Here is a 70,423-nt window from a genome sequence, read left to right as displayed (position 1 = left end):
TTGGGAGAAGTGTCTATTCATGTCTTTTGCCCAGTTCTTCACTGGGTTATTTGGTTTTTGGGTGTTGACTTTGATAAGTTCTCTATAGATTTTGGATACTAACCCTCTATCTGATATGTCCTTTGCAAATATCTTCTCCCATTCCATCAGTTGCCTTTTAGTTTTGCTGATTGTTTCCTCGCTGTGCAGAAGCTTTTTATCTTGATGAGGTCCCAGTAGTTCAGTTTTGCTTTTGTTTTCCTTGCCTCTAGAGACGTGTTGAGTAAGAAGTTGCTGTGGCCAAGGTCAAAGAGGTTCTTGCCTGCTTTCTTCTCTAGGGTTTTGATGGCTTCCTGTCTTATGTTTAGGCCCTTCATTTATTTTGAGTTTATTTTTGTGTATGGCGTAAGAAAGTGGCCCAGGTTCATTTTTCTGCATGTTGCTGTCCAGCTTTCCCAGCACCACTTGCTGAAGAGACTGTCTTTATTCCATTGGATATTCTTTCCTGCTTTGTCAAAGGTGAGTTGGCTATACGTTTGTGGGTCCATTTCTGAGTTCTCTGTTCTGTTCCATTAATTTGAGTGTCTGTTTTTGTGCCATATGCAGTTTATATTTTTCAAAAGAACTTTTATCCTTTTCTTTCTTTTTTTCTTTAGTCTTGAGTGAGTATGGGCATTGTTTTACTTACTTTTGTCGTCAAAATCTGACCTCTATCTTTGCAGCCAAAATATACCGCAAATACAGGAATCTGGGTATAAAGAAGGAAGACAGGGGCGCCTGGATGGTTCAGTGGGTTAAGCATCTGACTTTAGCTCGCATCATGATCCTACAGTTAGTGGGCCTGAGCCCCACATCAAGCCCTCTGTTGTGGGCACAAAGCCTACTTTGGGTCCTCTCTCTCTGCACCTCCCTCATTGTTCTCTCTTTCTCTCTCTCGCAAAATAAACTTAGAAAAAATAAAGAAGGAAGATAGGTGATTGTTTTGCTGGGCAAACGAGGCTGCAGCAGGCTAAGACCTTCGAACACTGCAAACCTCCTGGAGGAAGAGACTGGGGTTGGGAGGTTTAGAGGGAAATAGAGGATCTAGCTGGTTTCAATAGCAAATGCGTATGCGCTGCCAGCCTCCTCGGTTGTTTGCAGGATGGTGCTGGGTTCCTGAAACAAAAGGTAAGAGAGGAGGAGGGCAGGTCTGCGGAAAAGAGGGTAAAGGTTACCTTCAAACCAGGCTTCACTGAAGGATTCATGCAGCCATTTTGATATTTGTTCAGCTTTGTGCTTTTAAGTGAGATGGAAAGCTGGCAAACGCAAATAAAAAGGGCCAGCCAGGAGTCCGAGGCCGGATACCCCCCTTGCACGCTGTTGGCTCCTGCAATCTTCCTTGCCTCTTGCAAGGCCAGAAGCCAGGAACCAGAAGCTTGACTAGACTAGTTCTGCCCAACCTGGAAACACGTATGTATAAAAGATCAGGAAAACCTGGGCCGGGGGTTCAGCCTTTGGAGGTGACTCCGCTGGGGCAGCGCAAGTGTGAAATAAAGTCTTTTCTAGTTCCCCAAATTCTTGTTGCTTGTCTCTTCCTGGGCCCCGAGTCTTTGCTATAACTTAAATGGTTTCAATTTCTGGAGTGTTTATACTTCAGAGACCGGGTAACATTTATATGTTCACGGGACAGAAAAAGGATGTAAGCTTCTCCAAGAAGGACTTTGGTTTCCTCAGGTCAACGATTTTCAAATTCTTGTGATGAAGTTTTGGGGTGATGGTGGGATTCGTGGGGTCCAGAGCTGAAGGTCAAGAAAGAATTCATGAAGACGTATTTGGTGCAAAAAAAGGTGATTTTATTAAAGCACGGGGACAGGACCCATGGGCAGAAAGAGCTGCACTGTAAGTATGGAGGGTAACCAATCTATGGAATAGGGGGAGATAAAGTCAAGAAGAGGGAGTTTCCAAAGAGACTTTTGCACGCTAAAGACTTACTGGGAGCCTAGCTATTGTCAACTAAGGTTGTTTTTCCCTCTAGCAAAGTATTAACTTTATTTTTTTCTTAATTTTTTTTTTCCCTCTGAGAGAGAGACAGACAGTGTGAGCAGGGGAGGGTCAGAGAGAGAGGGAGACACAGAATCCGAAGCAGGCTCCAGGCTCTGAGCTGGCTGTCAGCACAGAGCCCAACACGGGGCTCAAACCCACAAACCGCGTGATCACAACCTGAGCCGAAGTTGGACACTTAACTGACTGAGCCACCCAGGCGCCCTGCAAAGTATTAACTTTAAAACAGTAGGGAGTTTCTGGACTTCAGGCTATGAGGGGAGTGCCTTTTTCTGGTCCTCTTGTGGGGACTCATCAATTTGACAATTTGTGGGTGTTTGTCCTTTCCCCTTTGGACACTCAGCCAGGAGTTTCCAAGGAGCATCATGCACGTGCCTCCTGGTGGGGGCGGGGAGCTAGCCTGTGCTCTGCCCCTCAGGCTGCCTCATGCTCCCTCCTCGGATAAGTAGGAAGAGTTGTAGGATTGGTACAAAAGAGTAAATAGACTTTGGACTGCCTCTAGAGTTGCCTTTTGTTTTGTTTTTGTTCATTGGTTTTCGTGGGGGGTTATTGTTTGTTTTTATTTAAATATTTTCTTTTTTTCTAGTTTTGTAAGATCAGGATAGTCGCTCTCAAATTTCTTTTCTTTTCTTCTTTAGTGCAGGGCAATTGTACTTCCAGTGCCCTAACTTATTTTTTTCGGAACAATATCTGCAAATGTCTGAAGGCCAACAGGAAAGGGTCTGAGTGGACTTCAGTTTTTGTTCTATGTCTAATATCGGTTCTTCCATCGTATTAAGGGAGTCCCTAAGGCTAGCCATTACACAAATAAGACGATTGTTTAGAAAGAGAGCTCTCCAAAAAATTTCTTTTCTTTCAAATATAGCCAATTTGAAGGATCCATCATCTGGATCCTTCATGGGTGAGTAGGATCTTATATCAATCTCAATAAGCCTTTTTTAAAATAATTTTTTAAATGTTTTATTTATTTCTGAGAGAGAGAGAGAGAGAGAGACAATGAGCATGGGAGGGTCAGAGAGGGAGGGACATACAGAATCCGAAGCAGTCTCCAGGCTCTGAGCTAGCTGTCAGCACAGAGCCCGACGCAGGGCTCGAACTCACCAACCAAACCGCGTGATCATGACCTGAGTAAAAGTCGGACGCTTAACCGACTGAGCCACCCAGGCACCCCTCCATAAGCTTTTTTATGGCTTAACCAAAGATGCAAGAGGTGTCCCCCAGGAGAGTGCAAAAATGCAGACTTCACAAGATCCAGAGAGTTCATACCCAAAAATAGTCTAAGAAAGTACAGGCAGTAACTAAGAAGGGCCCTATTTTAAACAGCTGTTTCAAAACACAGGAAATCATGTGTTTTCCCTCCTTTTGAACAGAATAGAGTGACTTACCACGCCAAAAGTTCACCACGGCCCCACTTTTTTTTTTTTTTTTTGATTCCCTAAACTTGGGTCCTCAGCCTATTCAGCTGCCTAACAGATGGCTATACACCCTCCAGCTGACGAAAACCAGAGAAGATTCGCACTGGTCATAAAGTAGACCAAAGAAACCAATGACCATCGCTGGGAGAAAAAAGGATCGATAGGAAAGTATTTACAAGAGATTTTTTACCAAAGTTCCTGTACCCAAGGAACCAGTTTCACAAATATTTTCCTTTCCGAATCTACATTTAGATTTTTAAAAAATGTACTCCTGCAGACCTTGCAAGCAGATTTCCAGAAGAGGGACTTTGTACGAAATCTCACCTGCCCAGGTTTTATCGGAAGTCCCAGGATCTCTCAGCTGCAGGAATCCTGGAGTGAGCAGTGAGTGTCCCGTCAAAGTTTATTCTGCCTACTCGGCTCACTTTTGGGGAAGGAAAAATAGTTCTCTACCCTACAGTAGTCTTTTGATTGGCGTAAGAGTTAAATTGACATGTGACAGATTAACAGGAGAAAATTGATTACATTCATACATGGGCCCCTTCAGAATAGGTGGACCCCAGGCAGTCAAGCAATTGAACCTTATCTGCCATCCAGAGCTAAGGAGAAGGGGCTAAGGCCCTGGGACTTCAAAGGGAAGGAAGTGAATTCACAGGAAGATGAAAAAGAGTAAACGTTTCGTAAACAAGTGTCTGCTGAACTATACAGGAACAATGAGACATAGGAATTTTAACAAACAACTTTGCTAAGTTCCTCCCTGTCTACCACCCTAGTTCATATTATACAGTAGTTGTTTATGGTGATATGGTGTTAGCTCCCTTTCCGGAGAAAACCCTCTGTCTAAATTCCTTAAGGCAGTTAGTGTAAGATCAAAGGTTCTTCCTGAGCATTTTGTTTATTTTTTAAATTTTTTTTCCGTTTTTTTAATGTTTTTTATTTATTTCTAGGAGAGAGAGAGACAGCGTGAGCAGGGGAGGATCAGAGAGAGAGGGAGTCACAGACTGAAACAGGCTCCAGGCTCTGAGCTGGCAGTCAGCACAGAGCCTGACGCGGGGCTCGAACCCACGAACTGCGAGATCGTGACCTAAGTGAAAGTCGGACGCTTAACCGACTAAGCCACCCAGGCGCCCCTTGTTTATTTTTTTTAAAGTTTATTTATTTATTCTGAGAGAGAGAAATCATGCAAGTGGGGAAGGGGCAGGGAGAGAGAGAGGGAAAGAGAATCAGAAGCAAGTTCTGTATGGTCAACATGGAGTTGAGATCCCATGAACCATGAGATCTTGACCTGAGCCAAAATCAAGAGTTGGATGCTCAACCCAGAGGGCCCTGAGCCTTCTGTTTCTTAAAAGTAATTTGGGGGGTCCCTGGGTGGCTCAGTCAGTGAAGCATCTGACTTCGGCTCAGGTCATGATCTCACGGTTTGAGGGTTCGAGCCCTGCATCAGACTCTGTGCTGGCGGCTAGCCCAGAGCCTGGAGCCTGTGTCTCCCTCTCTCTCTGACCCTCCCCTGCTCATGCTGTTTTTCTCTCTCTCAGAATTAAAGAAAACATTGAGAAAAGTTTTTTATAAAAAAGAAAATAAAATAAAAATAAAAGTAATTTGTTAAAACAACCCACGTGCCAAAGAGGCACATTTCAGGATACAAATTTCGTCCACTACACTTATTTCCAATTTTACCCAGTACAGGTTCCAGACTCAACTTTCTCTTTAATGTCGATTCCCAGTTTTCCATAACCTGTCAGGATCAAGAGAGGGTTGGGACCCTAGATCACACCCAGGCAGGCTGCCTTCTGGGGCAACACACGGAAGGGAGGGACCTAAGATATAGTATACACAAAGTGCTAAATAGGTGCTGTGCCAAGAGGGAAGATGCATGCCACCGCCTGGACAGAAAGCAGAAAAGTCAGTGTCTAGAAAGGCCCACTAATGAGATCTCCAGAGCGGAAGTACTGGAGGATGAGGAATCAGAAGTGTGGTGGGTCCAGATTCCGCTTGGAACAAATCTTATCAACACTAAAGCTCCGTCATTCATTTTTCTTGTGCACTGATTAGAAGATTACTAGCAAAGGACAAACCCTCAAAGCACAGGAATGTAAATGAAGCAGGTCTCTCCTGACCATAGCAGTGGAGTGAAGTTGCTAATATAAAATGTATTTTGGGGGCGCCTGGTTGGTTCAGTCTGTTGAGCATCTGGCTGTTGATTTTGGCTCAAGTCACGACCCCAGGGTCGTCGGATCAAGCCCCACATGGGGTTCCATGCTGAGTGTGGAGCCCGCTTAAGGGTCTCTCTTTCTCCCTCTGCCCCTTTCCCCAGCTTGTGTCTCTCTCTAAAATAAATAAATAAAAGTAGAATAAAAAAAGAAAGGAAAGGAAAGGAAAGGAAAGGAAAGGAAAGGAAAGGAAAAAAGAGAAGAGGAGAGGAGAGGAGAGAAGAGAAAAGAAAAGAAAAGAAAAGAAGAGAAGAGAAGAGAAGAGAAGAGAAAAGGTAGGTTGGTGCTCATTGAAGAGACTTAAGGAAAAGTCCCTCTAGGGAGCCTCAGTTGATTAGTCTAGAAACTGAGAAAAGTCATTTTGTACAAAAAGATAGTGGGAGTTGTCTGCTCAGCACCTGTGCTTTCCTGTGTCCCCCAGTCTCAGTAGAAGCCCCCAGAAGAAAAGTTTACCCTGGCAAAGGTGCAGAGCAGGTGGGCAGGCTAGAGTGAACTTGTGCCCTGGCAGAATTGCGGAAGTGAAGCTGGTCTTCTGGAACCGCTGAAGGGAAATGATACTGAGGCTGGCAATAACACCGAGTGCTGAGCAAGGGATAACTTGCCCAAGGGGAAGGGGTTAACTAGAAACGGAGTGACTCCGTCAATACCCCATACTCAAACCCTATGTTGACTCTATGCTCATAAAAGAGTGGGGGAGGGGTGGGAGGGGTAGGTGAAGGAATAAAAAGAGACAAGAGTCTCTGCCTGAGGAATTCTCAGTATAATGGGGCAGAGATAATACATGCAAAAACAGCACAAATACATCCTATCTTCTACCTGAATTAGAACATACAGAAAAGCTTCCCACCGTAGCATGGCGCCTGCTTTCCTAGCTCCCTAGTCATAGCTGGGGAATAACTCCCAGTCACTTGGGATGAGGACTTTGAAAACACACCCTTTCTAGATAGAATCATGAAGAAATGAATAACGGACATACAAAACAACCAGAAGGCAAACAATAGGTGGCAGTAGTGATTCTTTATTTAATTATATGTCAATAATTACTATAAACACAGATAGATTGACTTCACCAATCAAAAGATACAGCGTGGCCTGATAGATGTAAAACAAAACAAAACAAAACAAAACAAAACAAAACAAGACCTGGCTTAGTCAGTAGAGCACATGACTCTTGATCTCAGGGTTGTAAATTCAAGCCTCACACTAGATGTGGAGATTACTTAAAAAAATAAAATCTAGGGGCGCCTGGGTGGCTTAGTCGGTTAAGTGTCCGACTTTCGCTTAGGTCATGATCTCACGGTTCGTGGGTTCAGGCCCGCATCAGGCTCTTTGCCGACTGCCAGCTCAGAGCCTGGAGCCTGTTTCAGTCTGTGACTCCCTCTCTCTCTGACCCTCCCCTGCTCACGCTGTCTCTCTCTCTCTCTCTCTCTCTCCTAGAAATAAATAAAAACCTTAAAAAAATTTTTTAAAAATAAAATAAAATAAAATCTATGAGCATTGGGTGCTGGGAGCCACACCAGCCTCATTGGATGACACAGTCACAGTGACGAAATGGCAGTGCTTGTACAACTCCTGCCATGAGAAGCCAAAACTGGTATCTCCTTCTGCCACTACTGGCTCACGTTGGAAATGAGCCTGCGGGTACTGACCAGGCCTCACAATATTCCAAATCAGACCATATTCCCCACACAGACACCTCATAAGAAAAAGCATATTCCTGCCTCTACAAAGGAGATTTTAGACTAAAGCACTGCAGATGTTTGTTAAAATGCTCTTCCTATGGGCCTTGTAGATCCAAGACTGAGATAATAAAGGGGGTAAGAACACAAGAGTTACACTTAAGTCTGGCCCAGAGACCAAGAGCCTAATTTAGAGTTAAGATACAGATGAGTGCAGAACATAAGTTACTACAAGTACCTTTGCTAACTGGTGATGTATAGCCGTCCCTTCCTCAAGGCCTACATTCCACAAATACCCTCCCTTACACTGGCAGCTGGGATGGGGATAGATAAGAGCAGCTAAAACATAAACCCAAATACAGAGGCTGACACATTTAGGGCCCCCATGGTATTTACACATTCAGCTTCAACTAGAAACATTTACACAAGCATTCATTAACCAGCTCAAATACATTCTTCCTCTTGTGAGCCAGACAGAATGACCCCTAGCCTGTCTATGTGCAACTTAACCTAGAACTTAAAACCTGGTTTTGTACACTTTCCAAAGCATCTTATCACAAAGAATTATCCCTTGTAAAAATTCCATTTTCTGATGCCATGTTATCATTTGACCTACAAATAAAGACACCAAAACCGACAGGAGAGAGATGCCTGCCAGGTGATTAGAAAGAATCTCGAGGCTCTCTCATCATTGTTGCCAACACCATCTGTCCTTCAGGGACCCTGGACCTGCTGGAGCTGGACTCCGGCAACTGGGTGTTATATGGAAATCAACTTAACAATAAACTATAAAACAAACAAATAAATGTATAAAATCTAAGAAAACCAAAAGAGCAAAACAACAACAACAAGACCTAACTATATGCTGCCTCTAGGAGACTCATTTCAGCTCTTAAGACACATATAGGCTCAAAATGAAGAAATGGAAGAGGATATTCCATGCAAGAGGAAATCAAAAGGAAGTGGGCATAGCCATTCTTATATCAGACAAGTTAGACATCAAGCCAAAAACAGTAACAAGAGACAAGGAAGTCCATTTTATAAGGATGAAAGGGTCAATAGAAGAATATGTAACAATCATAAATATATATGCACTCAACATCAGAGCACCAAAATATATTAAGTAAGCACTAACAGATCTAAGGAGAGAAACAGACAACAACACAATAATCCTAGGGCACTTCAATACTCCCAGTCAGCAGTGGATAGGTCATCCAGACAGAATATCAACAACAAAACCTTGATATTGAACCATACCCTGGAACCAGTAAACTTAATGAGTGCATACAGAACATTCCATCCAAAAGGAGCAGAATATATTCTTCTCCAGTGCACATGGAATGTTCTCCAGGATAGGTCATATGATAAAGACACAAAATAATTTTAGCAAGTTTAAGAAGACTGAAATCATACCAACGGTCTTTTCTGAGCAATACTCTGGAACCAGTAAACTTAATGAGTGCATACAGAACATTCCATCCAAAAGGAGCAGAATATATTCTTCTCCAGTGCACATGGAATGTTCTCCAGGATAGGTCATATGATAAAGACACAAAACAATTTTAGCAAGTTTAAGAAGACTGAAATCATACCAACGATCTTTTCTGAGCACAACAGAATGAAACTAGAAATCAACAACTGAAAAACAATTGGAAAGTTATAAATATGTAGAAATTAAACAACACCCTTCTAAACAATCAATGAGTCAAAGAAGATATCAAAAAGGAAATAAAAGCTTATCTCAAACAAATGAAAATCTAAATACACCGTACCAAACTTACAGCATGTGACAAAGCAGTTTTGAAAGGAAAGTTTATAGTAATAAATCCATATGTTAAAAATTCAGAAAGGTCTCAAATAAATAACCTAACTTTACACTTCAAGGAAATATTAAAAGAACAAATTAATCCCAAAGTTAGCGAAAGGAAGGAAATAATAAAGATCATAGTGGAAATAAATGAAATAGAGATCAGAAATACAGTAGAAAGGATCAATGTAACTAAGATAAAAGTTCTTCAAAAAGACAAACAAAATTATACACCTTTATCTAGACTAACCAACAAAAAAGAGAGAAGATTGAAATAAATAAAATTAGAAATAAAAAGAGACATTAAACTGACACTGCAGACATACCTAAGATTGTAAAAGACTGTTATGAACACTTATATGCCAACAAATTAGATAACCTAGAAGAAGTGAATACATTTCCAGAAACACACAACCTACTAAGACTGAATTAGGAAGAAATAGTAAATCTGAACATCAATAACAAATAAATAGATTGACTCAATAATCAAAAACCTCCCCGGGTGCTTGGGTGGCTCGGTTAAGAGTCTGACTCTTGGTCTTGGCTCAGTTCATGATCTCACTGTTTGTGAGTTCGCAACCCCCATCAGGCTCCATGCTGACAGTGTGGAGCCTGCTTGGGATTCTCTCTCTCCCTCTCTCTGCCCAGTTCGCTCTCTCTGTCCCTCTCTTAAAAATAAATAAACCTAAAAAATTTAAAAAGCAAGCAAAACAAACAAACCCAAACCAAAAAACCTCCCAAACACAGAAAACCCTAGGACCATACGATTTCACTGGAGAATTCTACCAAACATTCAAAGAACAATTAATACCAGCCCTTCTCAAAGTCTTTCAAAAAGTTGAGGAGGAGGAGAACATACTTTTAAATCCATTCTACGAGGTCACATTACCCTATACCAGAGCCAGATAAAAACACAAGAAAATTATTGACCGATATCCCTAATGAACATAGATACAAAAATTCTCAACAAAGTATCAGCATACCAAATTCAAGAACACATAAAAAGGATTATACATCGTGACCAAGTGGCATTTATTCCTAGGATGCAAGGATGGTCCAACATATGCAAATCAACAAATGTAATATATTGCATTAATAAAATGTAAGATAAAAATCACACGATCATCTCGATAGATGCAGAAAAAGCATCTCACGAAAGATAGCATTCTTCCATCATAAAAACTCTCAGTACGCTGAGTATAGAAGGAACATACCTGAACATAATAAAGGCCATATATGACAAACCCAGAGCTACCATTCTACTCAATGGAGAAAAAAAATAGAAGCTTTCCTCTAAGATGAGGAAAAAGATAAAGATGTCCACTCTTTCCACTTCTATTCCCTATATTACTGTAAGTCCTGGCTATATCAACTAGTCAAGACAAAGAAATGAAAGGCATCCACACCAAGAAGGAAGAAGTAAAACTGTTGCTATTGGCAGATGATACGTTTTGTATTAGAAAGTGCCAAAGACTCAACCAAAAAACTATCTGAACTAATCAGTGATTTCAGTCACATTGCAGTATCCAAAATCAACACACAGAAATAAGCTACATTTTTATATATCAATGATGAAACACCTGAAAAAGAAATAAAGAAAAATATCCAGTTCATATTAGTATCCGAAACAATAAATACTCAGGAATAAATTTAGCAAATGAAGTGAAACATGATTCAACTAAAACTACAAGACTTTCTGGAAAGAAATCAAAGAAGACATAAACATATGGAAAGACATCCCATGTTCATGGATCAGGAGAATTAATATTGTTAAAATGTTCATACTACCTAGAGCAATCTACAGATTCAATACAATCCCATCAAAATACTAATGGCATTCTCGGGGTGCCTGGGTGGCGTAGTCGGTTAAGCGTCCGACTTTCGCTTGGGTCATGATCTCGCGGTTCGTGGGTTCGAGCCCCGCTTCGGGCTCTGTGCTGACTGCCAGCTCAGAGCCTGGAGCCTTTTTCTGATTCTGTTTCTCCCTCTCTCTCTGACCCTCCCCTGCTCACGCTTTCTCTCTCTCTCTCTCCTAGAAATAAATAAAAAATATTTTAAAAAAATGTTTAAAAAAAAAAACTAATGGCATTCTTCACAAGAATTAGAAAAGGAAAAAAAAAAAATTCTAAAATAGGTATGGAATCACAAGAGTCCCCAAACAGCTAAAGCAATCGTGAGGAACAAAACTGGAAGTATTACTCTTCCTGATTTCAAACTATACTACAAAGCTATGGTCATAAAAACAGTACAACTCTGGCACACACAAAAAATAGATACATAGACCAAGAGAATTATGTTTGTACAGTCTACGGCCATACCACCCTGAACGCGCCCGATCTCGTCTGATCTTGGAAGCTAAGCAGGGTCGGGCCTGGTTAGTACTTGGATGGGAGAATTATGTTTGTATGATTAACTAATATTCAACAAAGCAGTCAAAAGCACACAATGGAAAAAAGGTAGTGTCTTTGCCAAATGATTCTGGGGAAACTGGAAAAACACGTGAAGAGTGATGAAATTGGACCCCTACCTTGCACCACTCCCAAAAATTAACTCAAAATGGATCAAAGGCTTAAACATAAGACCTGATAATATAAAACTCTTAAAAGAAAATGTAGAACCTCCTCAACATTGGTCTTGGCAATGATTTTTTGGATATGACACCAAAGCCCAAATAACAAAAGCAAAATTCAACAGATGCGACTATATCAAACGTGAAAGCTTTTGCACAGCAAAAGAAACAATAGGCAAAATAAAAAGAGAGCCCTCAAAACCACAAAATGGGAGAAAAATTTTGCAAACCATAGGTCAGATAAAGGCTTAATATCCAATATATATATAAATAACTCATACAACTCAATAGCAAAAACAAAACAAACAACAACCTGATTACAAAATGGACAGAAGAACTATGGAGACATTTTTCCAAAGGAGATATCCAAATGGCTAACAGGGACATGAAAAGATGCTTACCATCACTAATGACCAGGGAAATACAAATCAAAACCACAATGAGATGCCACCTCACGCCTGTCAGAATGGCTTTCATCAAGAAGACAAGAGTTAGGGGTCCCTTGGGTGGATCAGTTGGCTAAGCATCTGACTCTTGATCTCAGCTCAAGTCACCATCTCATGATTCCTGAGTTTGAGTTCTGCACTGGGCTGCATGTTGACAGTGTGGAGCCTCCTTGAGATTCTCCCTCTTTCTCTACCCCTCCTGCATGTGCTCTCTTTCTCAAGAAAAATTAACTAATTAAAAAAAAAGAAGAAGACAAAAAGATTGCAAGGATGTGAGAAAACGGAATACTTACACTTTGTTGCTGGGAATGTAAATTGATTCAACCACTATAAAAAACAATATGGAGGTTCCTCAAAAACTTAAAAATAGATTTACCATATTATTGAGCAATGCCACTTCTGATTAAATACCCAAGAGAAATGAAAAAAGAATTTTGAAGAAATATACGCACTTCCATATTTATTGCAGCATTATTCACAATAGCCAAGACATGGGAACAACCTGTGCCCATCACTGGATGAATGGATAATGAAGATGTGGTGCACACACACATACACATGCGTGTCCATGTGCGTAAATGTGTGTGCTCACGCACAATGGGATAATATTTAGCCATGAGAAAGGAGGGCATCCTGTCCTCTGTGACTACACTGATGGACCCTGAGCACATTATTCTAAGTGACATAGAGAAAGACAAGTGCTGTATGATACCATTTATATGCAGAATTTTAAAAAGCCAAACTTATAAAGACAGACAGTAAAATGGTGGTCACAGGAGATGGGGGTTGGGACAGATGTTATTTAAGGGTACAAACTTACAATTAGTAGAGAAAAAGCCCTACAGACCTAATGCATGGTACAGTGAATATAGACAGAAAAATTGTATTATAGGGGCGCCTGGGTGGCTTAGTTGGTTTAGCGTCTGACTTTCGCTTAGGTCATGATCTCGCGGTTTGTGGGTTCGAGCCCCGCATCGGGCTCTGTGCTGACTGCCAGCTCAGAGCCTGGAGCCTGTTTCAGTCTGTGACTCCCTCTCTCTCTGACCCTCTCCTGCTCACGCTGTCTCTCTCTCTCTCCTAGAAATAAATAAAACATTTTTTAAAAAATTGTATTATAATCATCAAACTTGATAAAAGACTAAAACTTAATTATTCCAACTACTAAAGAAAGGATCATTATGGAGTGCCTGGGTGGCTCAGTTGGTTAAGCATCTGACTTCAGCTCAGGTCATGATCTCACAGTTTGTGAGTTTGAGCCCCGCATGGGGCTCTGTGCTGACAGCTCAGAGCCTGGAGCCTGAGCTTCGGATTCTGTGTCTCCCTCTCTCTCTCTCTGCTCATGCTTGTGCTCTGTCTCTCAAAAATAAATAAACATTAAAAATTTTTATTTATTTTGAGAGAGTAAAAGAGTGGGGAAGGGCAGAGAGGGAGAGAGAGAAAATCCCAAGCAAGCTTCGTGCTGTCAGCACACAACCCAACACAGGGCTCGAACTCACAAACTGTGAGATCATGACCTGAGCTGAAATCAAAGTTTGGTCACCTAACCAACTGAACCACCCAGGCACCTCTCTTAGCTTTCTAGATTATCAAGTCATGCGAGAAACAGATATCCTCACCTAATTCCTGTGCCTGTATGCATCATGCTTGGCCATCTGGTGATTTTTCATTTTGGACTCGGTCATTTTGGTTTAGTGGTATGAAAATAGCTTCAAAAACCAGCCACCTTAAATTACGTTAATTAGAACCACACACACACACACACACACACACACACAAAACGCACGTGGCATTCACACCTGCCTGGAGGATCTTCTCTGTGGACCTTCACCCGCTGCCCATGAGGAGAATAGGAGCAGGGAGGGAAACCGGAGAAAGCCTCTCTGGTGGCTCACACCATGATGACGAGCACTGTGGGAAGGGGGTCAAGCCCACCCGACCCCTTCTCCCTAATGAACCGCAGACACCCTTCCTTCACTAGAAGAAGGGCCCAGGGCATAGGTGAGAAACCATTACTCCTGAAGGAGGGGAACAAAAGGAAAACTTCTGCCCCTGGGGGAGGGCCTCCAAATCCTCCCAGGTCAAGACCATTAGAAACTTCTATCACTGGGTTGCAGAATCTGGTCTAGATCACCCAGCGGAAGAACCAAGCGGCTCTCAGAGATCTTGGAAGGGAAGAGGTTTATAGGAGATCATGGAAGGGAGGCGGTGTACAGCCTCCGGTGGGCTCAGAGGAGATTCTTCTCCATAGGTCTGAGCCCAGAGCATCAGCAGAGGGAGTAATTTATAGCCTGTTACTTCCGCATTCCTCATTAATGCTTGAGAAGCAAGGTGGGAAGAAGAAGCCAGAAGGGGGAGTCTTTGATCAGGGACAGGTATTTCCTTATCAGTCCTGTCGGCCGTCTTATAACAGATTTTCCCCTATCAATTGGAAGGGGTACACGATCAGTGACAGAGTCCAATACGCAAGATCCAGGGACAGAGAGCTGGCCTAAGACTGAGGCAAGTCGGCGTGGCGGGAAATCTCTGTCCCCACCTTCCAGGCTAGCAGGTTCTGAATAAGAAACAGACACACTCTCCCCGGGGAAAGACCACCCGAGGCGCAGGCACAGGGGGAAGTCTAAAGTGGAAGGTGGAGCATACACACTGAGAAAAACCCTCCAGGAAAACCAGCCCCGCACCTCAAGCGAAGATAACACTAGAAGAATTGCTGGGAACATGGCAACCAGAAAAATCCAAGCCCGCCTCTACGCCGGCCAAGAGCCTCAGTCCTCCACCCTGACGGCTTAACAGAGAAAGGAGTGCCCCTTTCCAAGCATAAATAGCATTTGCTCCAGTCTCTACTGCCCTATATGCATGTCCAGAATTCAATTAAAAATTATGAAACCGTAGGGACGTCTGGGTGGCTCAGTCGGTTAAGTGACGGACTTCAGCTCAGGTCAGGATCTCAGGGTTGGTGAGCTCGAGCCCCGCATGGGACTCCGTGCTGCACCCGCTTTGGATCCTCTGTCCTCTCTCTCTCTGCCCCTTCCCCACTTGCATTTTCTCTCTCTCTCTCTCTCTCAAAAATAAATACACATTAAGAAATAAATTAAAAATTGTGAAACTATAGTCGCGCCTGGCTGGCTCAGTTGGAAGAGCACGCAACTCTTGATCTTGAGGTTGTTGTTACAGCAAACACTCGGCGCCCAGGAAGAGACCAGCCATCACTCTCGGGGCATCAGAAAAGATGGTTTATTGTGCACCGGTGCGGGCCCAACACAGTCACCTCCAAAGGCTGAGCCCTGAACCTTGGCAATGGCCTTTTATGGCTGGGATGGTAGGGGGTGGGCAGACAAAAGGCAAAGGGGAGGGGGCCCCTACCAGTGGTACTCTGGGCAGTTGGTGGGCACAAGACACAAACAAGTTTACAGAAGCCAGAAGTACGCAAGGAGGGTGTCCAGCCTCCGGCACCTGGCTGGCCCCTTTTATCTTGTTTTTACTGGCTTTTCTTCTCAGTTGTGAGTTCAGGCCCCATGGTGGGTGTAGAGATTTCTTAAATAAATGCAAACTTTTTATTACACACAATAAAACAGCCCTGTCAAAAGACAATGGAAGTAAAAGAAACCGTCTCAGAAATGATCCAGATGCTATGCTATCAAACAAGGAATTTAAAATAACCACATGTGGGATGCCTGGGTGGCTCAGGGAGTTAGGCAACTGACTCCTGGTTTTAACTAAGGTCATGGTCTCACGGTTCTGTGGGTTCAAGCCCTGCAACAGGCTCTGCACACTGAACGCCTGGAGCCCGCTTGCGATTCTTCCTCTCTCCCCCTCTCTCCCCAGTCATGCTCTCTCTGTCTCTCTCAAAATAAAAAAACAAACAAACTTTAGGGGCGCCTGGGTGGCTTAGTCGGTTGAACGTCCAACTTTCGCTTAGGTCATGATCTCGCGGTTCGTGGGTTCGAGCCCCGCGTCGGGCTCTGTGCTGACTGCCAGCTCAGAGCCTGGAGCCTGTTTCAAGAGTCTGTGACTCCCTCTCTCTCTCTGACCCTCCCCTACTCATGCTGTCTCTCTCTCCTAGAAATAAATAAAACATTAAAAAAAATAAAAAAAGAAACCAACAAACTTTAAATAAAACAACTGTAAGTAATGTGTTAAACGCTTCTGTTACATGCTCTGGTGGAAAACACAGACAACCTGCATATAAGGAATTTCAACGGAGACATAGAAACTGTAAGAAGAGTCAAATGGAAATGTAAGAGTATTGTTGAGCACGACAGGAAAGAGGAAGGAATACATTTGACAGTTTCATCCAAGGACTCCATACAGCTGAGAAGTAATCAGTGCCTTGAAGATAAGCTCATAGAAATTAACCAAACTGAAATTCAAAGGAAAAAGAAAGTGGGAGGAAAATGAGGTACAACAGAGCATCCAAGAAATGTGAAACAATATAAAATGGTCTAATGTAGTGTCATCGAAATTCCAAAGAAGAAAGAATGGGGCCGAGGAAACATTTGAAAAGATAATGGATCAAACCGGAGATCGAATATTAGGAGCCATTCTGAGCCCACTAGTCGAGAAAACTCCCGGTGAGGTTAAAGCAAGTTTGCACGGTCTCTTGCCAATCGGATGACACCAATATCCACCCCCGCTCAGTTATTTCTGCTTGAGCACTGACCCCTAAGGTACCATGTTGATCAATATCGGGAGTGACTTGTCCCCTTATTCTGGCCCTGGTATGATGACTGCACCTTGTGAAGGAACTTATTGTGGGAACTTCTTTTTTTGATTATGGGTACAGACATCGTTTCTCCAGCAGGTCCTGTTTCCCTCCATACTTTCCCTCGAGCTATGAACAGGCTAATGACCCTTACTCATGAAAGATTGACCTTTACATGTACAATTCTGTTTCTACCGTTGCGTTAGTCCAAGATGTTCATACAGCTCAACTTGTAAATCATCTATTCAAATATGTCTCTCATTTCCTTGCTATTCATGATATCATAAATCTAGACACTAAGGTTAATGCATTTGAAGAGGCTATTCTATGTATTGGAAATGAGCTAAACTCTTTAAAAGTACAGTTGGCTCTCCGGTGCCATAAGGAATATAACTGGACAATCAAGTCTTGCCCAGAGACAAAGAGCCTAACTTAGAGAGAAGGCACAGATAAGGGCAGAACATAAGTTCACCAAAACCGACAGGAGAGAGATGCCTGCCTGATCATCAGAAAGAATCTTGGGGCTCTCTCACTCTCTCTCACTGACACCGTCTATCCTTCAGGGACCCCTGGACCCAGTCGGAGCTGGACTCTGGCAATCTAAGAAGCTAAAGGAACCATAGGCAGACTAAGTGTTCACGTGCACATGCGCGCGCGTGCGTGCATACACACACACACACACACACACACACACACACACACACCTCAACACATCCAAACTCCTGAAAACCAAAATAATGACAAAGTCATTAAAATACCAACAGTCCTTTCTTTTAAAAAAATCTTAGAGAGAAGATGCCTGGGTGGCTCAGTGGGTTAAGCATCTGACCCTTGATTTCAGATCAGGTCATGATCTCACAGTTTTGTGAGTTCATGGCCTGAGTTCGGAGTGCTTGGGATTCTCTCTCTCCCTCTGTGTCTTCCCCTCTCCTGCTCTCTCTCTCTCTCTCTCTCTCTGAAAAAAAAAAAAAAAACACAATGAGAGGGGCGCCTGGGTGGCTCAGTCGGTTAAGTGTCTGACTTCGGCTCAGGTCATGATCTCATAGTCCATGGGTTCGAGCCCCGCATCAGACTCTGTGCTGACAGCTCAGAGCCTGGAGCCTGCTTCAGATTCTGTGTCTCCCTCTCTCTCTGCCCCTCCCCTGCTGGCTCTCTGTCTCTGACAATACCAGTATTGTATACTTCAGTTAAAAACAAAACCAAACCAAAACTGGCTAACAGTTTGGGTTATCACCCTCCTCAAAATCCTTCAGTGACTTCCCATTGTCATCAGGATGGGAATCCTTCAAGATGGACCCTTTTTTTAAAAAAATTATTTATGTATTTTTTATTATTTTTTATACTCATGTTTATTTAAAAATCTGATCTGTGAACTTAGCATTTTCCACCAACTCTGGGTGCAGAAAGCTTCACAGGCTTCACAATCTTTTGCTTAGGTGCTGCCTTTGTGGGAACCTTAGCCGCAGCCATTGCTGTCTTTTTAGATGCTTGCTTAGCCTTTTTTGCTTCCTTGGCAGCCCTGATGGCTTGTTCTCGTTGAGCCTTCCTAACTTCGGGTTTCTGATTTCTCTTGGCTATTATATCAGCAATGGCCCTCTGGAATTTGACTGCACGGCGGGTTCTTTTCTTTTGAATTTCTTCCGACTATCCCTTTTTGTGCTTTCTTCTATAGAAGACAGTCCAGTTTATCTGCCGAGGATTCCCCTTGGAAAGGAATGCCGACTCGCATTTTGCATTAAGAAATTGGAAAACCTTCCGGTCAGTCCTGAAGTAGCATCTCCCATGTCCAGGGTAAATCTTGTACCCACTCAAACGGCACAGCTCGACCTTCATGGCTGCGGCAGCTGGGAAGACGGAAAGATGGTCTTTTTTATTTTTATTTTTTTTTTTATTTTTGAGAGCGAGACAGAGACAGAGCTCGAGTAGAGGAGGTAGAGAGAGGGAGACACAGAATCCACGAAGCTGAGCTCTCAGCACAGAGCTCCCATGCGGGGATTGAACTCACTAACCAAACTCATGGACTGAGAGATGGTGACCTGAGCTGAAGTCAGACACTCAACTGACTGAGCCACCCAGGCGCAGCCACCAAGATGGACCCTTCTCGATGGCACCTATGTACCCTTTAGGGTAGCACACAGTATGTGAGAGTATCCCCACCCCAATCCTGTGCTCCACTAATACCGAACATCTTGTTTCCTAAATCTACCAGGTGTTGCCATGTTTTTGCCCATCCCGTTTTCTGTGAACAAAGCTGTTTTGCCAACTCCTACTCCTCCAAGGCCAAACTCTTCCCATGAGGACTTCCATGAGTCGCACACGGCTAACTAAACTCTCGTTTGCCAGAGGAAGAGTGATCTAAGAGATGTAGACTCTCTGGGGATTCCCTCCCTCCACAATGATCTCTCCCGTTCATGAACATGTGAAGCACACAGTGCTCTGTATTTGGAGACCTGCACTTTGGGGTAATGTAACCTGACTTTTTTCTCCGAGCTGAGAAATGTAAGCTGTTAGCAGCTCTCTACTGCCCTCTGTTGAAACAAAGTGGGCAGCGTGAGTCTTCTGCAGGACCAAGATCCTAGTAGAAAACTCGAGATCTGAGTGAGTGATTTAACACAAGTAACAGCCAGCCAAGGGGCTAGGGAAGGAAGAGTGAGTCAGGCTCAGCAGCAAGAAGTGGCTTACTTTAAGCCACTTGCTCTGCCCTTCTTGAGTGACTCTTGACATGACATTCAGAATTAGTCTTGCTTTCATTCATCAGCACTCTGGCTTTAGGTGGTTAGCAGTGAAGGGAGGTTTTGAAGTTGTAACAGAATGCTGAGAGTTAGAGCCCAGCAACATGTAAGGTCTGCAACTCAAATAGCTTAGAACTGCCTGCTCAGCCCTGCTTGAAACAGGCTTGACTGTTTCAAGTGCACGGGCCTCCAGGGAGGGTAAAAATTCAGGGAGGTAGGATAGCGTGTCCGAAGCAAAGAATGCTGGGAGTTACTTCTGGAGAAAGTGGATCTGCCCTACTCAGTAGCAAGTAAATACTGGACCAGAACATTTGAAGAGCTATAAGTTAAGTGTCTAAGTGATTCAAAAGTCTCCTCTCGTCCCTGGAAATACACTTCCCTCAAGGCCTCAGCAAATAAAGGAATCACTTCCATGGCTTCTAGTTAATTTCCTTAAGCACAATTCAGCTCAAGCCTTTGTTTCTGGCTCTAGCCCAGCCGTCTCCTTCCCGTTAGCCCACTGATTCTGACCACTCGCTGGTGTGTCCCGCAGGCATCCCAAGCCCAGAGTCTCCAAACCTGGACTTCCCAGGTCCCTCCAGGCCCATCCTGGCTAAATGTCTTCCCTTCGCATTTCCTACCTCAGGGAATGGCACCTGCTAGCCTCGAAATCTGGGTATCAGCGTGGCTCCTTCCCTACTTTCATAACCCACATGCAGTCTTACCAGTTGTCCTTGCCGAATAGCTTAAAGCCACCACCGTTACCTTAGCAAGAGAATTCAGAGCAGGATTTTCTTTCTTTCTTTTTTTTTTTTAATGTTTTGTTTATTCCTAGGAGGGAGAGAGAGACAGCGCGAGAAGGGGAGGGCCAGAGAGAGAGGGAGTCGCAGACTGAAACAGGCTCCAGGCTCTGAGCTGGCTGTCAGCACAGAGCCCGACGTGGAGCTCGAACCCACGAACCGCGAGATCATGACCTAAGCAAAAGTCGGACGCTTAACTGACTAAGCCACCCAGGCGCCCCTGGAGCAGGATTTTCAAGTGATGTCTGCACCTCCTTGTTTATGGCAGCATTATTCACAAGAGCCACGACATGCAAACAGCGCATAATGAAAATATGACATATGCATTCAACGGAACAGTGGGCGCCTTAAAAAAAAAGAGGGAAATCCTCTCGCATACTACAGCATGGGTGAACTTCAAGGACATTGAACTAAGCGAATAAGGCAGTCACAAGAGGACACATACTGTATGATTCCACTCATGAGGAGTATCGAAAGGCGTTAAAACTGTAGAAACAGAAAGTACAAAGGTGGTTGCTAAGGGCTTGGAAGAGGAGAGGCAGAATTCCTGTTCCCTGAATATAGAATTTCAGTTTTGCAAGAGGAGAAAATTCTAGAGGTCTGTTATACAACAGTGTGATAGATTGAATACTGCTGAACTGTGTGCTGTAAAGTGGTTAAGGTGGTAAATTTAATGCTATGTGCTTCCGACCACATTTTTTTCTTAAAGTTGGGAGCTTAACAAGGCGAATTGTTAGACAACTGTCAAAACTCACAGATGCATTTCAGAAGGATCACAGTGTGAGTCACAAGAACCATGATATAAGAGGGGTGCTCGAGTGGCTCTGTCAGTCAAGTGTCCGACTTCGGCTTGGGTCATGATCTTGCGCCATTCGCGAGTTCAGTCCCTGTGCTGATAGTTGAGGGCCTGGACCCTGCACTGAATTCTGTGTCTCCCTCTCTTTCTGCCCCTCCCCTGCTCACACACACTCTCTCTCTTTCTCAAAATAAATAAAAAATATAAATACATTTTAAAAAAAAAGAACGAAACTATAGAAAACTCAGAATATAATAGAACTGAACAGTGATCAAATCCTCTGAAGGAAGAAAGATTTCTAAGCCTGGGGGGTGCGGGGGGAGAGAGAAGAAGATCCTCATAAAATTGTTTTTTTGAGAGAGAGAGGGAGCAAGCGAGCGAGGGGCAGAGAGAGAAGCAGGGATCACCCAAAGCAGTGCTCCAATTCACAAACTGCAAAATCATGAACTGAGCCAAAGTCAGATGCTTAACTGACTGAGCCACCCAGTAGTCCCTCACAAAACTTTTTAAATTTCTGAGTAACACAAAACTAAAACCAGCTCGGGGCACCTGGGTGGCTCAGTCAGTTAAGCGTCTGACTTCAGCTCAGGTCATGATCTCATAGTTCGTGAGTTCAAGCCCCACATCAGGCTCTGTGCTGACAGCTCAGAGCCTGGATTCTGCATCTCCTTCGCTCTCTGCCCCTCTCCCATTCATTTTCTGCCTCTTTCTCTCTCCTCCTCTCTCTCTCTCAAAAGTAAGTAAATATAGGGGCGCCTGGGTGGCTTAGTCGGTTAAGCGTCCGACTTTCGCTTGGGTCATGTCTCGCGGTTCGTGGGTTCAAGCCCCGCGTCGGGCTCTGTGCTGACTGCCAGCTCGGAGCCTGGAGCCTGTTTCAGTCTGTGACTCCCTCTCTCTCTGACCCTCCCCTGCTCACGCTGTCTCTCTCTCTCTCTCCTAGAAATAAATTAAAAAAAAAAACATTTAAAATAAATAAATAAATAAAAATAAAATGGAGTCAGGACACCCTATAGGGGAGCCTCTCACCCACAAACTTTCCCTCACAGCTTCCAGCACATTCCTGGACAGGAAGCAGTTCTCTTTACAACCCAGCAGGGGGAAGAAAGAAAGAAAAAAAAAGAAGTAAGTAAATATATTTTTTTAAAAAAAACAAATTCAGCTCTCAATAAACTACCAACTGAAATCTGGAAATAAAATTTTTATTATAATCACAAAAGAGAGATCGTTATTCTACAAGTAATTAAAGAGAAAACCATACAGTTTCGAGAACCAGGCAGGACGGGAGAACAGACATCCAAAGACATATGATTAAACAGATATTAAATGCCTAAGTGTCTCGGACACTGTCCAAGTGCTCTCCACCTAATGGAAATATAAAAGAGGAAATGCAGCCAGTAAAATACGCGGGAAATGTTCAGACACACCAGGCATCACAGGGAGTTAAAATGATGAGATCCCATTTCTTGTCTGTTAAGTTACCAAAGATTACAAAAAAGAACGTGAAAACAAATGAAGGAGAGAGAGAGAGAGAGAGAGAAACCAAGAAACAGACTATGGAGAATACAGTGCTGGTCACCAGAGGGGGGCTGGGGGGACTGGGGAAACAGGCAATGGAGATGAGGAGTACACCTGCCCCGATGAGCAATGGGTAACAGATAGAATTGTTGAATCATTACGTTGTAGACCTGAACCGAACGCAACACTGTATGTTAACTATAGTGGAATTAAAATGAATAGCCTAATTTAAAAAAGAATGTGGTTGAATGGATTCTCATAGATTTCTGGGTGGCTTAGATGGGGGCGGGGGTGGGGGGAATGGGAGATGCACATTGAGGAGGGCATTTGTTGGGATGAGCTCTGGGTGTTGCAGGTAAGCAGTGAATCATGAGAATCTGCTTCCGAAACCAAGAGCGCGCTATATACACTGTATGTTAGCCAACTTGACAATAAATTATATTTAAAAAAGAAAAAGAAGGCAAATTCAGGGCGCCTGGCTGACTCGGTTGGTAGAGCTTGCAACTCAAGGTCGTGTGTTCAAGCCCTAGGCTGGGTGTAGAGATTATTACAAAAAATAAATAAGTGTAAAAAAAAAATGAGAATTCTCAGGCCCCGCCTCAATCATGAAATGAGTCAGGCCCACTAGCTGGTATTTTAACAAGAGAGCCAGATGGCTCTGATGTAGCTCAAATTTGAGAAGTACGACTTGGACTAATAAAAAGTCACCTCCTGGGACTGGGAAGAGATTGAGCTTTCTCTAAAGCTCCTGTCCGTATCTCTGAACAAAATCATGTTCTGTTAGCAAGAACATGCCAGTGGGGTGGGCAGACCTCTTCCCGGAGAAATCGCTGCTCTGGTGCTGATAATGACCTGAGTCTCCTAGGAATACAAGTCAAAGCAGTCACACTACCTCTTCCTTTCCACACATCCCTCAAAAACATTTTTGGGGGGCATTTTTCCCCCAATGACGTAGTAGGTAGGGTGTGCCTATGTGGAATTACTGTAAAAGATCAAGTTGCAGAAAAAACCTGTAATACAATATGCAAACCATATCAACAAAAATGAAAGAAAATATAAATATGTGTAGGTAGATCTGTGTCTCCATGAATCTGAATGCATGGGGAAAGTTCTGGAAGGACATAACCAACTTCTGAGTGGTTACCCCTGAGGAAGGGGGTAAGGTCATTAAGAGTCACTTTCACTTTTGCTTTCTTTTTTTAACATTCATTTATTTTTTATTTATTTATTTATTTATTTATTTATTTTTTTTTTTACAAATAGTTTATTGTCAAATTAGTTTCTACATAACACTCAGTGCTCATCCCCAAAGTGCCCTCCTTCATGCCCATCCCCCCCTCCCCCCCACATCCATCAGTCCTCAGTTTTTGTCAGCATTCAAGAGTCTCTCATGGTTTGCCTCTCTCCCTTTCCCCCACCATTTCCACCCTTCTTCTCCCCCTTGGTCCTCCGTCAAGTTCCTCCTAATCCTCCTATATGTGCAAACATATGGTATTTGTCCTTCTCTGCCTGACTTATTTCGCTCAGCATAACACCCTCAAGGTCCATCCATGTTGCTACACATGGCCAGATTTCATTGTTTCTCATTGCCATGTAGTATTCCATGGTATAGATAAACCACATCTTCTTGATCCATTCATCTGTTGATGGACACTTAGGCTCTTTCCATGTTTTAGCTATTGTGGAGAGTGCTGCTATGAACATTGGGGTACATGTGCTCCTATGCCTCAGCATTTCTGTATCCCTTGGGTAAATTCCTAGCAGTGCTATTGCTGGGTCATAAGGGAGTTCTATTGTTAGTTTCCTGAGGAACCTCCACACTGTTTTCCAGAGGGGCTGTACCAGTTTACATTCCCACCAACAGTGCAGGAGGGTGCCCGTTTCTCCACATCCTCGCCAGCATCTAGAGTTCTCTGATTTGCTCATTTTAGCCACTCTGACTGGCGTGAGGTGGTATCTCAGTGTGGTTTTGATTTGTATTTCCCTGATGAGGAGGGATGCTGAGCATCGTTTCATGTGTCTGTTGGCCATCTGGATGTCCTCTTTGGAGAAGTGTCTGTTCATGTCTTCTGCCCATTTCTTCACTGGGTTGTTTGTTTTTCGGGCGTGGAGTTTGGTGAGTTCCTTATAGATTCTGGATATTAACCCTTTATCTGATATGTCATTTGCAACTATCTTTTCCCATTCCGTTGGTTGCCTATTAATTTTCTGGGTTGTTTCCTTTGCTGTGCAGAAGCTTTTAATCTTGATGAGGTCCCAACAGTTTATTTTTGCTCTCGATTCCCTTGCTTTTGGGGATGTGTCAAGTAAGAAGTTGCTGCGGTGGAGGTCAAGGAGGTTGTTTCCTGCTTTCTCCTCTAGGGTGTTGATAGTTTCCTGTCTCACGTTCAGGTCCTTTATCCATTTTGAGTTGATTTTTGTGCAACATTCATTTATTTTTGAGACACTGTGTGATCAGGGGAGGGGCAGAGAGAGAGGGAGACACAGAATTGGAAACAGGCTCCAGGCTCTGAGTTGTCAGCACAGACCCAGACGAGGGGCTCGAACCCACGAACTGTGAGATCATGACCTGAGCTGAAGTCGGAACCTTAATTGACTGAGCCACCCAAACACACTGGTTCCTTAACTTCTGAATTGTTTCACTTATTCAGCAGCAAGAATATATTATAGCTTCGCCTGCATATTTTCCTATAGAAACTGTTTAAAGCAAACAATGACCAGAAACTGGGGACAGGGACAGGGACCGAGTCTCCGGGGATGGCCCTGGGCTCTGCTCACACTCCTGTGGATGCCTCCAAACTCCCCTCATCTCCAAAGGGATGACACCCAGAAACAAACGAATACGCTATTTCCATTTCCTTTCTGAAACGTTTCTTTTGTGGTGTTGCCTTTTGTTTTTCCTACGTAGTGACTCGTTTGTGGGGGAGTGAAAGTACGAGTTCAGTTTTTGTAACTAATTTTTAAATCTTAGAGGTATTAAATCTTAGAGTTATTAATATGCTAGCTCTGCTAGAAAATTCCTTTAGCTCCCAAAAGTTGCCCAGTGGCCCTTGTTAGGATTTTTCTTTTTTAATATTTATTTTGAGAGAGAGACAGGACATGAGCAGGGAAGGGACAGAGAGAGAGGGAGACACAGAATCCGAAGCAGGCTCCAGACTCTGAGCTATCACCACAGGGCCTGATGCGGGGCTCCAACCCACGGATCGTGAGATCTTCGTTAGGATTTTATTTTCAATTTAAAAAAAATTTTTTTTTAATTTACTTTTAAGAGAGAGAGACAGAGAATGAGCAGGGGAGGGGCAGAGAGAGAGAGAGACAGAAACACAGAATCTAAAGCAGGCTTCAGGCTCTGAGCTGTCAGCACAGAGCCCAATATAAGGCTTAAACTTGTGCTGTGAGATCACGACCTGAGCCGAAGTCGGCCTCTAAACCCACTGAGCCACTCAGGCATCCCTTGTCAGGATTTTTAGAAGACAAGCCTACTGAATTCTGCAGTGTCTGGAAGTCACAAGGGAAGTCAGCATCTTTAAGGCAGAAGGGGCTAAATGTAATCATTACGTCATTTGAGGAAACAGAGGTTTAGGGAAGAGAAGTGGCTTGACAGCTAGCAGAGATCATACTGAAACCAAAACCTAGATTTCCTTCCTTCTTGGCTAATGGCCTCTTCCTAACACATCAACACCTTCTTTTCAAACTTTCAATGTTTGCAAGTCTTGGGGGGGAACTCTAAGCATGTTATGACATGGGATGACAAGGTAGGGCATTTCTAAGTCACTCTAGCAGATAGCATCTAATTTCTGGAAAACTCTTTTATGTCAATAAGCCATATTATTAAACATTTTTTTAGCTTATTTACTTTGGAGGGGCGGTGCAGAGAGAGAGAATCCCAAGCAGGCTCCACACTGTCAGCACAGAGCCCAACGCGGGGCTCGATCCCATGAACCGTGAGATTGTGACCTGAGTTGAAACCAAGTCAGATGCTTAGCCGACTAAGCCACCCAGGCGCCCCAATAAATAATATTATTTTAATGAGCACCGCTAAAGTAAACAGGCTGTAGCCAAAGGTCACACCATGCAGTCAGTCTTATTTCCCTGTGGCTTTTCCCTCCTTGCATCAATGACTTCCTGTTGTTTGGAGGTGACTCAACTTTCCCACGACTTCTTCTGTATGTGTCCCCGTAGGTGTACCTGATTCCCTGCCTCTGTGTGCGTGTCTTATCTTGTGTGTGTTTTCTGTCTACATTTGAGACTCGGTGCCTGTGAACCCGGGTGCCTTTCCAGCTACCTTACTTTTCCAGGCTTTTCTCTACTTTCTGTTCCCATTGCATGACTTCCCCCCACACTCTCTGCCCTTCCCCTCCCTTCTCTTTGATTCTGCCAGTTTCTTTTCCCGTCTCTTTCCCTCACTTTACGGGATGTGTAACGGTGAATATTTTTATTAAATGACTTTGACATCTATTGTATTTCTAGTTCAGAGATTGCTATATTTTGCTATTAAAATGAACAAGTAGAATATTTCCTTTAAAAGCCATTAAGTTTCTTTTTTGCCTCTCTGTGGGCTTTCACTGTTCATTTCTTGCCAAACCAGGGATGCTGAACAGAAAGAAGTGAGGGCGTCATTTTTCCTCTAGTTGACCTTCATTAAGACAGAATTCTTTAACCAGAGGGGATCACGGCAAACAGAGAGTCTCCCTTCTCATCTCATGCATGTGGAGACTGAGATCTGGTAAGATCTGGTGACTTGTTCGTCATATAAACAAGGTCTAGAACTCCTGGCCTCCTTGTCAATAGTCTCTCTTCTTCGTTAAATGCCAGGTTTTCTCCCTTATTAATTAGTAGTTCTTTCCCGAAAGAGAAGGTTTTTTTAATGTTTATTTTTGACAGAAAGAGAGCACACACATGCGCATGTAAGCAGGGGAGGGGCAGAGAGAAGGGGACTGAGGATCCCAAGAGAACTCCAGGCTAACAGCAGGGAGCCCAGTTTGGGGCTCGAACTCACAAACTGTGACATCACAACCTGAAATCGGATGCTTAACCAACTGAATCCATCTGGCTTTTTTCTTTTCAGTTAACATCTACTACCTCCCTTCTTCCTGTGATTATTCTTTTTTTTTTTTTTTTAGTGTTTATTTTTGAGAGAGAGAGACACAGAGCACTAACAAGGTGAAGAGCAGAGAGAGAGAGAGAGAGAGAGACAGAGAATCTGAAGCAGGCTCCGGGCTCTGAGCTGTCAGCACAGACCCCAACACGGGGCTCAAACCCACGAACTGCAAGACCATGACCTAGCTGAAGTCAGACGCTCAATTGACTGAGTCACCCAGGTGCTCCTTAAATGAGATTAGAATTCTTTCCTTCCCTCTAGTCTCCCATACATGTCTACAGACCCTCTCTATTTTTTTTTATTCTTAGAGAGAGAGATTGAGCAGGGGATAAGGGTGGAAAGAGAGAGAATCTTTTTTTTTTTAATGCTTATTTATTTTGAGAGAGAGAGAGGGAAACAGCATGTGAGAGAGAGAGAGAGAGAGGGTGGGGGCAGAGAGAGGGGGAGACAGAATTCCAAGCAGGCGGCTCACTGTCAGCACAGAACCTGATGCGGGGCACAATCCCACACACTGCAAGATCATGACCTGAGCCGAATCATGAATCAGATGCTTAACCAACTGAGCTACCCAGGGGCCCTGAGAGAGAGAATCTTAAGCAGGCTCCATGGAGCCAATTCAGGGCTCGACTTGGGGTTCAAGTCGGGGCTCAATCCCACGACTCTGGGATCATGACCTGAGCTGAAATCAAGAGTCAGACACTCAATCGACTGAGCCACCCAACCTCCCCAACCCTCTCTGTTTTAAATGTTTCTACTTTAATCACCAGACCCTCAAAGGATCAGAAAATCCTCAAAAAGTTACTAAAGCAGCTGGCTGTGGCAGTATTGAAACATCGCTACAAATTCTTTGACACTCACTCCATCAAGAGGTGGGATCCATATCCCCTCCCCTTGATTCAGGGTGGGCTTCTAACTGGTTTTGTTGCCAGGTGAACTGGGAAGATACCAGGCCCTGGGGCTTCAACCCAGCCTGTCCCAAAGATGTCGCTGAAGATTTTTGATCTCTTCGTGAGAAAAAATTCAAGGACAGACACAACAGTGAATGAGTGACAAAATGGGGGACTTTATTAAGTGAAAAGTACAAGAGTGCTTGGGTGGCTCAGTCCATTAAACACCCAACTTCACCTCAGGTCATGATCACACAGTTTGTGAGTTCAAGCCCTACGTTGGGCTCTGTGCTGACAGCTCAGAGCCTGGAGCCTGCTTCGAAGTCTGCATCTCCCTCTCTCTGTCCCTCCCCCCTCATGCTCTGTTTCTCTCTGTCTCTCAAAAATAAGTAAATGTAAAAAAAAAAAAGTTAAAAAAAATAAATAAGTAAAGTGAAAAATACACTCTCAAGGCGTGAGAGCCAGCAAGCTCAAGAAAGAGAGCTGCTCCCCCCAGGGTTGAATTTCTATCTTTTATTGATAGTTGTTAACTAAGGAGTAGAATATTCATTTCTTGGGGATGCAAGGTTTCGAGTATTTTCTTCCTTATTTGGTCAGGGTTTGCCTGACATGGCACCTGCCATCTTGGGCCTGTCTGGTTTGATCCGGCTTCCTGTGGAGCACTGCGGGGACAGGCCTCTGACTCTCCCCACAGCCGGCCACGACCGCCTCATTGCTGGCCCCCACATATCCTGTCAGAGCTTAACTAACCGCCTGCTCTAACATTCTGACTAGAGGGGGTACAGCCAAAAGTGAAGCCACTCATCAGAACGGCCATTATGAGAGTTAAATGACCTGTATATAAGGTCAGGTCTTTCACTAAGGCAAAAAACAAAACAAAACAAAACAAAAAACACCTCTTTCTCTTTCCTTTCCGTAATCCCTGTAGTTACCATCTTCTGATCCTCCTTTGCTAGTGTATCACGCAGGACTCTTAACTGTGAGCAACTGTAGCAGAATCTAGATGTATTACATAAAGGAAAGGAATTTATTGGATGGAAATTGGAGGCAGATCAGCTTGTCCCCCTGCCGTGATGACTAGGGCCCAACGATCTCCTTCCCTTATGAATGAATCTCCCTTTTACGTGAAAACTGTTGCTTCGTCAGGATTCGGCATTCCAGAAGAGACAGGTTGGCCAAGCCTACATCACATGTCTGCTCTTTGGCTTCCTGTATTAGTCAGTTCAGGCTGCTTTAATACAATACAATACAATACAATACAATACAATACAATACAATACAACACAACACAGCTCAGGGTATATATACAAATACCACAGACTGGGTGGTTCAAACAACAGAAGTTTATTTTCTCATAGCTCTGGAGGCCAGCGGTCTGAGATCAAGGTGTAGACAGGATTGTTTTTTCCCAAGTCCTCTCTCCTTGGCTTGTAGGTGGCCATCTTCTCCTTGTGTCTTCACACGGTTTTTCCTCTGTGCATGTCTGTGCTCTAATTTCCTCTTTTTAAATTAAATTAAATTAAATTAAATTATTTTATTTTATTGTAGTGAGAGAGAGCATGAACAGGGGAGAGAGAAGAGGAAGAGTGAGATTGAAAATCTTAAGCAGGCTCTATGCTCAGTGAGGACTCGACTCAGGTCTCTATCCCATAGCCCTGGGATCAAGACCTGAGCCAAAATTAAGAGTTGGACACTCAACGGACGGAGTCAACCAGGGACCCCAGTGATGTCCTTTCCTTACAGGGACACCAGCCAAATTGGATTAGGATGTATCGTGCTGACTTCCTTTTAACTTAATTATCTTTCAAAAGTTCTATCTCCATGTTTTTTTTTTTTTTATTTCTAGGAGAGAGAGAGAGAGACAGCGTGAGCAGGGGAGGGTCAGAGAGAGAGGGAGTCACAGACTGAAATAGGCTCCAGGCTCTGAGCTGGCAGTCAGCACAGAGCCCGACGCGGGGCTCGAACCCACGAACCGCGAGATCATGACCTAAGTGAAAGTCGGACGCTTAACCACTAAGCCACCCAGGCGCCCCTCTATCTCCAAATATAGTCACATTCTTGGGTACTGGGGGATTAGGACTTTGAAATATAAATTTGTGGGAGATACATGGTTTGAGCCCCATGTCTGCTGACAGCTCGGAGCCTGGAGCCTGCTTCAGATTCTGTGTCTCCTTCTCTCTTTTCCCCTCCCCCTCTCACGCTCTGTCTCTCAAAAATAAATAAATGTTAAAGAAAAGGTTTTTTCAAAATTTCTAGGAGACACAGTTTAGCACATAACACTGGTCCAAGGTAGGGAAAAAGGGGATCTGGCCTGTGTGCTGTCTGTTGTAGTTACTAGTCACCACTTTCTATGAAGACTGCTCACAGTGGGGGCTTCCTCAAGGGAGAATGAGATGCTGATATGGACCCTACAGAGCCACACAAGGGTCCATGGTGCCTTCATAACAGAGATTCTTAAAGGGAGTAGCAATTCATGAAAACCCCTTCTCAGGGGCACCTGGGTGGCTCAGTCGGTTAAGCGGGTTAAGGGTCCAACTCTTTGTTTCAGCTCAGGTCATGATCCGCACAGGAGATGCAGCCCCAAGTCAGGCTCTGCACTAACAATGCAGAGTCTGCTTGGGATTTTCTCTCTCCGCCCCCCTCTGCTCCTTCCTCCCTTCTTTCTCTCAAAATAAACACACACATCCGCAACACCCTTCTTCACTTCTACTCAGTCTTCAACCAAAAGTTATCACGTTTCTGTCCCCAACACCCAGCCCTGAAATTATTCACTGAAAGGTCATGAATAGTTTCTGAATTGCCACATTGAAAGAACTTCTTGAATTTTCTATGCCACTTAATACTGTTGACTTCTCCCCGCTTCCCTGTTCTCTCTTCTGTAGCCCTTCCTACCCAATCTCCTTTGTCAGCTTTTCTTTCCACCCTGTGAAAGTTGCTGCTGTGCCAAGTTTCTCTCATGGTTTCCTCTTATGTTCTGCCCCTCCTCTCCCATCTCCTCTCCTTCCTTCCCCCACCAAAGCTCCCCTTTTTTTCTCCCACAATGCTCTGATAGTCAGAGAAATCTTACCCCTACTTTTTCTGAACCTAGGATCTCTGCATGGGCCTCCCATGGGACTTCTTAAATTATAGGGAAATGTATGTGCATACTTATTTGCATTTTTTTCTCAGCAAAAGGACTGAAGCTTTTATCAAAAGTTTAAAACATCAGCTTTGTAAACTCTGTCTTTAGTCCAGACCTGCCTCTCAGCTGAGTTCCAACCGCTTGCGTGCAATCTCCACCTAAACTCACAGCTGCCTCCAGCTCGATAATGTCAAAAGCTGAGATCATGATCTCCCCGCCCAAAGCCTGCTCCTCTTCCTCTATTCCATGTGTCCGTGAAATGTACCACCCTCTTCCTCACGCAGATCAAAAATCTGAGCATCAGCCGGACCCCTCCTTCTCTATCACCCTCATAGCCAATCCCTCGTCCAAATCCCGTCCATTCTACCTTCCTCACATCTGTCTTCCATGCTTCACTTGCATTTCCACTACCCTGATGGCTAATCTCCTATCTCTCAGCTACCCTGTTAAAATAACTTCCCAACTTTTCCTTGCACCTTCAATCTCTCTCCTCTCCGATCTATTTATTGGACTGCTATCAGGATATTTTTTAAATGTTTATTTATTTCAGAAAGAGAGAGGAAGTGAGCAGGGGAGGGGCAGAGAGACAGAGAGAATTCCAAGCAGGTTCCGGTGTGGGCCTTGATCCCACAAACCATGAGATCGTGACCTGCACCCAAACCATGACCTGAACCGACTGAGCCACCCAGGCGCCCCCAGCGTAATTGTTATAAAACGTGAACCTGATCATGTCATTCCCCAGCTTAAAATGTTGATGATTGGTATTTCATTTTATAAACATTATTCTGGTAGCCATCTAAGAAGGAATAGACCGTTCACCGTGACAAAGCCCTTCATGATCACCCAATAAATATGAATCGAGTGTATACTATGCTTCAGTTACTGCCCTAAATGCTGGGGCTACAATATAAACAACAGGGACAGCCTCCCTGAGGTCAGAGTCCTATGGCTCACAAATATTATGAGACCCACAAAGGAGAAGGGATGAAGGAGTCCTCCTAATTCAGATCACCAGGGAAGGCTTCGGCCTCCCATCTTGTACTTCTAATAGCAATCAGTAGATATGTGTCCAGATACGGAACCAATAACTTTATAGGCATTGTTTCATTTATGCTTCACAACAGCACCTTGGAGTTCGCGCCATTATCATTAGCCCGTTTTACAGATATAAAAACCGAGGCCCTAGAAGGGTTAAGTAAGAGGTGGAGTTGAGATTCTAGCGCAGACTCGTCTGAAACCCAGCGCCCTTCACCCTTTACCAGCACTTCTCCATTATGTTACTCACTAACCTTCTAGAACTGTACCCAGCCCTGCGAACGCACCAGCCTATCTCACTCCATCTTTGCTCACGCCTCTCTGTTTGCCTGAAATGCTGATTTCCCTCAAAACCCGCAATTATCTTTTGCGATCCAGTTAAAGTGTTCTCTCTTCCACATGGGCTGCTCCCACAGATGCCTTCTCTGTGCATAAACAGAATTGGGTCAACTCTCTCAATGAAGGGAGAAAAGGCAAGTGTGAGGACAAACCCTTAGGTACAAGATACCCCGAGACTATCTGTTCTTTAAAAAGATAGTATGAAGGACGCCTGGGTGGCTCAGTTGGTTAAGCGTCTGACTTCAGCTCAGGTCATGATCTCACGGTTTGTGGGTTTGAGCCCTGTGTCGGACTCTGAGCTGGGAGCTAGCCCAGAACCTGGAGCCTGCTTAGATTCTGTGTCCCTCTCTCTCTGACCCTCCCCTGCTCACTCTCTCTCTCTCTCTGAAACAGATTAAACATTTTTTTAAAGTTTAAAAAAATAAAAAGAAAGTGTGAGGGATGCCTGGGTGGCTCAGTCAGTTAAGCATCTGACTTTAGCTCAGGTCATGATCTTACAGCTCGAGAGCTCGACTCCTGCATTGGGCTCCGTGCTGACAGCTTGGATTCTGGAGCCCGCTTCTGACTCTGTCTCCCTCTCTCTCTCTCACTGCCCTTCTTCCACTCACGATCTCTCTCTCTCTAAAATAATGAAACATAAAGGAAAAATGTTTAATAAAAAAAAAAAGAAAATGTGCGTTTTATTCAAGCCCTAAAAGGAGCCCTTACAGCTTCCCCCTCAAGCTGAGGCTTGTTCAATAAGCGCTTCATGCAAACCTACGGGCCGCGCCCCCCTCTGTGCGCTCCCCTTCCTGTCCTCGGCAGCTAGCAGTTCATCCCTCCCTCCATTTGAAGACCACGGACAGAAGATGAGTCAGAGGCAAGCATGTAACTGCAAAGGAGGAAAGCTACAGTGGATGCCGGGTGCCACGGGTCACATGCCAGAAAGCCACTCTGAGAACCAGGAAGGGCAGAGCGCATGGAGGATGTCTCCCTTTTGCCTGGGAAGCCTTCCGCAGCCCGGAAGGCGCTCTCTGTGCTCAGGTTTCCCAGAAAAGCATCTGCAGTGCCCTGCAGTGCCCTGCAGCGCCGGAGCGGAGCGGCAGCTGGCTGGAGCCGCGGGAGCTTTAAGTTTTCAGATACTAAGCTGGAATTTGCAAGATGTAAATGCGGCACTTGAATGGGAGGCTCAGAACCTAGAAGGCTGCCCTGGTCCGTTTTCATTGTTGATCCTAACCAGACATCCAATCCAAGGGCCTGCGGGGGAGAGGCTGCTGCAAGAATGCGTGAAGTGGGTGGCTGGATGGGAGGGCGGCACCAATGAACTCTGCCTGGGAGCCACGCTGAACAAAAATCAAATCCTGGGAAGTGGCTTGTAATATGACTTTGGAGCGGAGGGGGCATTGGTCCAAAGCGGAGGTCCTCAGGTTCCTGGGCCCGCCCCGCCTGACTCCACCCCGTCAAGTATCACATCTGTCTGCCGTTCACCTCCTGGCCCTTCCCAAGGCTTTTATAATGAGACCCGGGCCAGGTGTCCAGGGGTCTGCTGGAGCATTGGCACCGCCAAGCAGGGCCATTTGGTTTTGTGTCTGAGACCCTGATTTAAACAAAGTGGGGAGATGGGAGGGAGGGCACAGAGGTGCCCGAGTTGGGGGTGGGGCGCACCTAAGAAAAGCAGAACAGGTCAGCAATCTTATGCCTTCCTGGGCACGGTGCCGCCACCTTCTCCAGTCAGGAGCCCTGGAATCGTGGCTACAGGCTCACATACCAGCCCAGGCCCAGGGCTCCTGGCGGCCTCTCCTCGCGCCTTCCCCTCCATTCCTCCTTTCCTGCCTTCCCTTCAACCAATCAGAGGCATTACCGCCCCCCCCCACCCCAATCCCCGGGCCCCATTCCTCCCTCACTGCCTGGGTTTCCTTTAACAGAGGGTGTGAATCTCATGGTCAAATTCACACTAAGAAGTGCATTCCAGATCCCAGAGCACATGCATTTTGAATTTTGAAAAATCCGTCGGTGCAGAGAAGCCTGGAGCGAGGGACCCTTCTAGCGGTCTGCAGATTTAAGTGATGACTTTGCATGTGTGTGCAGGTCCAGGCTGGCCGCAGACGGGTCTGGGCCAGGCAGGAGAGTGACTCATTCTGCAGTAGGACACGGGACCCCTCAATGACTGCCCTCCCTCTTGAGTCTCGTCCCCAGGGTCATGATATCTTGTTCTTGGCACGGAACAGATCCAAACCCACCAGGTGGGAGAAATATCTTGAGATTCATTGGGACGCATTCGGACAGATTCTGGGCCACTGGATGCTCAGCTGTAGACCTCTGTGGACCAAAGGGAGCCCCTCCCTCAGCTTCTGTTCCAGGCTCTTTTCCTCCTCTTCCTGCCCGGGTCATTTGTCAGAATTCAGATCCAGAAATCAGGGGCACCTGGGTAGCTCAGTCGGTTAAGCAGCTGATTTCAGCTCAGGTCATGATCTCATGGTTCATGAGTTTGAGCCCCACATTGGGCTCTGTGCTGACAGCTCAGAGCCTGGAGCCTGTTTCAGATTCTGTATTTCCCTCTCTCTCTGACCCTCCCCTGCTCATGCTGTCTCTCATTCCCAGAAATAAATAAAAAACATAAAAAAAAAAAAAAAAACAGAAATCAGATGACTTTCCGGGGAAAGGAACCTAGAGAGTAATGAACGGGGGGATGTGGGGGAGGCGATTGAGGGAAAGACTGTCTACTTCCTCTCTCCGAGTCAGCTTTGTCCTTTCAGAGCTCAGTGTCTCTGCGGTGACTTGCTCACTCTAACGTGGCAGCATGTGGCAGCTGCTGTCCCCAACGGCTCTGCTCCTTCTAGGTAAGTCAGAGTCACTCTGGCTGATGGAGAAGCTCAGGTCGCCGCAGGCCCACTTCTCAGGCCAGGGAGGGGACCCCTACCAAGAGCTAGAACCCCTTACCACACCTCTAGCGCTAGATTTAGTGCCCAGGACAAACATTTGGGGGCTAGACATGGGAACGCTCTGATGTGGGCATGACCAGGAAGTGGAGGGGGGACCTGTGAGGTCTCTGTGTCTTCTCCCTGCAGGGGTCTCAGGTTCCCTTTCTGTAGGTGAAAATGACTACAGACCAGACAGATGCTCTCTAAGTTCGGTCTCTTCCATTCTGACATTCTGGGCTTGCCCTCTAAGACGTTTAATGTCCACCCTTTATGGGGGGGGGGGGGGCTTGGCTTGAGGTTGTTTTTATGGCTTGATTCAGGGAAATCCAGACTGTACCTTATTTTGGGAGCTTGGATAGGGACTGGAGGGCAAGTAAATGGTGTTGAAGACAAGGCCTTGGCTGGAGGCACACGGGAGAAGAGAGGGCAGGCAGTGGGACGGCGAGCCACACATACGCCTCAATTCTCGGCGACGCTGGACGCCCGGGGCGGCGTTGGGCGGGGAGACCCACACCCACCCCAGCCACCCTGATCCCTGCTTCTGCTCAGTATCTGTTTCCCTCTTTTGTCTTCCAGTTTCTGCTGGCACACGAGCTGGTGAGTTGGCTTTGTGGGCTTGGATTCACGCAGTGAGGCTCACAGATGGTGTGTGATGGCCACAGGCCATTGGGAAATGTCTACTGCCTGGGAAACTGTTGGGGGTGGTCAGGGACGCTTCCCCAGGGCAGTGGGGCTTGGCCTTGGCTTCCTTGGGGCTACTTCTCCTCAAGATGAGGAGAGGCTAGAAATGGGACTAAGTGCCCGAAAGCCAAGATGCTCTAAGTCTGAATCTCAGGCCAAGGCTGAGTGGCCAGCTCTGGGTTTGCAGCAGGGCTGGCTCGGGCTCCCAGCGTCCCCGGGAAGGCCAGCGTGGGGCCTGCTCACCTCCCTGCCCTGATCCGCCTTCTCCCCTCTTGGTTCATCAGCAGACCCCCCAAAGGCCATGGTGGTCCTAGAACCTCAGTGGAATAGGATACTCATCTCGGACAGCGTGACGCTGAGGTGCCAGGGGGCCTACCCCCCTGGGGACAATTCCGTCCAGTGGTGGCACAACGGGAGTCTCATCTCGCATCAGGCCTCCAGCTACTTCATCGCGGCTGCCAGCGTGGAAGACAGTGGCGAGTACAAGTGCCAGACAGGCGCCTCCGAAGCCAGTGACCCCGTGCAGCTGGAAGTGCACATCAGTGAGTGGGGGAAGGGAGAGGGTGCAAGGGGAGGCCTGAATGACTGGGGAAGGGCCAGAAGATGACATTCTTGGGGGTTCCAACGAAGATGAGATCGTCTGTGGTCCCCCCGAGTTATACCAGAGTTGCGGTGCTAGGCACAGGCAGGCCTGAGGCAGAATGTCAAAACCTGGCATGCAATGGGTACGGGACTTACCGCTACTGCTCCCGTAGGACATGCCCGGCACCCACGGTGTCATCTGAAGGTCGGCGCCTGACCCTGGTGCTCAGTAATATTTACTGAAGAAAGTAATGGATCTGCTTTTTATAGCCTCCATCTCCTTCTGCCTCTCAGACACATCGCGCCCTAATCTACCCTCCAAAGCCTTCCTAACCACCTAGGGTCATATTGGTCCCTCCCCCATCAAACTTCTCTCACACTCACTCTTTAGTACAAATCACCTAGTGGAGATAGATACACACGGAGCATGGAATGAAAGGCTCCGTGTGTGTCGTTTACAGAATCCAGGCACCGGAAGCAGGTGAGGGAGGTATTTCAGAGGCAGAGATCTGCCCTGGTGGCCTGGAATCAACCACCTAGCCTGGTACCTGCAGTGTCGCCGTGCAAGCCTGACTCTACCTCTGAGGCTCAGTGACACACTGTATTTGGGTGGAACAAGCCTGGGGAGGGGAACCTGGGGGGGAAGGAGGGCCTGACCGAGGTGGACTTGCAAAGAGTTTCACAGAACTGCGCCTCTGGAGCTGATTTTTTTTTTAATTTTTAAATGTTTATTTATTTTTGAGACAGAGCACGGACGGGGAAGGGGCAGAGAGAGAGGGAGACACAGAATCCAAGGCAGGCTCCAGGCTCCAAGCTGTCAGCACAGAGCCCAGTGTGGGGCTCGAACCCACGAACCCCAAAATCATGACCTGAGCCGAAGTTGGATGCTCAACCGACTGAGCCACCCAGGCGCCCCTGGAGCTGGTTTTTGTGGCTCCTTAGCCTCTGCCCAGCACGTAACTGACATGGTCGTCATACTACAGAGTTACAGGGAGGAATGTCTATTACTGATTAGATGAGAGATGGTCTCCTTAGGCCAAATAAAAGGGGGAATTATCGGGGTGCCTGGGTGGCTTAGTTGGTTAAGCGTCCAACTTTCGCTTAGGTCATGATCTCGCGGTTCATGGGTTCGAGCCCTACGTCGGGCTCTGTGCTGACTGCCAGCTCAGAGCCTGGAGCCTGTTTCAGAGTCTGTATCTCCCTCTCTCTCTGACCCTCCCCTCCTCACGCTGTCTCTCTTTCTCTCTCCTAGAAATAAATAAAAATATTTAAAAAAGAAAAAAAGGGTGGGAATTATCAACAAGACACAACAGAACAATCAAATCTGAGAATTATGAATTTGCCTTGAACTTTGATCTAGGGACTGGCTTTAGAAGGCCAGTCAAAGAGGACCATGTGAAAATGAGACTATGAGCATTAACTTCACCAGGCCAACTCTTAAATGTCATTGTCATTACTTCACTTAACTTCTCCTCTGATAAGTCCTCTTTACTTTTTTGGAGGCAACCAGACTCTCTCTCTCGCTCTTTCTCTCTCTCTCTCCCTTTCTCTGGCCAGCACAAAGGTGCATATATATATATATACACACACACACACACACATATACATATATATTCTTATAACCATAATATTTGGTAATAATGATTCATACTCCGCTGGAAAAGTAAGTAGATATATAGATACATCACCTTTTTTGATCAATATCTCTTAATAAGTAATTAAGAATACTTTCTGTTTGGCAAATCTCACTAGTAGAGAAATTTTGCCTTCTACCAATTTTGTTTAGCACAAGGTAGCAGATTTTTTTTTAATTGTAGGGAGTTCTACTGTTCTGTTCTTATTACAAAAGTCGTTTGGGCTCTGTCCCCAAACTATATAAAAGTAAAAGAGAGAAAATTAAAATAACCTGTAGTCCCATCCCTCAGAGGAAACCCCTGTTAATATGTAAGCATGTTCTCTTTCTGTTCCTTTATCTCTGTGCTTCTCTGTTTTTTGTATTCTGTCTTTTTCACTTAGCATTATCTGGTGCATGTTTTCTTGTGTCATTTTAAGATGTATCTGCAACATACTTTTTAATTATTTAGGTCAACACCCTGGCCGTGGCTTTCATGTTCTCTCTGTGTGAAAACCTGGTTACTTGGCAAGAGAGTTGTGAGAATGAGTATCCTGGTGATACACGAATTTTCTCTCTTGAAGGCGGCACTCGGTACACTACCATTCATGCCCCTCTTTTCCCTCCTTGGCTTTTTTTAAAGCTATTTGAGCTTTTATCTTATTTCTTTAAGTTTATGTATTTATTTTGAGAGACAGAGAAATCACGTGTGTGCAGGCTCCTGTGTGAGTGGGGGAGAGGCAGAGAGAGAGGGAGAGAGAGAATCCTAAGCAGGGTCCATGCTGTCAGCGCAGAGCCTGATACAGGACTCGATGGCACAAACCCTGAGACCATGACCTGAGCCGAAATCAAGAGTTGGGCACTTAACCGACTGAGCCACCCAGGTGCCCCTCCTTCTTGACTTTTATGTTGAGATCTCCTTCGCAATTTCTTTTTTTTCTTAATATTTTTATTTATTTCTAGGAGAGAGAGAGAGACAGCGTGAGCAGGGAAGGGTCCGAGAGAGAGAGGGAGTCACAGACTCTGAAACAGGCTCCAGGCTCTGAACTGGCAGTCAGCACAGAGCCCGACACGGGGCTCGAACCCACGAACCGCGAGATCATGACCTAAGTGAAAGTCGGACGCTTAACCGACTAAGCCACCCAGGCGCCCCATCTCCTTCGCAATTTCTGTAGCAACCCAGTGACCTTATTTCTGACTGGCTGCTGTCTCTCACTATTCTGACAATTATCTGTCCCTTCTGAAGTCTACCTTTCCTTTCACGGAGCCAATCCTCATGTTCAAATGCAATTTTTACTCTTTGATGTAGAACTTACGGCCGCTGCTTATTACCCGCCGTATAAGCCCCAGTGCAGGCCCCAAGGACCCTGCAGATGGTTCCTCGCCTACCTGGTCACTTCAGTCCCTCTGCCCTAACCTTATGGGTGGACGTGTGCATCCCTCTTTCCCATTAGACACACACAGTCTTGGTGTGTCTTGAGTTGTCCTGCAGGACCTAATGGCCTTTTTCCCCAAGAGATCTCTGCGGGGATGGCTTCCAGTCTGGCCCTCCGTGACGCCCCAGGAACGGGTTGGGGTCTCCTGCAGAAGATCTTCGCTGTCCTCGCTGAGGCCTCCGGGGCCGGTGGCCTCTGTGTCTTTTAGGCTGGTTGCTGCTCCAGGCGTCTCGCTGGGTATTCCAGGAGGGGGAGACCATCCGGCTAAGGTGCCACAGCTGGAAGAACAAGACGGTATGGAAGGTTCAATATTTCCAGAACGGAGAAGGCAAGAAGTTTTCTCACAGCAATTCTGAGTTCCACATCCCCAAAGCAACAAGCAAACACAATGGCTCCTACTTCTGCAGGGGAATTATCGGGAAAAAAAATGAGTCATCAGAGGCTGTGTACATTACCATTCAAGGTGAGAGCTGTGCAGCCCTACAAGGGTCCAGAGCCCCCTGTGTGTGGGGTCCGTGTTCACACTGGGAAGACGAGTGGAGAGGAGCTTCCTGAATATTCCAGGAGCTTCTTTACAAGGGGTTTCGAGGGGTGTCATTCACTCTGCAATGTGACAGCAGGAACGGAAGCTGTGTTTCCTTCCCCATAAATGCACCTGTCCTCACTTACCCCAGTCAAACCATGCCCGCGACATTATGTGTTCACACTATGCTGGCCATCTTGACCTGCCTTCCTTTCCTCTCCGGGCCTCAAGTCTTAGCCATGAGCCCACCTGGTGGGAGCCCCTCCCCTCCTCACAGAAAGGGCTAGGCTGGGCTCTGGCTCTGCTGAGAATTCATCTTGTGACAGCAGGCAAGCCACTGAGTCCCTCTGAATGTCAAGTTCCCCTTCTGTAACAAGCACAAGTTGACATTTATTGGGTGCCTTCCAGTGTGTCGGACACTATGCCTGGTGCTTCTTCACGTGCACCCAGTGACCCCTGACACCAATATTAGGAGATTGCTGGTATTGAGTGTACCTTACAGATGCAGAAACAGGGAGAAAGGAGGGGGGCCGGGGGCGGGGAGGGATAATTAACTTTTCTCCAAGGTCGCTTCAAAGATTCAAAGCCTATGTAGTTAACCACGGGACGAAATGAAAGAATTGGACAGACACCACATTTCTGCTCTAACAATTGTCATCTTTCTCATCTCTCTGCTTCTCCTGTTAGGTCCTCCAAGTCCATCCACCTCACCGCTCCTTCCACATTGGTACCAAATCGCTTTCTTCCTGGTGCTAGCACTCCTATATGCAGCGGACACAGGGCTCTTCCTGGCTGTGCAGAGAGGCCTTCGAAGCTTAATGGAGAAGGGCAAGAACAGCAAAGTCACGTGGAGTCGGGACCCGCAAGACACATAGGGGTAATAAAATCAGCACCTCCGAACCTCTCTCTGGATTCACAACCCCATCACCCCCAGCAGGCAGCTCTGGGGGCAGTGTCTAGGGTGAGGGTCCTTCGCTCCACTGCGTTTTCTCTGGGTCTCCGCTGGAAAGGAAGGGCCGGCGACCTTCAGGTGCCAACAGTGATATCCCAGGGAGTAGCCGCATCACTCAGAACTAAAGTCTCAGAGCCACGCAGATGCTTTCTCTGCACGACCGCCCTGTCATAGCAACGTGACAATGCCGATTCTGGATGGTGACCCAACGCGCGAACATTGTTCTTAATTAACACAATCCGTAGAGAAGAGAATCGTGGCCTGGCCGATGGTCTGCATGTGTTGCTGCAGGGCCGGTTGCCTTTGGGGCACACTGAAGCTCCTTCCAGACGGATCGTGGGGGCTGTGGAGGGTCAAGGGGAGACCACAGAACCAGGGAAGTGGGTGGCTGAGCAAGAGCACAGGAGTCCAAGACAGACCAGAGAAGACTCCTGTCTTCCTAGGATATGAGCCGTGGTGTGGGTAGCAGAAAAATCACAGGGGTGATGTAGAATTGAGTTTTTCAGGGGAGCCCATGCCAGATTGGGACGGCTTGTCAGTGTATAATGATGGACCCTCTTGATGTCATGAGTAGAACATGGTCCTGGAGGGGGGGCGGGTTGGGTAGAACATAGAACATGGTCCTGGAAGGGGGCTGGGAATTGGAGGGCCTTGGAAAAGAAAGCACAGAACAATCCCTACGGCCGTAGGAAGAAGGGCAGCATTGCGGTCCCAGATCAAGCTCAGTGAACAGTGATATCTCGGTCCGAACTGAGAAAGCACGGCAGGGAAGGTCCACTCCAGCGCCCAGGAGGCAGGACACTTGGCCAAGATAAGCCACAGTCAGAGAGAGGAGAGGCAGGGACCGTTGAATCAGCTTTTTGCTTCCGTATCTAATTCAGGTACAGCTTTGTTTGTATCACTCATCGAATAAATATTGGCTAAGCGATACTCTATGCACTCAACTCCGCTGCGTTACAGTAGGAAAGTCTGAAATCCCTCGGCCTGTCAGTGACAGTGGAGTGAGGGTGGGGTCACGAGCACTGCTTGGAGAAGAAAGCTTAGCAATCCATCTGTATTAGAAGCTTCAAGCACAACATTTCTTGATTCCAATAAAGCATTTTACAAGATCTTGCGTGCTACTCTCGGACAGAAGATGGAAACCCGTGATAATAAGTCCTGATAATAAAAACCCATTTTCCCTCTTGTCCGAAATTCCACCAGGGATCAGTTTGGGGCAACTAATTCATTTCACCACAGCTCCTGTGAGTCAGCCAGTGGCGAATTTACCGTCCTGTGGAGGCAGCTGGGTGGAGGAGACGTTTATAGGTGGTGTGGGATGGGAGGAGGGGTTGGCAGTTGGAGGCAGCTCCAGGGCAGGTGCTGCGTGGGAGAAGGCACCCCTGGGAAGGAGACAGGGGCCTGGACAGAGGGATAGGGGCAGCCTAATTGTGTCAGTTACCAGCTATATGCCAAGAGGGTGTGGGCTTGATGTGTGAATATCTGATGAGATTCAGACACGAGGCAGGTGCACGGCGAAACCCTGGACATCCACCTCACATCTAGTTAGTACCTACAATATGCCAAGCTTGAGTCTAGGTGCAGAAGACAGACAGGTGTACAGCTCAGCGTCATTCCCCGAGGGGGCTTCCATTCTAGGGAGAAAGGCCTTGAGGAGAGAGTGGAGAAAAGGCTGCACTTTTGCGTTGGTGGCGAAGGAGGAGTTTGCCAGGCAAAGAGGAGGAGCTCTGGAGATCCGTGGGCAAAGTTTCCAAAGCCAGAGTCGGATTCGAGAAGGTGGTTCAGCTCTTTTCCAGTGTAAAGAGCCAGCGAGGGAGAGGAGCGGGTTCAAGGGCCAGATCATCAAAGGCACCGCCTTCTGAGCAGAGGAGGGCGCATCCGGCCCTGGCAGCTGTGGAGGGATTTTAGGCAGAATGAGTTTTAGGAAGCGTCTCTGGCAGCTCCTTGCAAGGAAGGGAGAGGGGAGTTGAAGACACGAAACCGCCTAGAAACCTAGTAGTTGTTGCAGTAACTCAAGGGCGGGGAACAGGGGTGGGGGTGGGGGGATGGGGTGTCCGTGAGGAAGTAAATGGCAGCGAGGCTGGAGATGCCTATTTCACAGATATTTAGAAGGCTGACTCTCCAAAAATCTGACTAGGGAGGGGCCTAGGTTCCGGACAAGCCCGTTTCATGAGTTAGGAAATACAAGGTCAAAGGCAAGGCAGGCACAGGTTTGTAAACGAGCTCATTTTTGGACGATCGGTGCCGGCTTCCTTTGGTTCGCAAGTATTCTTAGAACAATTTCAGGAGGCAGTTTTCGTAGAATTTAAGTCAAGCCACTAAAATTCTCACTCCCAACCGCAACTCTACCCATGCAGACCCGTTGCTTGCAAACCCAGGTTGCGGAGGCGAGTGAGAACCCGCCCGCGCCTAGAGAGTCCCCTAACGGACTCCGGGAAGACACCCACCCCCTGGGGCTCAAAACGCTCAGACCGCGTCCCTGGGTGGGCTCGAACCACCAACCTTTCGGTTAACAGCCGAACGCGCTAACCGATTGCGCCACAGAGACAGGCGGGAGGCGAGGCCTCTGTCAATTCAGTTCACCAAAAAAAAAAAAAAAANAAAAAAAAAAAAAAAAAAAAAAAAAAAAAAAAAAAAAATTCTCAGCGCTTTCTGCTTCTCCCCAAAGTCCTGTGGCGGGCGTGGGAACCGGCGGGCGTGGGAACCGGGTGGCCCGAGCCAAGCAGGTCCCTTACCCACCCCCCACTTTCTGACGCCTGCTTAGACCTGGGACAGGCCTCGGTGTGCACCCAGATGAGGCTGAGAAGCCCAGGTCTCTGGGAATCCCAAACCGAAGCCTCTCTGTGGCCTCGCGACTTGCCTTGGCTTTGCTTCGGGAAGTACGGTGAACTTTTTTTTTTTTTTTTTTTTTTTTGCTGATCTCGACAATTTACGCTCTCATGCCTGGGCGAGTGGGAACTCACAACCAGCTTCCTACTGTGAATATTTAAAATACCCGTATCACGCGTCCAATCGTGTCCTGCAAAATGTAACGTCTAAGCAAGGAAGCCTGGGAGAACAAGACGAATCTCCACCCCCAGGTGTCTTCAAAGGTCCGTACTAGTGCGTTAGACACCGGACAGAACGCAGTTTCCAACCGCCTGTGGCTTAAGGACTGTCACACTATCCGGATCTACATATCCGAGGGCAGAGACCCCTCTTCAACATCACCAGCACAGGGATCCTGATCAGTGCCGGGCGTCCTCTTCTCTGTAGCCTGGAGGGAACCTTCTCTCTCTGTTCTTGGGCCATTTCGCAGCCACAGGCTTCCTGAGTCACATCACCTCCGCCCCTGCCACCCCCCACCCCCACCCCTCTGAGGCACCCAGGCACCCACGAGCAGCCCTTCTCTGGGGTGCCAAGTCCCTATCCTCCTCCCAGAACCTTCTCTTCCTTCTACACCTCCGCCCTCTACACAGTGGATTCCAGTTTGGGTCCAGGTCAGTTTCCGATGCTCTTCAGAGAATGAGAATATACAGTATTCATATAGGCGCAAATAATATGTGTGTGTGTGTGTGTGTGAGAGAGAGAGAGAGAGAGAGAGAAGTCTGCCAAATGATCGCTATATTGAGATTACCCTTTTAAGTTTGTTTTAAAATATTTTTTATTTTCTACAATTAGGGTGAGGATAATGATAGTTGTGGCCATGGTTGTTTTTATTAAATTTCCTAATTCAGCAAAATAAAACGTTGGCGACTGTATATGGGTCACCAACCTTTTAGGGGAAATTCTACTCACCTGCAAAGTCCAAGTTTGGGAGCCACTATTCTCACTGTCACCTCTTTGTTGGATTGGTTGATTAAAAATCACCTTCCGGTTTATTCTAAACACACATAGATTTCCCGTGTTTCACTTTGCAAGTACAAGACAGCAATCTAAAAGAAGGCAAGGGGGAAAAAAAAAACCCAACCTGAAGCATTAAAAAGAAAGTACAGGGCACCTGGGGGGCTCAGTGAGCTAAATGTCCGACTTCGGCTCAGGTCATGATCTCACAGTTTCTGAGTTCAAGCCCCTCCTTAGGCTCTGTGCTGACAGCTCCAGATTCTGAGTCTCCCTCTCTCTCTCTGCTCCTCCCCAGCTTGCCGTCTGTCTCTCTCTCTCAAAAATAAATAAACATTAAAGATTAAAAAAAAAAAAGCATTTACAAAATGGGATGGTGAAATAAATCCAAATATATCAGTAATCACAATAAATATAAATGGAGAAAATTTGCCAGTGAAAGTGGATTTTATTTTATTCTGTTTTCTTCTAAAACATATTTTATTCTGTTTTAGAAGAATGATATTAGAAAAAAAAAACAGAAAGACTGAATGGAAAAGAATGGAAAAAGATATGCCAGGAATACTCTAAAAGAAAGTTGACACACAGCTAAGTAATACCAGACGAAATAAAGTTTAAGAAATAATGCATCACAAGCGATAGAAATGTTACTACATGATGATAAAAGATTAAACTATGATAAACATATAATAATTCTGAACATATATGTATCTAATAAAATGACATTAATACATGAAAGCAAGAATTATTAGACCTACAAGAGAAAACTGACAAATTAATCTGCAGTTGAATCTTCAAATTCTACAGTGAGAGAATTCAACTTACTATTCTTAGCATTCAGTAGGTTAAGCAGAGAAAAAAAATTAAGTATACAAACACAGTTAATAAGAACTCTGCATCCAATAATGTTTGGTTATATATTCTTCTCAAATGCATATGGAACGTTTATAAAAATTGACTGTATTATATGAAGCCATCGAACGTAGCTTCATGGCATGGGCACTATATAGAACACATTCTTTGAACATAGTGGGATTTAACTCAGAAATCAATTACAAAAATAACTTTTAAAACCCTCACATATGTGGAAATTTCTCAAACATATGCTTTTCAAAGAACTCATGGATGAAAGAGAAATTGAATGGAAACTGAAAAATACTTAGACTGAGTAGTAATAAAAATATAACGTACCCAAATTGTTGATTGCTCAGAGTTTTACATGTGCACTAGGGACACGCACAAAGGAACACTTCAGAAAGTTGCTGAACACAGCCTTCAATGTTCAGCATATATATTGCACAGGATCTTCTGTTAAGTATATCTGTTAGAAAAAAAAAAAAAAACAACGACAACCACAGAAAACTTTTGGAATACAATTAACCCTGTGACAAGGAGGGAAATGTATAGAGAGAAACATTCTGATTGGTCAGTGCCATACCCGTTAACTCCCCCTCAGAAAGAATCTTGGTCTGGGTTCTGCTTTGGCTGTCCCTAGACACCCCCGGAAAGCCAGTCCCCATACCACTGCTGGCCACCTCTAGGGAATTCTACGTGGGCACAGTCAAGAGGCCACTCAATGCCTCCCAACCTGCAGGTCTGATTGAAGCCAGCCTACCGCAAGTCCTGGTTATAGGTCCCTGCCCCTGTTTGTCTCCCAGGACAGGGCCACCGGAACCCTGGTCCAGTTAACAAGGGCCCAGTGTCAGTTGGGCACCCCACCCCAACACTGTGGCTGCCCGATACCACCCATTACTATGCTGTACTCACCATTGCCTGTGGCCACTTGTGGGAACGATAGTCTCCACCCCACCTTGGTACCAAGAAGTCAGGAAATAACAGAGAGAGCAGGCAGGCAGTAATGTGTCACACAAAGCATCAGCCACGTATGATGGCCTCTGCTGGCTACTGCTGGCCGTCCTGTGACAGGATGGAGTCTGGGATGCAGACTGGAACATCGGGGAAATTGGGGGCTAACAGGTGACGGAGCGGCAGGTGCGCCTTTTCCCCGTCTGTATTGTAGTTCACCTTCCTGGAACAAGTTTGTTCTTTTTTAAACCCCAAACGTCCTCTGCCATTAGTAATTATTTCACTAATAAGAAGGATAATCAATGCTTGCTCATTGCCAGACACCATTCTGAACAGTTATTAACTCACCTGAGAATTCTAATGATCATCGTTATCCCCTTTTACATATGGGGAAACTCAGAGAAAAGGAGCCAAGATTCAAACACAGGAAGCACAACAGAGCCTACGTACGTCGCAATGACATTACATTGCCTCATCCCACCTGATTATACATATCATTCCAATAAATGATTATCATGTGATAAAGAAAACAGATCTATAAAGCCCTCAGACAATATTTTAGAGGCTAGAAAAAACTTTATTACAATTGCTGCTAGTTCAACAGAAGACAAAGGATTCAGTATCCTTAATATCTATCGTTTCCTAATTTTAGGAAAAAGTTTTCAACTTACACAATGACTTCAATGACTTATGACTATCAGTGTATTGGAAAGAAACTAGAGGAGTTTGATGCAGTTCCTCATGTTAAACCTGGGTTCAGGTAGAGGCATCATTTAGCCAGTACGAGCTGTATCAAATAAACCAACAATTATTAAAAATCAAATAATTTGGAGATGACTTGAAAGGTTGACATAGTATTTGCACTAGAACTTGCATTACCTACAAATCAGTTGTATGAGATACATAAGCACACAGATCTGTATGTATAGGTAAGGACTGGTAGGGGATAGTCGAAATACAGAGTTCTGCAACTGAGTTAAATCTTCTGAATACCATCAATGGCTACGTGTCTCAACATAAATGAATCCTGTAAAAATAATATTTATTAAAAAAAAAAGAAGCGGGTTGCAAAAGAACACATACTGCCTGATACCAGTTATAAAAACTTTAAAAGTATGAAAATCCAAGAAATATATATATTTGATAACACATACACATGTATTGAACCTATGATAAAGGCCAAAGGAATGGTAAATATAAAACCCAGAATAAAATTTGCTCCTTATTGGGAGAAAGAGACGCCAGATCTAGGGAGATTACTTAGATGGCTTCTCATTCAAGAAAGAGCACAGTAAGGACCTTAATTGTGAACAACAGAATCTGCTGTAGCTTGTTTAACTACGAAAGGATTTATTGAGGGCTATGGATAATTCACCAGGCATTGGGAAGGCTGAAGAAACAGACTCTAGGCTAACTTCCAGGAATAACTCCCCAAACTATTCTGTATATCGGGCTCCCACACTACTCAGCAAAACGTGCCATAAAACAAATTAAAAAGCTTCCCCAGTCTCCAGTCTCTGGCTCTAGAACAAAGCTGCATTGGCCACTATTGACACCACACAAATCATATCCTTGTGGCTCTCCCATGTAACTCTGGTACAAATCAGATCTCACTAAAGAACATCTGGTTGGCAGAACATAAATCATAACCAGAACCTCAGCTGCAAAGGAATCTGGGAAACGTAGTTTTTAGCTTCCCACTTCAACAGCACAGGAAAACAAACCGGAATGGGAGCTGAGCAAACCAATCGACATAATCCACTGCAATGAGTAACCTGAAAAGCAAAAATAAAATAAAACCAACACCAAATTAAAACAAAAACAGGTAACGTTCCTACCTCCATCTCTAACACAGGACCATTAGGTAATGAGGGGGTCTCAAGAACTATATAGTCGTGGGCTACAGTTGTGGGTATATTGTGACAAACCCTTGCCACCAAGGATCTGTGCATGTTTTTGTTCTTAAAAGACACCCTGGGTGTGGGAGGAGGGAGGGGCTCCAGGTCCCTGTGTTGGACTCCTCCCAAATTCCTGTGGACAAGATCCCAACAGTGTAACTGAGAAAAGTTTATACCATCTCGTTGATCCACGAAATCAAAGAGAAAGCTTGCAGTCTACTGGGTTCATGATAAACAGCTCATAATCCAAGATGGAGTCAAAACTCTCTTGGAAATCAGACTGGGGCATCGCTCGCATAGTCAAATATCAAAAACATGCAAGAAAGGACAAGACACAGCAGCGTGAAAGAATAAGGGACAGCAGTGTAAAAGAATGTGAGCCACAGACTCCCAAGCGTTCACAATATCCAAGAGGAAGCTTGGTATCTTCTGTTTTCACCTTTAGCTCATGGATCCAAGCTGGGATTGGAGTCCAGTGTGTCCCACATTTTTTGTTTTATTTTTTGTTTGAGAAGGATGGATGGGTTAGTACCCATCAATGATGTCATTTCAAATCAGTGGTTGAGGGGTGGGCTATTCAATGAACTGAATGGAGAACCATCAGGTGGAAGGATGGGAATAGAGTTACACATACCCCATGTTATACCTCAAAATAATTTCAAAAAGAATTAAAGGGATAATACTAAAAAAGCAAAACTGCTCTGAGAAAATAAAGGTAAAAACGGGTCCAATATTGGGGTGGGTAAGAGTTTTCTACTTATGAAAAAAAGTTAAGAAACTCTCAGGGAAAGTATTTGTCTACATAAAAATTAGAAACTTCTGAAGTTCAAAGACACTATGAATAAAGTTCAGAAGTAATTCCACTTTCCATAATGGTGGAGGCACCTGTGTGATACTAACCACTCCACCTGTAACAATTATAAACTCTGGACAAATTATTTTAAAAACCTGTAAGACATTTGAGAATGAGCAAATCAGATAGAAAATAAAGAGGATCTTATAGGTGAACTAAGTTGGATATAAATAAAATTTAAAAAGAAGAAAGAAAAGAAAGAGGATTCAAGCGGTGGAAGAAGGAATCATAAGGGTAAGGCCACTCACCAGGAAATGAGACTCAGACACATAAATTCATGCAAAAAACTAGTCTTATACCTCATGCATTGAGGTAGAGTTTAAGGCTGCTAGACTGGTGGATGTTGAAGGAGTAAATCTCAGAGAAGAGATAGCCTGATTCCAGAAAACCAAATCTGCAAATAAATCTCTCAATCTCTGGCTCACGCTCCATCTGAGCATCTACCCAGCAGGATTTCAGGGAGACCAAGATGAAAATAATAATTGGAGGGCGAAGAGCATACCAGGCAGAGATTTCAAGAACTGCCCCACCGGAAGAGACCAAAAAACACTGGGGCAACAGAAATTAGGAGAGTCGTTAAAGAATCTATAATGCGGCCATTTAATATAGCACAACGAAAACCATTAAAATACCGTTTTAGACTAACATTTAATGAGTATAGAAATATTCACATTTTAAAGGAAACACTCAAGTAGGTTAAAAAAAATACAGATATGCACACCGTGATTCCAACTTTGCATTAAAAAAGAAATGCCAAGAGATAAACACACAGCAAAACGTTAATAGGGATTTCCTGGGTGATGGAAATATGGGTGCCTCGTATTCCCCTGTGGTTTGCTTCTTTCTCATATTTTCTAGAAGGACTGTATACTACTCTTATATTCAGGGGAAATGTTATGTTTTCTAAAAATGAGCATATATGGTGCGCCAGATGCTCTGCAGGGCACAACTTCAAAGGACTGTAGCGCCGCAAAGGGTCTCAAAAACTGTAGCTTGGCTCTTCCACGTTGCAGATGAAGAAACCGAGGCCCAGAGAGAAATGGCTTGCGCAAAAGCAGACAGCTTCTTAGGGACCTAAGAGCAGGTGTTCTGATTGTCAGACCAGTGCTCGCTTCTGCTTGCACGCGTTGGTGCTAGTAGGGCGGCGGCGAGAGCGCGAACTTGAGAGCGCGGGCTGGGGTGGACTTGACTATCCACAGGCCGGGGAGGAAGGAAGCAGGAGCGCCTAAGTCGGGGGTGCAGGAGACGCACTCTGCAAGCCGCAGAGTGGCAATTTGGAATACAGAGCTCCAGGCAGAGCCTGGATCCTGGGATTTTCTTCCAGTGGGCAGCAGGAAATTTCGCGGACGGGAGAAAGTTACACCCAGTGGCAGGCCTCTTTCAGGGGTAGATCAGGTGGAAACTCGCTTCCAGAGTGAAGACCCAGGGTCAAAATAACCCCAGGACCCGTACTCCTGTGCATCATCCAGGAAATTCTCATGTGACAAGCATACTTTTGGAGGGAACCTAAAATCATCCAGGAATAACTTTTATTTCTCCAGTAACAGAGAATGTAGAAACAAAGAAAGGGGGTGTGGGGGGGGGGGGGAAAAAGCTCTTAGTCTCCCCGTCGGGGAATCGAACCCCGGTCTCCCGCGTGACAGGCGGGGATACTCACCACTATACTAACGAGGAAAACCGCGACGCAGGTCTGAAATTGATTGTTTAGGAACTTACTTCTAAACTTCGGTGACGCTGCCGACCGCTGATAACGCTGTGTCTTTGCTGCCTCGTCCCAACCTGACGAGAGCCCTACATGTAACTTACATTTTCTTACAGCCACATTAAAAATTAAGAAACAGGTGGGTGACTTTGAATACCACATCTTATTTAGCCCAAGGTCTCCAACATTTTGTTTCGACGTGTAACTAATATGCAAATATTAAATTTGAATTTTTTTCATCTTTCGTCTTCAAACCAGTTATGTTTGGGACACACAGACAGCGTGTTGCAACGCGGGCGTTAGCTTCTCATCGGAAAAACGGGGTGGGCACCTCGACTTCATACACTTGTGCTAATTACTTAGTTTACTGTCGCACACCTGCGGGTGCGGTTCTCCAGACGCACCTGCGAGCCTGGGCGCCCGGACGTCGGCACCTGCGCGCAGGATCCTCCAGAGGTGGCAGCGGGAAAGGGCGGGCGGGAGCGAGCGGCAGAGAGTCAGGGGGCTTCGCAGCGACGGATGAGCCCGGGAGAGAAGTCAGCGCTTGCAGTTCCTGGTTTGGGTTCAGGCTTTTTTAAAAAAGAATCCCGCGTGGTTTTCCCCGGGGGGGAGGGGGAAAAAAAAAGAAGAAATTGCGTTGGCCGGGAATCGAACCCGGGTCAACTGCTTGGAAGGCAGCTATGCTCACCACTATACCACCAACGCCGGCGCTGCCCAGGGCCGCGAAATCTCTATATAAGGCAAATGGAGGCCGTGAGTTTTCCTGACGCTGGTGCTCCGCGACCCTGAGGTGCTTGGAGCCTTTCCTGAATGAGGATGGATCTCGACTTGGCTCCTGGTCGAGCCTCCAGCTACGGACGGACCCTGGAGGCCGGGGCGGCGCGGAGCCCAGCAGGAAAGCCGATGCCTCGCCCCGCCGGGGGTTTTCCCGCCGCCTGCGCGTGTCCGCGCTCGCAGTCCCGCCGCTGGGCGCGTCCCAGCGCTGGAGCCGCCCGGTGTGGGATTCGGTACCGGCGATTTGGGGCGGAGGGTCTGAGGGAGACCGGGCGGCAAAGGGCCCGCGCTGGCCAGGCTCCGCCGCGCTAGACGAGCGAGGGGAGCGCTCTAAAGGGCGAAAGTGAAAATGGGTCTTTACAGTTTAGGATGGTGGAGAAGTAGGAAAGAGGAATCGGCGACAGTTTTATTTTTCGAGCTTTGACAAGGACCTTATGGAGACTTCTAGTTTGATAGATACTGACGTCATGCTACAAGCACCGCAGGATGAACTTAAAGAGGAGTAAGAAAAGCCTTGGTTTCCGTGTCAGGATGGCCGAGCGGTCTAAGGCGCTGCGTTCAGGTCGCAGTCTCCCCTGGAGGCGTGGGTTCGAATCCCACTTCTGACAAAGTTGCGTTTTCTTTCGTTTTCTTCCCTAACAACAATTAGAATTGAATTCATGGAGAAAGGAGTAGTGATTAATCAACACCTTTTCGTCCTGAGTATGTAGATATGAATGTTATGTTATGCTCTACTGTGAATATGAAACAATTTTTTTCTGTGTAATAGGCAGGAGACTGGTCTAGGAAATCAGGAAACAATTGAGACTAAGAATTACCCCTAACTATGGAAAAAACTTTTTTTTGCCTTAGAGTCCAGCCTCTCAGTATCTATGTATCCATTCCTTTATCGGACAGCAATATATTGAGCCTTTTACTCTGTGCCAAGCCCTTCAGGGCAGGCAGTCCGTCCGACGGAAGGCGGACTAGGGAGGCCCCTCAGCCCTGAGGCCTCCTCACAGGCCCTCCCTGGGATGTCTGCAGGCTCTGAGTCTCCTCCCAAGAGAAAAATTCAAGAACAGATCAGACACTGGTTTAGTGATGCTCCAAAAGAGCTCATTAAAGAGAGAGACGGAGTGCACTCTCCAGATGTGAGAGCAGCGAGATCAAGGGAGAGCAGGGCCCAGGGTTTGGGTCTCCACCTTTCATGGACGGTTGTTTAATGTCAAGGGGGTGGAATATTTATCATTTCGGGAAGTTTCTTTGGGAGCAGGATTTCAGGCCTTCTTTGTCTTGGGCCTGCCTGTCTGATTTGATCTGGCTTTCTCCCTGGCATTAGTTGGCAGGACAGGTATCCGACTTTCCCGATACCTGGCCCTGACTCCTCGTTTGCTGGTGTCCAGGCATCAGGTTTAAAACTTACCGTAACACCACCACCAACTCTGATTCAGTAGGGTTGCTGTGTCACCAAAACCCAGGAAAAGAAATCAACATAATAAATCTGGGAAAGTAATACAGACGAAAGGAAAACTCGTGGAGCTGGGTGTTTCAAGAGCTCCTTTTTCTGGAAGATCATGAATAAGATGCTTTCTGATGAAGGAAGAACTGTTGATGAAAAACTCTTGTTGCCCTTTTGAGAAGAGGGAATGTTATGCCCAGATCGCGATCTCCCCAAAATCCCAAGACCACCAAGGAGTCCGAGTCACGTATGCAAAGGCAAAGGGCTTTATTACGGGCTGAAGCTCAGGCTCTCAGACCTCACTAACGCAATGAATCCATGCTGAGAGCCTCGAACAAGGGCAGAGTAGGGTTTTTATGGGGTTTGAGATGGGGGAAGTTACAGAAGTTGTGACATGGGAACAGTGATCCAATCATAATTATTCAATATCATTGACAGCGGGTTTTACCATACACATTGTCTATAGTATTTGTTACTTTTGGCGGGATCCAATTACAACGTTTAGAGTACCTTTAAATCTGACCAATCACAGAGCGAGCCTAGGGTCTTGTTCGGCGATTAACAGGTTAACTTTAACATTGGGTAACAGGGTCCTATCTATAGTTCCTATCTCCAGGCCTCTCCCTTAACATTGTGGAGGGTGGTCGCTGGCCTTTCTTGATTGGGTGTTGCGAGGGTGGTTTCTCCTGCCTTGGGCAATGTGTAACTACCTGGTAGAAAGCCGGAACTCAGGCCTTCTAGTTTGGAGGGGAAACTTAAAGCCTGTCATGGAGTCAGTTTGGGTTAGACGTTTAGACTTGTGGCCTTACACGAAGAACTGTCTAGCTGAATGTGTGAAGTTCACAGGTGTGAGGATGGAAGGATCTTTAGGTCGATTAGCGAAAGTTTGCCAGACAAACTGCATTCTTTGTTATTTACTAGACCGTGATCTCAGGAAGTCACTCGAGGTATAACGCGTGCACTGAGTAATATTGGGTGGCTTCTGTAAGTGCCTAGGAGCTTATTAGAAATGCAGATCCAGGCCACAACCTCAGAACCGCCAAATTCAATGTTTGTCAGGTCTCCAAGTGATGCACATGCAATATGAAAGTCTGAGCAGCACTGGTCTAATTTAGGTGCCTTTGCACAGGTTGATCTTGAACTTGGACTACCGTTTCTCTTGCTGCTCACCAAGGCACTGTTTACTTGGTATCAGGTGAGCACTCACAATATGTCAGACACCGTGCTTAGAACAGAAGGTAAAAAGTTAAAAACTGCATCTACCGTATAGCCAACGTCAACGCATGCACAAGAGGCATGTGAAAAAACAAAGTTGAACCTTAACCGTGGGATCAAGGTGAATATCACTAGTGGCTCTTCATGCTCCTCTCACGTACACACCGATCAAATTCGTGGAGATGGACACTTCAGCCTGTGGCATTCTTTTCAAAAACCTCAGTCTAATCATGAAAGAGTATCAGATAAACCCCAGATGAGGGACAATCTGCCAAATACCTGACCAGTACTCTTGAAAATGTCAAGGTCATGCAACAAAAGGTTGGGAAACTGTCACAGATTGTGGGGAATGATGTGTGAAACAAAGGCAAAAGAAAGTAAACGGGATGTCCTTACTGCCTACAGGGCTTTGAGACCGGCAGTGACCTTCCTCTGGGAGCTCAGCTGCTTTGATGTTGACACTTTGCTGAGGGCAAAAGGCGATCTCAGCCCAGCCCTCTAGGGTCCTGTAAGTCTACTTTAACATAAAAATTCCTTTGGAAACTTCATTATCTCTACCCTTCAAGATATACTTTGGCAATCATCCTTCAAGCATGAAGCATGTGGCTTACTGATACACATCTGAAAGGTCTCATGACTGAGTTTCTTTTTTACTAAACAGTAATAAATGACTATTTTCCTAAAAATAGCTAGCCCCCTCAAGGTCCTAGAAACCTTGTTTCCATAATTCCTTAGAGACTTCTGCTATCCCTAACCCCCTCCCAACTTGAACTTATGTAATCAGTCACCAGTCACTACTCCAGGCAGCTCTTTGTGCCCACGGGTCCTGTCCCCGAGTTATAATAAATCCACCTTTTTGGTAACAAAGGCGGTTCAAGAATTTTTTCTTGGCCATTGCTCTGACAAAATGCTGTTTTTTACATTAGAGGGCTTGTAGCAAGATTTCGTTTCTAAATAATGGACATGTATTTTTATTTAATTTGTAGTTAATTAAATTCGTAATTTTGATTTAATTTGTAATATTTTTTGGAGACGAACTGGGTGACATGGTTGTTATTACACTAATCAGCTATGTTAAGAGGAAAATGACAGGCCCAAAACCAAATAATCCAGTGAAGAAACGGGCAAAAGACATGGATAGACACTTTTCTAAAGAAGACATCCAGATGGCTAACCGACATCTGAAAAGATGCTCAACATCACTCATCATCAGGGAAATACAAATCCAAACCACAGTGAGATACCACCTCACGCCGGTCAGAATGGCTAAAATTAACAACTCAGGCAATGACAGATGTTGGCGAGGATGCGGAGTAAGAGGAACACTTCTGCACGGCTGGTGGGAATGCAAACTGGTGCCGCCGCTCTGGAAAACAGTATGGAGATTCCTCAAAAAATTAAAAATAGAACTACCCTATGACCCAGCAATTGCACCACTAGGTATTCATCCAAAGGATACAGGTGTGCTGTTTCAAAAGGGCACATGCGCCCCGATGTTTATAGCTGCGCTATCACCAGTAGCCTAAGTATGGGAAGAGCCCAAATGTCCATTGATGGATGAATGGATAAAGAAGATGTGGTTTATATATACGATGGAGTATTACTTGGCAATTGTAAAGAATGGAATCTTGTCATTTGCAACAACATGGATGGAACTAGAGTGTATTATGCTAAGCGAAATTAGTCAGTCCGAGAAAGACGAATATCATATGATGTCATTCATATGTGGAATTTAAGACACCAAACAGATGAACATAAGGGAAGGGAAGCAAAAATAATTGAAAAACAGGGAGGGGACAAAACATAAGAGACTCTTAAATACAGAGAACAAACTGAGGGTTGCTGGAGGGGTTGTGGGTGGGGGGATGGGCTAAATGGGGAAGGGGCTTAAGGAATCTACTCCTGAAATCATTGTTGCACTACATGCTAATTAGCTTGGATTTAAATTTAAAAACGAAAAAAATAAATCAGCATACATCCAAAAAAGAGGAAGGAAGGAAGGAAGGAAGGAAGGAAGGAAGGAAGGAAAAAGACAACAGACCCAAGATAGAGTCACTTATGCTGAGCCAAGTCACAAAACTGGAACTTAATACCTAACCTAACTGCAGTTTCAACCTCTCCCTGAAATTTAGTTTAACCGGTTAGTCAGGAAGTTTCCAGTCTACACCAGTAAGAATAAGAACACCCACCCTTACCACTAAGAGAGGATGACCTTGCCTGGAGCAATCCTTTCTTTTCTTTTGCTAATAACTTGTTGCCGACCCTCCTTCCTATAAAAACCTTCACTTTTGTGAAAGGCCTCAGAGTTCCCCTCTACTTGCTAGATGGGATATTGCCCAATTCTTGAACCCCTTACAGAAGCCAATTAGATCATCAGATTTACTTAGTTAAAATTCTGTCCTTTAACAACTATAGACAATATAAAGGTGCCTTATGGGGAGCCTGGGTGGCTCATTCGGTTGGGCTTCCAACTTGGGCTCAGATCATGATCTCACAGTTCATGGCTTTGGGCCCCACATCAGGCTCTGTGCTGACAGCGCAGTGCCTGGAGCCTGCTTTGGATTCTGCGTCTTTCTCTCGTTCTGCCCCTCCCCTGCTTGTGCTCTGTCCTCTTTCTCTGTCTCAAGAATAAATTAAAAAAAAAAAAAAAAAAGCCTTATCAGGCATACAAGAAACAGTCCCCAAAGAAACTAAACCATTAACAACAGTCTCATTTAAAAGGCGAAGGGCATCTGGGTGGCTCAGTCAGTTAAGCGTCTGACTTCAGCTCAGGTCATGATCTCACAGCTTGTGGGTTCAAGCCCAGCGTCAGGCTCTGTGCTGACAGCTAGCTCAGAGCCTGGAGGCTGTCTTCAGATTCCGTATCTTCCTCCCTCTCTCTCTGACCCTCCCCTGCTCATGTTGTCTCTCTCTCTCTCTCAGAAATAAATTAAAAACATTACAAAAAAAAAAAAGCAGATGAAGCAGAGTGCTTAAATCCCTCTATGGAAAAATAGATACCATACAAATGAGGGGATCTGAAATGTTTTCACAACTAAACACAAGACAATCTTCCTTCTTACACCCTATGTTTTTAAAGAGAGAGAGAATATGTTGTTGAAATGCTAAGAAACTATCTAAGCCCTGGGAGTGTCAGAATAGGCAGTGACTTAATCTCTCACAGGATACCTGGAGACCGGCTGTGGGAAGGTCCAGGCCTGTCCCGGCAGCGCTCCACAGGAGGCCAAATCACACCAGACAGGCCCCAGGGTGGAAGATACTATAGCAGGAAATTGTGACCAAATTAAGAAGAAAAAGCAGGAAAACCCTGCTTCTTGCCCCCAGTAATAAATATTCTGCTGCCTAGTTAACAACTGTCAATAAAAAATAGAAACCCAAACCCCATGCTCATGAACACACTAGCTCCCTCTCTCTCTCTTTCTGTTCCTCTCCCTCACTCCCTCCTCCCCCGCTTGCTCGCTCGCTCTCATATCTCCAGAAGAATGTACTTTTTCGCTTTAATAAACTTCCCTACTTGTGTAACTCGTCCACTGCGTGGCATGTCTGTCCTTGAATTCATTCTTGTGGCAAGACCAAGAACTTTTGGCGACTCCTTGAGGTCTGGCTAGATCAAGCCCCCCCACCATGGCCCTGGGTCTCCCCAGTTCACCCAGCAACATGAGTATCATCATTCCTCCTGGGAAGTCCAAGTTGGAAGCTGGGAGGAAATTCTGGAACGGGAAAGTGTAACATAGAATGTGTGTGTGATGTCATCTTTTTGGGGCAAGTTCCTTCAGTGGGAAACCAGGACGGCCAGCAGTAGCCCAGGTGCAGAAAAGAGAGCAGTTAAAACTGTGAAGTGACAAGTACGCGGCCAGGGCGTTGTCCTGCAGTCTCCTCTCCGCCCGCAAGAGGCGCCCCTGAGCCAACTGTAAGGTAGCCTGGCTCTGGCCAAACGCGCCTGCAGTTCCGAGATAAAAGTCTACCTCCGGTTGCCCACAGGAGACACCCAGCGTGGACTGGGTGAACTGGGGACTAGCTGATGCAAGTTTATCCTCGCTCCTACGTTGGCACTTACTTACCCAGCGGAAAAACTGAGCCCGAGGATACTTCCCAGGGTCAGCCACTTGCTCTAAAAACCACGTATTAGTGAATCATGTAAGTAATACAATAAAATATATATCTTTTCTTGCGGGGTTCAGCATCCAGCTGTGTTCTAAAAGAATAACATATGCAGTTTCATAACATCTCGGGGAAGTTCTGATAAGTAGAGTGACCGGCTGTTTGTGAGGTGACAAGGCACAGGCTCTAGAATCAGGCAGGACAGGATTCTCAATTCCAACCTGCCCCTCCCCCACACTTAACAGCTATGTGACCTTGAGTAAATTGTTTAAGCTCTGGATCCTCATCTCCCCAAAGAAATAAAAACCTGTGATGTTGCCCTGAGGATTAAATTAGATTGTGTATGTCACGTACCTGCTACACAGTTGACACTCAACTAAAATAATTAGTAACAGCTAATATTTGCAGCTCATTGCTGTATGCATAACATTCTTTGTCACTTCTTACATTTACTAATTAATTGAAACCTCTTAGCAATCCTGAAGTAGGTGCTGTTTCATCATCAACTCCCCCTATATAGAGAGACCGAACCTCAAGGAGGCTTTTTTTTTAATGTTTTTTTTAGGGTGGGGGAGGGGCAGAGAGAGAGGAAGACACAGAATCCGAAGCAGGCTCCAGGCTCTGAGCTGTCAGCACAGAGCCTAATGCAGGGCTCGAACCTACAAACTGTGAGGTCATGATCTGAGCGGAAGTCAGACACTTAACTGACTGAGCCACCCAGCTGCCCCTGAACCTGGGAGAGTTCAACTTCCACCAGATATAAAGGAACAGAGCTGAAAATCTGGTTCCGGCATTGTTATTATGATACATGGCCATCATTATTATTATTATTAATCATCACCCTAGGGGCCCATCATGCCATTTCTCTCACATATGAGATCAATAGTAACTTTTTTTTTTTAATTTTTCTTAATGGTTTATTTATTTCCTGAGAGAGATAGACAGTGTGAGCAAGGGAGGGTCAGAGAGAGAGGGAGACACAGAATCCGAAGCAGGCTGCAGGCTCTAAGCTAGCTGTCAGCAAGAGAGCCCGATGCGGGGCTTGACCCCACCAAGGGTGATATCATGACCTGAGCCAAAGTCAGACACTTAACCGACTGAGCCCCCCAGGCGCCCCCAATAGTAACTTTAATCACACCACTAGATGTACTCTCCAAAGTCAGGATACACTACATCTCCAGGGTCCAGGACATGGGGTTTGTTCCCTAAAACAACATGGATAGGAGTGTCTGGGAGTCTCAGTCAGTTAGGCCTCAGACTCTTGATTTCATCTGGGGTCATGATCTTACAGTTCTCACCAATTGTGAGTTCAAGCCCCAGCATAGGGCTCAGTGATGACAGTGCAGAGCCTGCTTGGGATTCTCTCGCTCTCTGTCACTCTCTGCCCCTTCCCCACATGCTCACGCTCTCTCTTTCTCTCTCACAATAAATAAATAAACTTAAAAAAAGAATAAGGGATAAAGTAACTTGATTAAAGACAGCTAATTAGCATATAAAACTATCTGTCAGTATATTAGGACCTACAGACAGAAACTATCGACTAGAATCTCAATACAGGATTTTTTTAGTCTTAGGTCACACACAGGAGCCTTGCTGGGACTCCAGTCTGTCTCCATTCTTTACTTTTCCAACTCTTATCTCCTTTCCTCTTCCAGCAAATGACTCACAGCCTTCTCCTATCAGCCCTCAGATTTCACTACTGACTCGGACTTGTCCGCCTCAAACTGTCTCTTACCCTTTTTTCCCCTGTGGAAATCACACACACAATGTGTGAATTTTCTTCACTTCCTTCAGCACCCACCCTGATATTTTCTGCTTCTGACCGCCTTGCCTCTTTATGCATTTAACTGGATTGAAAACTAAGGAGGATTATGTATTTAACCGGATTGAAAACTAAGGAGGAGCTTTAAATGTTTATTTAGATCTATGTTTCACAAAATCCATATGTGCAAGTAACCAAAAAAAAAAGTAGGCAAAGGCAATGTTGAAGTGCCACATAAATGTGATAACGGTCACTTCTGCCTGCCTGAAATGGGAGAAGAGGATTTTAAAAAGTGAAATGGCACGGATCTCGGTGATACAACACACCGGGATGAAAGCTCCCTGTTTGGAAGATTTCTCTCCACTCCCAGTCTTCAAGTTCAGGGCAGGATCACCGAAGGCTGTCCAGGGGCCCCACAAAGCCAGCCCTTACAGTCACACGTATCAGGAGGGGCCATTCAATCAACCTGCTCAATGACGGGGCCGGTACTGGGGGCTCCCTGGCCAGTGTCAGCTCCTCATGTGCCACCCCCAGGGACACACAGGGCCTGGAGAAGGTGGGGTGACAGATTAGCTCCAGCTTCCTCCTCTGATTCTCGTAGTCTATGCTCCAGCCAGACACGGACTTCCTGACTCTTGTCCCGTGCTCTGTGCTTGTCCTTTGGGGAAACCTTGTCTCTAAGGCTCTCCCTTTGCTAGGAGCCCTTCACACAGAAGACACTGGTCTCGAGGAAGGTTATGGCAAGCCCTCCGTCCCTCCCGGCCTCAGCCTCAACCTCGTACTGCCCAGCCTCGCCAACCATGCTCTCAACCTCCTCCTTGCTCAGCTGGCCCTGGGCCCTGGTGACGGTGATCTTGTCAGCCTTCCCTGTGCTGGGGGGGGGGGGGGGGGGGGGGGGGGGGAGGGGCTGCACTCCCAGGGTGCCATTGGCTCCGATGTCCAAGGTCGCCTTGATGGGGGGGGACTCCACGTGGAGCGGGAGGGGGGCCACTGAGCTCACAATGCCTCAGGAGGTTGTTGTCTCTGGTCATGGCCCTCTCACCCTCACACCGGGGTCAGTGCCCGGGGCTGGTGGTTTGAGTAGATGGTCAAAATCTGGTCTGTTTGGTAGGGATGGTGGGACGCCTCTGGAGCAGTGTGGTCCTCACCCACCTGCTGTCCCCAGCCCCAGGGAAAGGGGAGCCGTGTCCAGCAACAGGAGACCCTGCACTGTCACACACTTGTCCCCCATCAGCACAGCGGTCTGCCCAGCGGCCCCAAAGCCACAGCCTCAAGGGCCTTGATACTCTTGTTCTCCAGAGAAGTCCTGTAACAAGTTCTGTCCCTTGCGGGTGCGGGGTGGGGATCAGCCCACCAGAGCACAGTCATGGACCTGGCCTTCCTCGCCCTGTCCAGGGGCTGCGGTAAAGATCCAAGCACAGCTCCTCAAACCAGCCTCGAGGGATGGACGTGTACGATCAACACTCTCAAACAGAGTGGCCTGGGTGCAGGAAGTCAGGGTACACTCGGTGCTGCCACAGGCTGGGCGAAGCCTGTGCAAGGCCCACGTGTCCCCGCTCAAGGCCTTCCCGGGCTTCCGTCGGAACTCCTTCACCGAGCGGCTCGCCAGCCTGTGGTCCGAGTCCTCTCCGCCCAGCCTCAGAAACCTCGGAGACACCGGCGTCGATAGTGAGAACGCATACTGTCCAAGGTGCCCCCAGCCAGGTCGAAAATGGGCGCGTTTTGCTCCCTGGCGCCCGCGGGTCAGCCGGCCGGGGACGGTGGCCCCCGTGGGCTTGTTGACGATCCGCAGCCCGTGGCGCCCCGCGATGGCATCGGCGTCCTTGGCGCCCTGGCGCTGCGGGTCCCTGAGGTGGGCGGGCGCGGTGAGCAGTCTCCTGCACCCGGCCGCGCACCGGGGACGAGGCCCCCTCGGGGTAGGAGGCGGCGTCCTGCCGGCGCTGGGACACGCGCGCCCAGGCCCGGCCGCCGGCCCTCGGGCCCTGGAAGGGCCAGTGCTGCGGGTCCGCCAGCACCGCCGCGTCCGCGAACCGGCGCGCGTGGCGTCCAACCCGGTGGTGCGCCCGGCGCTTAGCTGCGCGCGCCCCAGCCGCGCGCGGTCGTGCAGGCCGCCTGGCCGGGCGCGGGGCGCGTGTCCGAGTCGTGCGCGACGGCCGCCCCCCGGCCTCCCTGCAGGACGCCGACCCACGAGCACGTGGTCGGTGCGCACGGCCGCTTCTCTGCTGTGGCGGTGGCCGTGGTTTCTCGCGGCCCCGGGACGCGTCGGACGCCCGAGCCGGCAGGACTCGGGGCGGCCAGGCTGGGCCTCCAAGAGCCGGGCATCCCCGCCGCCGCGCCGCCTGCGGGTTACCCGCTCCTGGCTCGCCGTGGAGGGGAAAGGGCCAGCTCCTCCGCGCCCGCCCGAAGCGCGATCCGAAGCCCTTGAAGGTCGCAACTCCCCACGAGGACAAATGCTCCCCCTGGATGGTTGATGAGCCGGGAGAGCCGGCGTGTCATCATCGCGCCAACAGAGCCTCAGAGGCAGGACTTTAAATACGTTTTCTGTTATTGTTGTTCTGTTTTGAGTCCTAACATTTTTCCGTCTTGGAACATAAAGGCGATATTTCCGAAATGGTGACTCAGCGGGGGCCTGACTGGCATCCAGGAACTGAGCGAGGGACAGAGATGAGGTTAAGGGATGTCGCCCAAAACGCGAGCATTGGTGGTTCAGTGGTAGAATTCTCGCCTGCCACGCGGGAGGCCCGGGTTCGATTCCCGGCCAATGCAAGGTGACACTTTTCTGTTCCGGTCCACTTCAGTTAAGTCTTTTTCTATTCTAGGGTTTGCAACACTGAATTAACCGAAACCAGCTGGAATCGTGCATTCCCTAAGCCAGCCAGCTGAAGCCTGCATTGATCTGATTTGGTTCCCCTCCTTTATCAAGTCCCTTTCCTCTGCAGGAGGGGTGGGGCTGGAAGGAGGACTTGCATGAACTGTGGTGGGAACGCCCGGCTCTTGAGACCTGTCCTTGTCGCTTGCCTCCCCGAGGGGCATCGTCCCAGAGGCCTGCTGGAAAGGCACTGTATTCCAGAAGGAGACTTCCTAGACGTGAGGGTGGAAATGGAGGATAGAAAACAACATGTCCTTGTCATTTGCCGGTCGGGGAATGGAACCTGAGTGTCCCAGGTGTCAGGCAGACACTAACTACTACACTAAACAAGCACAGTGTCACAGGGCATTAAGCTTCAGTAAAGCTGGCTTTTTTGTAATATATTGTTATCTGACTAACTCAAAGGGAACCCGTTTTTAAAAAAAGAGAAACTGAAAACCTGTGCCCCATAAGTGCCTATTTCTGCTCACGGCTGAGACCCCTGTGGAAAGCTCAGAGGGCCTTTAGGAGGAGGTGGGAGTCAGGATGCCAAGGTCAGTCCGGCTTCTGAACTGGGTTTCTTGGTCAACGTCCTCTCCATGCAGTGGTGAGAAGGAGCTTGCAGAGAGAGATCAGCTATACTGGGACCAGTCTGGGAGAGACTGGCTATGCTGGAATGAGTCCAGGTGATCGGTCCAGGAAGGAAGGGAATGTTTGAAGAAGTGTGCAGTGAATGACTTCCACAGTGGAAAAATCAAACCATCCTCAAAAAGAAGGAAGCTATGCTTTAGCCCTAGAAGAAAGAGAAGCTGTCAGCTTTAAACTCATTCACTCTTAGGGTCTAGGCCAGCCACGTCTGGGTGTCACATTCGGGATATTTGTAGCCACAGGCCTGCAAGAGAAGGGTCCTCACCTCAGAAGGAAAGGTGGCCTGGCCTGGGATCCGGATCCCGGCCTGTTCAGGGACTGTCTTGTCCAAACTCCACCAACATTCTCTCCCAGCCCCCAGCAGCTCAAAACCCCACCTACCCGCCCACCCACTTTAGGGATAGGCCTAACGTAAGCACCTCTGTACTTGGCATGAACCACACAGTACCTCACACAGGTACTCTTCCAGTCATTCATTTCTTTACTTTTTAATTCAGGAAGTTCCCATATAGAGGAACTTCTGTTGCAGTGCTATCTTCTCACACGCACTGAAATCTATCCATTTATGTTCAGTAACTTAGCTTGAGTATCTTTAAAAGTAGAACAGATTTGGGGCGCCTGGGTGGCTTAGTTGGTTAAGCGTCCGACTTTCGCTTAGGTCATGATCTCGCGGTTCGTGGGTTTGAGCCACGCGTTGGGCTCTGTGCTGACTGCCAGCTCAGAGCCTGAAGCCTGTTTCAGTCTGTGACTCCCTCTCTCTCTGACCCTCCCCTGCTCACACTGTCTCTCTCTCTCTCTCTCCTAGAAATAAGTAAAATATTTTTAAAAAAAAGTAGAACAGATTTCATTAAATGATAAGTGGACATCGTGACGTGGAGTGATGTTTGTGACCTAATACTGAGCGCAAAAAGCAAGTTGTAGGGGTGCCTATAAGATTTCTGGGCCACCTGCCCCAACACATTTATCAGAACTTATAGAAATTATAGTCAGCATTCCAAGATCGAGAGTGGCATTTCTGAGGCATCAAAGAGCACTCTAAGCTCTCTATGCAAGATCTACAGTAGTTTGAGGTTAAGACAACCTAGGAACAAGGTGAGGAATACGGGTGGGGTGGTTCATGCTTACAATAAGAGATACAGTATCTTCCCCCCATCTCAGAAAGTTATTCATGAATGTTCGGAATTCTCTCCGAGATAGGAAAGTTGAAATGTCTGAGTGTGGGGGCGCCTGGGTGGCTTAGTCGGTTAAGCGTCCGACTTTCGCTTAGGTCACGATCTCGCGGTTCATGGGTTCGAGCCCCGCGTCGGGCTCTGTGCTGACTGCCAGCTCAGAGCCTGGAGCCTGTTTCAGTCTGTGACTCCCTCTCTCTCTGACCCTCCCCTGCTCACGCTGTCTCTCTCTCTCTCTCCTAGAAATAAATAAAACATTTAAAAAATTTAAAAAAAAAAAAGAGATGTCTGAGTGTGATTGTTTGTCAATGGAAAGGAGTACCTTTTTTCTCTACTTTATACATAAAAAAGGGGGAAGGTAATCATAGGACTAGAGTGCTGAAGTCCAACCCTTCATTTGTATAAATGAGGAAACCACAGTCCAGGCCAGAGCTGTGAGTTGAGCCAGGCCATCCCTCTCTTCAGTGTTAAAGCCTAGGTCCCCTTTTACCTCCCTGTCTCATTCTCTCACCTGCACTTATCACTTATAGGTGATCCTGTCCATTTCTCTAATTGTCTCCTTCCGTAACTCCAGGGGATCACCAGATTGAATTCTCCAGGACAGAGACTCTAATAGATACAGAGCCCTTATTTTTGCTGAATTACAAAATGGTAGTAAGATCCTCTCTATAACTCCTAGAACAATGACATTGTTCCTGATCGACTGATCGTTGAATAATAAGGCGTCTGTTTAGTTCTCCTAAAACAAAATCAAGCACTCCTGCCCAATAGGAGAATTCCCACGGGATCAGGATGGCTGACCATCCATCTGCGTTGACCGCAAAAACGTCTATGGTCAGAAATTTTTGGATTTGAAGGGCAGATTTAAAATGTGCTCAGGAGAGAGTACCAAGTATCAAAGTCAGAGAGTTTTTCCAAGAAGATTATGAAGAGGACTTGAGACTTTGAGAGCTAGATTATGCATAAATGGGAGAGTGTTCTAGGCAAATATCAAAGGCAATACCAGTTGCTGTTTGCAAAATAGAGATTGAATTTCCATATTTACTAAGGATGTGGAGAAGGAGGCGTCACCAGATAAAGGACTAGGAGAAGAAGAAACAGCTATCCAGTCAACCTGATGGGATAAATTTGTTGCTAAGCATACCCTTAGAGCAGTGGCGTCCAATAGAAATGTAACATGAACCACATGTTTAAATTCACATATGTAACAGCACACTTAAAATTTTTTTTAAGTTAATTTATTTAGATAGAAACATCATGAATGGGGGAAGGGCAGGGAGAGAGGGAGAAGAGAGAGAATCCCAAGCAGGCTCTGCACCGTCAGCACAGAGCAGGGCTTGAAGCTTGAACTCCTAAAGCTATGAGATTATGATCTGTGCTGAAACCAGAGTCAGATGCTTAACTGACTGAGCCCCCAGACGCTCCTATAATAGCGCATTTTTAAAAGTAAGAAGTAAGGCACCTGGGCGGCGCAGTTGGTTGAGCCACCGCCTTAGGCTCAGGTCATGATCTCAGGGCTTTTGAGTTCAAGCCCCACATCTGAACTGTGCTGACAGCTCAGAGCCTGGAGCCTGCTTTGGATTCTGTGTCTCCCTCTCTCTCTGCCCATCCCCTGCCTTGTGCTCTGTCTCTCAAAAATAAATAAGCATTTAAAAAGTAAATTAAAAAACTAAAAAAAGTAAGAAGTGAAAGTAAAAAAAAAAAAATCATCTCTCCCCTAATGGGGATGGTCCCTCCAGCATTTATGAAACTGTAAGTATATAATTTTTACAATATTTTTCACAATACATCCAGACACACAGGGAACAATCGGTAATGTCAGTATCTATTTTCGGTAAATAATGTCAGCAGATACCAGACACCCAACTCCACTTCCCGTGCGCTGCTCGCAGGTGGAAGAGGCAGCCCTCGGTCTTCCGGGTTGGAAAAGCCCTCTCCGAACTCCTTCACGCTCCTCCCACCCCCGTTCAGCCCACAGCCTATCATGATCCAAGAAGGAGGGAGGTCATGTGATGACCAATGACCAATCAGATGCCGCCTTTGAAATTAAACCGAGGGGCAAACACTTTAGGTAGATTACGGCAGGTACTTAAATTGAAACGGTTTATCAAGTCAGAGCACGTTAGGGTCATGTAAAACAAGCCATCTGAGAGAAGGAGAGGGTGAGGAAGGGAGGATGGAAGGGGGCGAGAGTGAGAGAACAAGAGAATGAGGGAGTTGGTTGAAATTGGAGAGAAGTAGAGGAAAAAGCAGGCAAGAGTGGTCATGTCTCCGAATGTTGGCTTCCCAAACACACTTCCGGTTTCGCTTTCAGCCAGCTCACAGCACGCCTGTTGGGCTGTCGTTGGACAGTTTTGCGGTTTCCTCTCATCCCTTACAGTCTTTCTTTAGTTCATCTAGTTCGAGTGGGTTTTGTTTTCTTGTAACCAACATTCATCTCTAGTTGAGGACAGTCATTAATACCACAGGGAGAATCACCTTCTCAGGTTGGTAGTTTCATCAGAGAGAAGATCGAGAGCGCTGGGCAGGCCAACAATTAGGGAGGGGGCGAGTGAGAAGAGAGGGTAGCTTCAGGGAAGGTTTGGAAGGACAGAAATAAAAATCAATTAACTGACAATTTTGCTGAGGGCTCACCTCATTCCTTTTGATGATTGGATAGCTATTTTCTTCTTCAATTAAAAAAAAAGACAAGAATTCAAATAAATGGTTTACATGTATGGACTTCTGTACTACAGCCCACCTCCACTGTAATTAATGTGATGTTCTCGTCGTAACTCCTTATGTGGCCTCACTACACACTTCAGAGCTGGGAGGGCAGGAATAGGTATCCGATCCGTCACAGGGGTGGGGAGCTTGATTCCATTCTTGTTCCTTAACCGTGGAAGGTTTCCCCTGGGGGTCTGTATCACCGTAGCCGCCATGCCACAAAATAAGGAATATGGCTGCTGTTTTGTTTAAAGTGGGATTGCTTGATTTCTCATAAAGTCGTACATCTGTTCTGTAGGGTATTTGAAGAGGGGAGATTCGGGGCCTTCTTCAAAACGAGATATTAAGAAAAGCACATATAAAATTATAGATTTTTAAAAATGTTTATTTATTTTGGATTACAGAATCCAAAGCAAGCTCCAGGCTCTGAATGTCAGCACAGAGCCTGACACCGGGCTCGAACTCACAAGCCACGAGATCACAATGTGAGCTGAATTCAGATGCTTAACCTGCTGAGCTACCCAGGGGCCCCTAAAATTAATTCAATAATGTATTTTATTTAACCCAATGTATTAATTTTTTTTAAAGTTTTCATTTATTTTTGGAGACAGAACAAGCTAGGGAGGTGCAGAGACATAAGGAGAAGGAGAGAGAGAGAGACAGAGAGACAGAGAGAGAGAGAGAATCCCAAGCTGGCTCCTCAGTATCAGAGTAGAGCACTACGCGGGGCTCAAAGCCCAAATCGTGATATCATGGCCTGAGCCAAAATCAATACTCAGATGTTTAACCGACTAAACCACCCAGTCGACCCCCAACATACTAATTTTATATGGCTGCCATAACAAAGGACCATGAACCGATTGGCTTGACCAACATAAAAATTTAGAGTTTCCCAGATTCAGAGCCTGGAAGCCAGATCAAAGTGTCATCAAGGCCTCTTCCCTCTAAAGACACCAGAGAAGGCCGCCTTCCTAGCTGCTGATAGTTTCTTGACTCAGAGCAGAACTCCAGACGTTATCTGGTGTTCTTCCCTCCTGAGTGTGTATTGTGTATTTGAATTTCCCCTATTAAAATGGAAGACAAGCGTCCATTTAACTGCATATTGTATTATGAGCACACTCGACTGCAAAATGACGTCACCCTGATTACACAGAAAGGAGACAACCTATTTCCAATAAGCTCCCATTCTGAGATACTAGGAGTTAAGATTTCAATATATGAATTTTGAGGGGACACAATTTAATCCATAATAAAAACTATCTCCAAAAAATGTTAATCTATAATCGGTATAAAAAATATAAGGATGTGGTACACTCTTGTTTTCCTACTGATCTTTGAAATTCAGGGTGTATTTTACACATACAGGATTTCTTAATTTGGACAAGCTCTTTCTCAAATGCTCCATAGCTACATATGACTATCGGTTACTATCCAGGAAAACACAAATATAAAAATTGTTTTACACGTTTTATATATAAACCACGCAGGGCTCGGGACAGAAACAGCAGAGGCGAGAGGCGTCATCGCGGGGGCCTCCGGTGGGCCAGGGAGACCAAAAGCGGGGAACGGACTGACAAAGCCGGGCCAGCCCCGGGCTCCCCTCCCCACCCTCCCCACCTTGCACGTCGCAGCCCGCCGTGGGGTCCGGAGCCGGCACGCGCGCGCGCTCTGGCCTGGCGCGTGCCAAAAGGGGGTGCGGGCGCGTGGCGGACGGTGGCCCGAGAGGAAGAAGAAAGGCTTCCCTGACCGGGAATCGAACCCGGGCCGCGGCGGTGAGAGCGCCGAATCCTAACCACTAGACCACCAGGGAGCGACAGGCTGCACGCCTGGCCCGCACCCCCTGGACCCG

At 46.2% G+C, this 70,423-nt stretch overlaps 2 protein-coding genes, 2 long non-coding RNA genes, 6 other non-coding genes and 1 pseudogene across 11 annotated transcripts; 3 read left to right on the top strand and 8 right to left on the bottom strand.

Moving 5' to 3' along the window:
- Window positions 1-18,218: 18,218 nt before the first annotated feature.
- On the bottom strand, window positions 18,219-18,692 carry LOC120241061 (annotated as a pseudogene).
- Window positions 18,693-35,894: 17,202 nt separating this feature from the next.
- On the top strand, window positions 35,895-41,783 carry FCGR3A (Fc fragment of IgG receptor IIIa). Of its 2 annotated transcripts, none has more exons than XM_039245955.1 (5): window positions 35,895-35,968; window positions 36,626-36,646; window positions 37,018-37,272; window positions 40,569-40,823; window positions 41,571-41,783. In XM_039245955.1, exons 1-5 carry the CDS (start codon window positions 35,929-35,931, stop codon window positions 41,756-41,758), a joined length of 759 nt encoding a protein of 252 aa, XP_039101886.1. In that variant the 5' UTR covers window positions 35,895-35,928; the 3' UTR covers window positions 41,759-41,783. The 2 variants fall into 2 exon arrangements, with proteins under 2 accessions (XP_039101886.1, XP_039101885.1); XM_039245954.1 differs by having other exon boundaries at window positions 37,015-37,272.
- On the bottom strand, window positions 40,588-46,963 carry LOC120241041. Its single transcript, XR_005530823.1, has 3 exons — window positions 46,846-46,963; window positions 45,613-45,749; window positions 40,588-40,638 (listed from the first exon to the last, which is right to left on the bottom strand). It is a non-coding gene; the product is annotated as an uncharacterized LOC120241041 (long non-coding RNA).
- On the bottom strand, window positions 44,310-44,383 carry TRNAN-GUU. The gene has a single exon. It is a non-coding gene; the product is annotated as a tRNA-Asn (tRNA).
- A 3,888-nt stretch (window positions 46,964-50,851) lies between the features above and the next one.
- LOC120241066 lies at window positions 50,852-52,996 on the bottom strand. Its single transcript, XR_005530824.1, has 3 exons — window positions 52,318-52,996; window positions 51,928-51,990; window positions 50,852-51,717 (listed from the first exon to the last, which is right to left on the bottom strand). It is a non-coding gene; the product is annotated as an uncharacterized LOC120241066 (long non-coding RNA).
- On the bottom strand, window positions 51,814-51,885 carry TRNAD-GUC. The gene has a single exon. It is a non-coding gene; the product is annotated as a tRNA-Asp (tRNA).
- On the bottom strand, window positions 52,547-52,618 carry TRNAG-UCC. The gene has a single exon. It is a non-coding gene; the product is annotated as a tRNA-Gly (tRNA).
- Window positions 52,997-53,212: 216 nt separating the features above from the next.
- On the top strand, window positions 53,213-53,295 carry TRNAL-CAG. Its single transcript has one exon. It is a non-coding gene; the product is annotated as a tRNA-Leu (tRNA).
- Window positions 53,296-62,094: 8,799 nt separating this feature from the next.
- Window positions 62,095-63,997, bottom strand: HSPA6 (heat shock protein family A (Hsp70) member 6; the record flags this gene model as incomplete). Its single annotated transcript, XM_039245959.1, has 1 exon — window positions 62,095-63,997. A coding segment is annotated over one exon (1,449 nt), but the record flags the coding sequence as incomplete, so codon positions are not given.
- Window positions 63,899-63,969, top strand: TRNAG-GCC. Its single transcript has one exon. It is a non-coding gene; the product is annotated as a tRNA-Gly (tRNA).
- Window positions 63,998-70,312: 6,315 nt separating the features above from the next.
- TRNAE-CUC lies at window positions 70,313-70,384 on the bottom strand. Its single transcript has one exon. It is a non-coding gene; the product is annotated as a tRNA-Glu (tRNA).
- Window positions 70,385-70,423: the final 39 nt, after the last annotated feature.

Source organism: Hyaena hyaena, unplaced genomic scaffold, assembly GCF_003009895.1.
Source record: "Hyaena hyaena isolate Hyena2069 unplaced genomic scaffold, ASM300989v1 scaffold_275, whole genome shotgun sequence".
In the NCBI taxonomy this organism is placed as follows: domain Eukaryota; kingdom Metazoa; phylum Chordata; class Mammalia; order Carnivora; family Hyaenidae; genus Hyaena; species Hyaena hyaena.
This window is presented reverse-complemented; position numbering and strand designations above follow the sequence as displayed.

What these genes read in the sequence shown, in the direction of transcription:
- FCGR3A (XM_039245954.1), top strand. Translation starts at nt 35,929, where the DNA reads ATGTGGCAGCTGCTGTCCCCAACGGCTCTGCTCCTTCTAG. An exon ending in TTCTGCTGGCACACGAGCTG is followed by an intron (nt 36,647 to 37,014) that starts GTGAGTTGGCTT and finishes TTGGTTCATCAG; the next exon opens with CAGACCCCCCAAAGGCCATG. An exon ending in TGTGTACATTACCATTCAAG is followed by an intron (nt 40,824 to 41,570) that starts GTGAGAGCTGTG and finishes TTCTCCTGTTAG; the next exon opens with GTCCTCCAAGTCCATCCACC.